Genomic DNA, 72089 nt, shown 5'->3' with positions numbered 1-72089 from the left:
TGTGGTTTTCCCCATTAAGATTAAAGGTAAAGGGACCCCTGACCATTGGGTCCAGTCTCGGATGATTCTGGGGTTGCGGCGCTCATCTCGCTTTATTGGCCGAGGGAGCCGGCGTACAGCTTCCGGCTCATGTGGTCAGCATGACTAAGATGCTTCTGGCGAATCAGAGCAGCACACAGAAATGCCGTTTACCTTGTTGCCACAGCAGTACCTATTTATCTACTTGCACTTTGACGTGCTTTCGAACTGCTAGGTTGGCAGGAGCAGGGACCGAGCAACAGGAGCTCACCCCGTCTCGGGGATTCAAACCGCCGCCCTAGGCTCTGTGGTTTAGTGGGATGGGGTACGTGTTGGGAACTGGGAACTATGCAGCAATGCCTATCAGTATTGACTGTTGATGGGGCCAACTCCATGCGTGAGGCCTGGGGCAATTGCCCCCTCCTGAAAAAGGCCAATTCAATGTGCTGATTTTTGACCTTTAAGCCATATGTAGCTTGGGATCAGGTTACCTGAAAGATCACGTCCCTCCTCCTATTTGGAGTTACCTTCACCCATCTACTCACTGCTAAATCAGCTACCTAGAAAGGCCCTAGCAAGAGCAGTAAGTGGCAGCGCAGAGGGATCAGGCTTGTGAGGAGCCCATCTGATTCACTAAGGCCCTAAGCCACTTCTCCACTGGGCTGATCAATGGCACCAGGCCTGACCTAGACATTGCTCAGTTCTTGCCTAAATATCCCGGAACAGCGCAGCATCTGGGGCATTCTGGGGGAGGGAAACGAAAGTGGCCAGGAGTGACTGCCAGAATCAGTTCTTCCTTGGCTGCAGCCACCAGCAAAAAAAATTAAAAAGAAATAAAAAAATAAATTGAAAATGAAAAGCACAACCAAATGAAAGCAGGAGAAAAATTGATGAGCATAAGTAACTAAACAAATGTAATATTAATGAATAAAGGATGAAACCAATGTGAATTTAATGACTGACTAAATGAAAAAAGACTTTAAAACAAGCAAAGAACTGAATTGGAGTTGGGGGGAGGCTTGTGCACATCACAGCATTACCAGAAGAAGTTTCAGTCTGCCATTGCTGTAGCGCTAAAAACAAAAACACTTTTGTTTTCTAAGGTTTGGGGGAAGAAAGATCAGAAATCCTTACTTTCTGACATCTGATGCCTTTTTAAAATGTGTTGAAGGGTTTATTGGGTTGTTTTTATTTTTGTTTTTATTAGGTATTTTGTGTTTTCATGTTGTGATTTTATGTTGTAACCACCCTGAGACCTGCGGGTATAGGGCACTACTACTACTACTACTACTACTACTAATAATAATAATAATAATACCCAGTGGTACCTTGGGTTAAGAACTTAATTCATTCTGGAGGTCCGTTCTTAACCTGAAACTGTTCTTAACCTGAGGTACCACTTTAGCTAATGGGCCCTCCCGCTGCCGCCACTGCACAATTTCTGTTCTCATCCTGAAGCAAAGTTCTTAACCCAAGGTACTATTTCTGGGTTAGCGGGGTCTGTAACCTGAAGCGTCTGTATCCTGAAGCGTCTGTAACCCGAGGTACCACTGTACTTCAAACCTGTCATTGAATTTAACATGAGTCTCTCTCTTTTGGCTTCATAGAAGTTAAGTTGCTCAAAGTCCAAGTCATTTGGCTTAAGCAGCCTCCTGTCAGAAATCCTGGAAAGGAGATGGACTATCATGGATTGAAAAGCTACAGAACTCCCCCACCCGCCCACCCCCACAAAAAAAGAAAAAGCTGCAGCAGTCTCTGGTTCTTCTTTTTGTCAGCCAGGGAGAAATTGGACAGCCTTCACAAAAGCAATAAAAAGAGCAACGGGCAGCATGATTCTGAATGATCATCGCACAACTTTAAGTAGCATTCAGACTCAAAAGGGCAAAAGCCAAGAGCTTTAAATACAACGATAAATGGAAGTTTGGGGATTGAAGTGACTATTTCCACTCCAGCAGTGGAATTTCTACAGTGCATGAAATCAAAAAAATGCCCATTTGCAGTGTACATGAGCATGACATCATTGACAACTAACTAATATTCTCAATGTATCCAGAGCCTTCTACTGCCAAAGAATAAATTGCTTTCAAGACATGTCTACATGCTTCACACACACACACACACTTTAGCTCTTGTATGTAAAATGAACCCTAGAGTTCAATCTCTTGGCTTCCCAGGCACAGAAACAAGGTACATACAGACCACTGCTATTTTCAGGTGGGTTTCAGTGGTATACCAGCAAATTCAGGTTGTACAATCTGAGTTGGATGGCAGGTCTTGCCATCCAAGTGTCCCTGTTTTCCAGGGACATCCCTGATTTAGAGAAGCAGCCCTGGTTTCTGATCTGATCCCAGAATGTCCCTCTTTTCCTTAGGGCATCCCTATTTTCATTGGAGAAATGTTGGTGGGTATGGAGTTATCCAATCCTCAAGCCAAGGAGATAAGATACAACCTTTAGACTAGAAGGCAACTGAAGGCAGCCCTGTATAGGAGTGTTTTTATGTTTAATGTTGTATTATGTTTTTATATATGTTGGAAGATACTCATAGTAGTTGGCGCAACCCAGTCAGATGGGTGGGGTATTGTTTTTGTTGCTGCTGCTGAATAGGACATCCCTATTTTCATCAGAGAAATGTTGGAAGGTGTGGTCTTGTGCAAAAAACTTGCTTCATTGATAGATAAGACTTTTTGAGAAAGGGAAAGCAATGTGGACTAGACCCACGGGGAAGGTAGGCAAAACCCCAAAATGGAGGCCAATCTGTATACCAACCAGAACCAGCTATAGAGCTCCACCAGCAGCTTTTTGCATGACATCCTGGGATGTATTTCAAAACAAAGACCACTGCAAGAGTAGATTACATTAAAACATATATTTGACACTGACACAGGCATCCATGGCAAGAACCTCTACTTTATTCCTATCTAATGGATAGTTTAGTTAGTTGTTCCTTTGTGATTCTTTTTAATGAGCCTGGAATTAAAATTTAAAAAATAAATATTTTCATTTTTTAAAAGTTTATTCCTCTTCCACCCCACCCCCATATCTAGCTAACTAACCTTTTAGATATAACAGCTGATAGGAAAGACACCGTAATCACACATGTACCAAATTTTGCAGGAAGCTGTGGAAAAAGAGCCCTTATTAAAAGCAACTCTTTTTGATGGTTTTTTCTCCCTTTTCCTCTCCCAGGTCACCAGCTGAAGACACAAGCCAACTGGAGGGCCTCTGCTTGCGCTGTAGAAGTCTTTCATCTATTGTGTATGTTGGACAAATAAATGTTCTCCTCTGTAAACAGCTTTGATATCCTACTCACTCAGACCAGCTACTTCTGTACAACTCATCTGGGTCTCTCAGAACATAGATGAATTGTCTGTTTAGCAGGTCTCTCTCTCTCTCTCTCTCTCTCTCTCTCTCTCTCTCTATATATATATATATATATATATATATATATTGTAGCAAATAAGCTGGGATGATCAAACCAATGGGTGGGATTCTCTAGATTTGTTTCAGACCTGCAGATGTCTACTGAGAGTGCCATGAGTGCTAGGCATTGTTTGTTGGTACTCAGGAGCAGAATTGTTTGTAATGTGCAGTCTTCCCAGGTGTCATTTGGGGGACAGGCAGTGCACTCAAGTTTCCCAGATTCTCATCATGCTGGAAAATGCAGCCGTCAAACAATGGCGCAACAGCTAGAGAATACTTTCATTGGCTGTCTGTCAGTATATTTTTATTATTTGTGTCCCCAATGTGTTTTTAATATTGTACACCACCATGGGATCTTCTAATAAAAGGCAGTAGAGAAATGGAATAAATAATAATACAGTGGTACCTCGGGTTAAGTACTTAATTCGTTCCGGAGGTCCGTTCTTAACCTGAAACTGTTCTTAACCTGAAGCACCACTTTAGCTAATGGGGCCTCCTGCTGCCGCCGTGCCGCCGGAGCACGATTTCTGTTCTCATCCTGAAGCAAAGTTCTTAACCCGAGGTACTATTTCTGGGTAGCGGAGTCTGTAACCTGAAGCGTATGTAACCTGAGGTACCACTGTAATAATGACATTGGCATTGACATGGCCATTAAATTGGACTTGGGTTGGTCCTACATGGAGATTTTGAGAGCCGATTTCATGATGTAAAATACGAGGTTGTATGCTGACTTCAGGAAAGGGGAGTGACTTCATGTAGTCCAGCCCCTGACAATTGAACAGATCTTATGCATAGCCTATCTTTGCCAGATGTCCATCCAGATGTTTATCCATTGTAGCTGCTCACTAGTTGAAAGTGGGAAATAACACATTATCATTCCTGGAAATTATTAGAAACAAATCATACCAGTTCTCAGAAACATTTATTAAGAAGCACTGCTGCTACAATACACAGAGCCTCTAGACTTTGTTTAGTGGAACTGGTTTTTGAAAATGTTCTCGGAGAAAGGGGAGAATGTGCCTCTTCACTTATTCCAGTCAGAGATGCCCAACTGAATCCATGATCTAATAAATTTGCTTTGGCAGCATCAGTTTCTTTTCTCTTGGAAAAAAGTAAGCTTTTGAAATGTGAAGGTCCATTGAATACACTCCTCACAGTATATGGACAATAGAAAATTTGCTTGCTAGTGTTAGTTAGAACTATGCTGGCAGTTATAACTCTCTATGACAGCAGTGGGGAACTGTTCCCCCCAGAGCTGCATTGTCTTCAAGGGTAATGTGTCAGGGGCACCATATGGGTGAGGCCAGAGTCCAAAATGTGCAGAGTCAAAAGTGAGTGGCTCCATCCAGTGAATTCTTTCTTTCTCTTTCTCTTTCTCTTTCTCTTTCTCTTTCTCCCCAGTATCCCCTCTCCACCACCACCCCTCTCTCTCACACACACACAAATATTCACACACACCTCCGCAATTTGCATTGGGGAAGACTCTGTAATTCATTCCACGCATGAATCTGGGGGTTGATTCTCATATATATCTACATATATATATAGATATATATATACACACACACATATCTCACCATTTAATAAATAAATAATAAAGTAATTCCTCTTCAACCAGGTCTTTGGTTGATTCTATTTTAAATGTGTTGTGGGAGGGGGAGTTATTGTTTCAAAGGTAAAGGTAAAGGACCCCATGATGCTTAAGTCCAGTGAAAGGTGACTATGGGGTTGTGGCGCTCGTCTCGCTTTCAGGCCGAGGAAGCCAGTGTTTGTCCACAGACAGCTTTCCGGGTCATGTGGCCAGCCTGACTAAACCCCTTCTGGAGCAATGGAACACTGTGACAGAAACTAGAGTGCACAGAAACCTTCCCGTCACCTGTTTATCAAGTTGCACTGGCGTGCTTTCGAACTGCTAGGTCGGAAGCACGGGTGGTGCTGTGGTTTAAACCACTGAGCCTGTTGGGCTTGCCAATCAGAAGGTTGGCAGTTCGAATCCCCGCAACAGAGTGAGCTCCCGTTGCTCTGTCCCAGCGCCATCTTGTGTTGCATGTTAATAATGCATTCAAAGCGCTGTTTTTTGACTAATGTAACTGAGTCCTCTGTCTCTGTCTCTGTCTCTGTCTCTGTCTCTGCCTCTGCCTCTGCCTCTGCCTCTGCCTCTGCCTCTGTCTCTCTCTCTCTTAAGAGTGCCACCATTTTGGTGTTGGAATCCAATCTGCTGCACTCATTGTACTTTTCCAGGTTTCAGCCATGCTACTGAACAAGATGAGCACCAATCACTAGCAAACTCATCTGAGCTCACCCACAACCTGAACTTTGCTCTATTTTCTGGACCGCTATGGACATAGTACAGATTTTTTTGATGCCACACCCAAATAGGGACCAACTCTTACACCCATCCATCAACAAGCCACAGTTTCAGTTTCCAGATGGAGGGGTAGGAGGGTGGGCAAGTGACATGCCCCAGGCCTTGCCCATGACCCTCATAAATTCTACCCTTGGTTAATTCAACTTGTGAAGGTGAGGTCAGAACCACCCCCAAAGCAGGATGTTTCCTAGCGGGCTGGGCAGTTTCTCTTCCAGACATTTCTGTCAGCTTGCGTTATAAAAATCACAACAGAATCTGTATCTTTAAGAACTCAATTGGGAATAGTGTGTACACCACTTTGGGTTCCATGACGGAAGATGAGCTATAAAAGTAAAGAGGGGGCATGTGGAACTGAATTTTCCTTGGGCTCGTTCTTAATCCAACTACAGCCTACTAATTGACTGCAACTTAGAATTTGGCTTCGTATTTCTTCTTTTATGTATGGTTATGTATGCATAGAATAACTCTTTTTCTACCTCAATGTATTTTCAAGGATTTTGCAGTGAGTTGCATAAAGATGGCATCACTCCCACGGCTTCATTCTCTTGGGTAAACAGAACTATATAAAAGCATAGCCCTTTAGGGCACTGGCTTGCTCAAGCTATTGCAATTGAGAGTCAACTTTCTTTCTACCTCGTAGGGTCCTCCCTTGCCACCTGAAGTGGAATTCCACCCCCCGCTGTCACGTCTGATCTACCTTGACCACCCTTGGCTAACGAGTGGCCTCTTTTATCACCTTGGCTTCACCAACTGGCCAGCTCCTTTGGACATCATTAGGTCAAATAATGAACCTCTCGCAGTGGGTCTTTAACTCTGAACGTCTACTTCAGATTCAATTAAATTTCTGAGAGTAGGCAAAAGGCCATTGGAACGTTGTTTTTTCCTTTGCTTTAATGGGCTTTGGCCTGGGAGGCTAGTGCTTTAGTAGTTGATCCAGCATAATAGAGGCCTTTAAAATTCCCCCCTTGAGATCTCACTAGCTATATCCACCAACTGAAGTCCCGAGTATGATGAAAGTGCTACATATTTCTAACTCTGGACAAAAATATTGCAGTGCAAACAGAGGTTGTTGGCGTTCACCCCCCCTTCTCATAATTTGAGTATTTTGAAGTAATGAAAAAGCCATGGCTAGCCAAAACTCATAGCCAAAGCTTGAGAAGCTGAGCAAAAAAGAGCCATTGTGTTTCATGGGAGCGGAGTCTGCAAGACCTGCATCTCGGCCCCTCTCTCACGGAAGGAAGGCAGAGCTGGCATTGCTTTGTGGTTTACAACAAGAGCAATGAAATGAGGAGGCCATCATTCAAATGATGTTTACAACCATTATTTATCATATCCCTCCCCTCCACTGGGATACTTGAAGCAACTAATCAAATCATTGCTGCAGACAGCAGTTACACTAAATCAATACCTTTTTGTGTGTGCAAACCAGTGTGGGCAATTGTTGTTGGGAAAGCAATAAACAGAGGCCAATGAAACAAACATGTGAGGATATGAATCCTATGCTAACAACAATCAAACCTGTGTAATGCAAAATGGAGGGCTGGCTCCTCCCTCTTCTGTTGGCAATTCATAGTCAACTGCTGACTGCCGTAAAGATTGTAAATAACATGAGGGACTGACTTATATGAGTCTGACCAATAGGGCTCATCTTCACCTTTAAAGGTAAAGGTAAAGGTACCCCTGCCCGTACGGGCCAGTCTTGACAGACTCTAGGGTTGTGCGCCCATCTCACTCAAGAGGCCGGGGGCCAGCGCTGTCCGCAGACACTTCCGGGTCACGTGGCCAGCGTGACATCGCTGCTCTGGCGAGCCAGAGCCGCGCACGGAAACGCCGTTTACCTTCCCGCTAGTAAGCGGTCCCTATTTATCTACTTGCACCCGGGGGTGCTTTCGAACTGCTAGGTTGGCAGGCGCTGGGACCGAGCAACGGGAGCGCACCCCGCCGCGGGGATTCAAACCGCCGACCTTTCGATTGGCAAGCCCTAGGCGCGGAGGCTTTTACCCACAGCGCCACCCGCGTCCCCTTCTTCACCTTTACTCACCCTGTATTTTGATAGTATTGCGTACTGATTAATTCTCCCCAGTCCAAGAGCTTTTCTCATTGTTCCATGACTGTGCCTTGCTAAAATCCAATCTTACCCACTGAATTGGATCTTATCAGATATTTAGAAAATCCAGAGAGAGATTTTACTTAACCAAGCTTCAGTTCAGCAGGTAAGATCGGATTTTCACAAGGCAAAGCCCATAGTGAATGAGGCCTTAGTCCATCTATTATTGATGCAAAGAAAGACAGAAAGATAGAAAGACCCCCCAAAAAGGACATTGTATAGATGCAGAATAAGTGATCTCTCTGGACATGATCTTTTTACCATTGCAACAGGGGGAAAAATGTGTAGCTTGTACACAACTGCCATGCTTCACAGAGCTGGGCCAGCTGTAATGAACCACAGCATAGCATCACATTGTGATGGCTGCAGAAGGTCCCTAGACTGACACAGCACAATAATGTATAGATTACAATAATGCCAGTGCAGAACAGATCTGCAGAAGTATCATGATCTCCCAAACTAAAACCCAGAGTTATGATGATCCCCAAAACTTTTTACTATGGACAACCAAAACAAGGCCATTTCTCATGCTTAGAACTTCTCTGATTATACCATCTTTGGACCTGTAGTTCCAAGCACTTGATTATTCCTTTGCCTAAATTCCATAGTGATTGGTCTTGAGCCTTCACAGAATGTTGACTGAACTGACATATCATTTGTTTGTCTGTTTTAAAAGAATATTTGCTAGGAAACTGATCTCTCCATATTTGGACTCATCTGCTTTTGATAACTGGGAAACAACTGGGTGTAACAACTCAGGGCGGCTCCAGATGACCTGCTTATTCAGTTTGCCTCCTAATTTGCTTGCGCAAAATTTAGGCAACAATCTGGAGGCATGTTCAGATCCTTAGATGCAGGGGTGGCTAACAAAACAATGCAGCCAATGAAATATGCCATACAAAAGGGAGCCCAATCATCATCTGATACTCTGATGGGGGAACCTATGGCCCTACAGATATTTGACTACAACTCCCATTGTTCCTGCATGTTGACCCTGCTGGGGCAGATGGGAGTTGGAGTCCAAGAACATCTGGATGGCCAAAGGCTGCCCCGCTCCTGCTCTAATGATTTGGAAGTGGCAATATTATATAAGCAGAAAACATCCATGAAGCATCCTGTGTCCTATATATCAAAACATCCCAAAAATGTTCACAGTGAGGATCAAAGACCCCCTGGCCTTTATTATGCAGAATTTCTTCCACTGGAAGCTTAGGTTACACAGTTGTCATGAACTGGGGAGGGGGGTTTCTCATGTTTTGATGCTTTAGAAGAAGAAAAACCTGCTTGGTCCTAGAGAAACTCATTATTTTTATAAGAACAAAACAGTATTTATATTCATAGCTTGGAATGCCTTACTTCAAAGCCCAACTCTAGCTATGCATCCAAAATCCATGATGCACTTCTAAGGACAGAGAAGCGAGTCAACGTTTGCCTCTTGGAAGATCATTTGCTTGCTTGGGTGCCCATTAAACCCTGCCAAATATTATTTCCTATTCTCATGTACTGTCTTACAGAATGTAAACAAAAGTGCCATCTGGCTCTTCTTTAATTCTATTAGGCTCCCTTTGATCTTATGTAAACTCTGATCAGGAAACGATCTAAGGCTCCTTTCTCCACTTTAAACATGTGCATAACTTCCATCAATGTCAATGTGCCTGTGGAGAGAGAAATAGAAGTTGTGTAATGTATACTGCACTTTGGCATCTTTGTGTTTTGGGGAAGGGAGAGAAAATGTAAATAGTAAAGACGCTTGTGCCCAGTATGGATTCAGTGCCAAAGAAACTCCCTTTGACTTTCTAGGTCTGTTAGGTACTGCAGGTCTGAAATCATAGTCCTCGAATATGCATCCAACCAGCCAGGCCCTGTGCAACAAACTCGTTTTCAACACACAAAAGTCAAACTTTTGCAATAAAGAAAGTGACAGGGAAAATTCACTGAAGAGCTTAGGGTGACAATTGCTTCATTCAGCAGCATACAACCTCCTCATGAACAGATCAGAATGCATGGTCATAAGCAGCTGGCATCATATAACTTTCTTGCAGAGGGAGTGGGTGGGAGGGTGGAAAACAGATGTAGTATGCATGCGCATTCAACTGCCTAACAGCATCCATGTCACCGGAGATCACAGGCGCAGGGATAAGAAAAGAAGAGCTGTTCCGTTGTCTGGAGAGGTCACTTCCTGGTCGTCCTGGTTCACATGGAGAAGCTGTTTTCAACCGATCCCAGCAATGGAAGCACACAGCAGTATTGAGGCAGCACTGGGTGCTGAATGTTGTGCCCCTAAGAATTTTGTGCCTGTGGCAACCCACCCCTGTGCCCTCCCACGCTACATCACTGCACACACACACCCCTTGGGGCCTCAAATTTCAGCAATGTCCTATGCAGCACCAAAATTTGGCACCCACCCCATTTCTTGCCTTCCATTAAATATCATGGTTGCAGCGATCAGTTGGGTGGTTCTAAGCAGTATTAAAATAGCTCAAATAAATAAATAGGCGAGAGGCGTTGTTACACTTCAAGGGCCTGTCAAAAGCTCTCAAGCACAGTTGGTGGGAGATGTGGCCTGGGAAAATCCCACAGGTCAGATAGAAAGGACTGGAGGGCTGCACTAGACCCCTGGCTCTCTGACCCCCAGGGTATAGGGTTGCTGCCTTATGCGCACATTGTATGTGTAACACACAGCAGAGTAATTGAAAAGGCTTGATCTGTGTGGGTTTCTAGTGTGGCTCCATTACTTACAAGTGGCAAAGCCATGAGTGACTTAATACAGTTTATCCCACATGAGTGCTAATAAAGAATTTATTCTGCAGCACTCTGTGTGTTCTGTACATTCCTCATGTTTCAGAAACGGTGATGGGGGGGTACTTATGGAAGGGTGTTCGCCCCGCCCAACAATCCTTCTAGCCATAAAGCCAGGTGCTCTATATACGACGAGTCCAACTGTTTGGAATTCAAAGAGGGGAGAGAAAACTAACTAATAAATCCGAGACACCTTTTAAAATGACTTTAAATTGCAATTTAGTATATAAAAATGTCACAGCTTGATAGGTGATGGTTTGGGGCTTTCCAAGGATGTGGGCATCGGTTCTTCAAGCAGACATGTCATTAGGCACCGTGAGGTATATTTGCAGACGGGTTGTAGGTCCCACACACTTCTTTTCTTTTTCTTTTGGCCTGTTAAACTTAAAAACGGCACTGTTGGCACACACTCCTTTTCACAGCTGTAAAACCATTTGCCCGTCCAAACGGGCAGAGGCAGAGGTGTAAATGCTTTAGCTTCCATGAATCAATTGGGCCTACCCAAAGAAACAAAAAGGAAAAAGGAAAAGATTCATCTGCAAACCGTTTAGATCAACATTTCTTAGAGATGATTCACCAACAAGCATCCTGGCCCATTGGCTATCGCCAAGTGCGCTCACGTGCCTCTCTGTGCAGAGCTTGTATGCACATAGAGTACCTAAACAAACATGCTTCATCATTCATTTCAATGCAGGAACAGTTCCATACTTCACTAACTCATGGCGTCTAACCCTAACAGCTATGTTGTACCTCCACTGTTGTCAGAAGTTGGGAGGGTGCTGTTGTGCTTCAGAGTCCTACTTTGGCATCTGGTTGGCCACTGCATTTGCAGTGGATTTATACAGGACTGTCCTCACACCATTCTGCTGTATTTGTTGTTCTGGAGGGGCACGATAGCACTATAGTGCAACATAAGTTAAACCACAGAGCCTAGGACTTGCTGATCAGAAGGTCAGCAGTTCGAATCCCCACGACGGGGTGAGCTCCCGTTGCTCGGTCCCTGCTCCTGCCAACCTAGCAGTTCGAAACCATGTCAAAGTGCAAGTAGATAAATAGGTACCGCTCCGGCGGGAAGGTAAACGGCATTTTCATGCGCTGCTCTGGTTTGCCAGAAGTGGCTTAGTCATGCTGCCCACATGACCCAGAAGCTGTACGCCGGCTCCCTCGGCCAATAAAGCGAGATGAGCGCCGCAACCCCAGATGTTGGACATAATATTATGATGGCTGACTGGGAACAGTTATGGACCACAGATATGAAGTTCACGGCATGCAATGCCTTAAGAGAGAATATAATGAAAATGATATACAGGTGGTACATGACACCAGTCAAGCTTGCAAAAATCTATCATTTGCCCAATAATAAATGTTGGAAATGTAAAGAGACTGAAGGTACATTCTTTCACCTTTGATGGACATGCCCAAGGATTAAGACTTTCTGGGAGATGATCTATAATGAAATGAAAAGGTATTTAAATATACCTTTCTGAAGAAACCAGAGGCCTTTCTTCTGGGCATTGTCGGTCAATTGGTGCCAAAGAAGGACAGAACTTTCTTTATGTATGCCACAACAGCAGCAAGAATACTTATTGCAAAGTACTGGAAGACACAAGATCTACCCACCCGGGAAGAATGGCAGATGAAGGTGATGGACTACATGGAACTGGCGGAAATGACTGGCAGAATCCGAGACCAGGGAGAAGAGTCGGTGGAGGAAGATTGGAAGAAATTTAAAGACTATTTACAGAAACATTGTAAAATTAATGAATGTTAGAAGGATGTTGGAATGATGTTATGTGACTTTAGCAGGAATGATATAAAGAATTTGGGAAAAACTGACTGTTAATTGATGAAAGGAGAGAAAGTAAAGCTACATTATACTAAGACTAATTACAGGACTAAAATTTGAAAAGATGGAAAGGATTTGCTGAAATAGATAATCGATCTAGAATACAAAAAAGGGAGGTGTGAGGAGGTCAAGGAAATAAGCTAATGAAAGATAAGTAATGGGAAGATTTGTTGTATTTTTCTTTGTTTTTTCTTTTTTGTTTAATGGATTTTATTTTTCTGTTTTTTTCCTTTGTATCTTATCCTTTTTTCTTTACCTATTGTGATGTGTTGTATTGTTTTTTGTTTAAAATGATGTTTTTTACTTTTTCTTTTTGTACCCCTTAAAACTTTAATAAATATTATTTTTTTAAAAAAAGATAAATAGGTACCACTCCGGCAGGAAGGTAAACGGCATTTCCGTGCGCTGCTCTGGTTCACCAGAAGCGGCTTAGTCATGCTGGCCACATGAGCCGGAAGCTTCCTTGGCTAATAAAGCAAGATGAGTGCTGCAACCCCAGAGTCGGTCATGACTGGACCTAATGGTCAGGGGTCCCTTTACCTTTACTTTAAGTGGGACCACACCCCCCCCAAAAAAAAATCACATTTCTGGTATAAAAAGTTACAGGATTTCACCAGAAAGCTATGGGCCCTGCACCAACTGGAAATGAAGCCATATGGCCATCCTGAAACATTTGCAGGTGCAAACAGTGCTGAAACTGAGATAGCGTGTAACTGTCCTAATACCGTCATGAGCACAAATCGTCAGGCATGCACTATCAAAAGGTCTGTCTGCGTGGATCAAATGGTGAGATCTGCTGCACTGTTAAGTCCCACGCTCTGGTCCGCTGGCTCACAAACTCCAGAGAAGGTAGATGCATTTCTCTAGAGATGTCTTTTGGTCTGGATGATTGCAAAGTAATTGGATTTTGGCAAGCTTTAAAAAAAAAATCTTTCTTCCAGATGATAAGAAAAATTAGACTCTGTGACCCTAGACCCAGATTAGGAGGCGGGGGCAGTGAGAGAGGGAAAGAAAGAAAATTGCACTGCATGTTGGAAAAAAATCTGCTGTCTCTTCTGGGACTGCTAACCAGATGGCGTCCAAGTTCCTCCTTTCTATGCGTATGTATATATATTATTCTAATATGCAGGCAGGTAGATAGATGGATACTTTTTAAATTTTGATGTAAATCTGATTCCAGGCTGTTTCCAGGTTCCTGCCATCATAAACCACAGACTCAGCGAATACTTCACTGGTGGGGAGGGGGTGTCACAGCCACTCCTGCTCCTATGACCTCCAGCGCTGCTTCCGATAAAGAATATTATTGTGAGGGGGTCCACAAATACAAACCATGAATCATAAATACATGTGTGTGTTGCGTGAGTTCCATTGATAGGTTGCAACTACAATGATGAATCCATCCCATAATGTGTTTATTTTTGGCTGGCATACCCACTCAACATCCATACACATACACCAGCTCAAATATTGCTGAATATTGTAGGATGTATTTTAGGCACATGTTCGGTTCACAAAAGGCAGCAAAAACCATATTAGTATGAACTTAATCTGAAGTTGGTCCCACATTATTATTGTTATTATTCAGTGCTCAAAGTACTCTACAATCTGCTTCCTTGGGTCTTTCATGCTTACTCCAGCATTCCAGTTTGGAGGAGTCCAATAAGCAAACTTGTTCTACCCCTGAGCTTGATTACTGCGCCACAGATTTGTTCTAAAAGGCAACAAGTTGCTTTAGGTGACACAATAAACCATGGATTTCATAATTAACCATAGTTTATCATGATGGGAATAAGCTTTGAGCTCACATACTGTCTCCCTTGCCTCACCTCCAATACAGCCATGAAGAACTGATCAAGAACTTTCACTTCCATTTTTCATAAAACACCAGAGTCATGCCTGCAGTGGCCCGTGCTGGGTTGGCCCTGCCTTTCAATTTGTCAAGGAAATTGTCAGCATGATGAGCTGAACATTAACCAGTCTACCAGAAGAGATCCTTGACACTCCCCCCCCCATCTTTTAAGGATAGACAATGCTGTCTGCACCCACATTCAGTAGGTACTTGTGCAAACAGTTTACTGTGTCACATGGAGATTTGTTTATTGGGTGCAGATTTCTTTAAAATGTTATTTTGCTATTAAGAAACTGCCTTTCTTAGATTATTCTATTTGCACATATCTGCTGTCAAATTTGAACTGGAAACAGTATTATTGTTGTTGTTGTTGTTGTTGTTGTTGTTGTTGTTGTTGTTGTTGTTATCACCATCATCATATATTTATTTATACCCCACCTTTTGCCCTGCAGGGAATCAAGGTGGTTAGATATCATGCCCAATAATACCAAAGACTAAGTAATAGCTTTTCCCTGGTCATGAAAGCGGTGTATTCTGTGGGAGTGTTTTGTTTCCGTTGTGAAGGACTTTGGTACTTTAAGAGCAGGGCTGGGTATCTGTGGCTCTGCAAAGGTATTGCTGGACAAAAACGCCCAACATCCCTGGCCGTAACCCATGCAATATGGGACTGATGGGAGTCATAGTGCTCTCCCAGTGCAGTTCTTATGCATAAGCAGTTCCTGCAATCAACATTTATCATTCTGATTTAGTTAGAAGAGAGGTTGTGGCCACATTTGTGTTTTATAAAAGCCACCAGCTATATCCTCAGCAAGCAAGTGCAAAGTGTATCAGTTAGACACCAGGCCATCCAGTTATGAGCATAACAGAATGAGTCGGACAGTCTCTACAGCAGCCCCTTAGCTGTGGAATTCCCTCTATTCACATTGTTGTATCTCTAAAAAATGGTGGCAAAACTGACAATTTGAAAGTTTTCATGCCCTTATTATTATTTAATTAGTTAATTTATACCCTGCCCTTCCTCCCAAAGGAGCTTAGATTTGCTATGTTGTAAACCAAAGATGAGAAGAGGCTCAGTTTACACTGCAATTTACATATCAATTACAATGTATTTTAAAAAAAATAATAATAAATGACCTAATAACATTAGCTCAAGCTTTCAGAAGGATTCCATAAGCAAATAGTTTTACGATAATTGAAAGAATGTGCCATTGGGATGGGAAGGGAGAAGCGTGCTTCTCCAAAATCTCATTAAATAATTTGATCTGAGTTAAATCGCTGGAAAATTGAGCTTTGGCTGAGAAGTGGGCTGCAAATCCAAGAAATAAACACTGAAAGGCAGCAGTCCCTCCTTTCATCACTAGTCAGCTTAGGTCCGTTAGTGCATTATTGATCTAGCCATATGAATACTGGCTAACACGTTGCCCAAAATACGGACACTAAATGGTTAGAATGAAAGCATGGCATTTTTGTCACTAAACTGGTGGGATTTCCTTAACAGTGGCAGTTTTAGGATACCAACCTCTCTGAATAACTGTATGAGCAAAAAAAAATATTACATGGAATGGAGTTGAATCCTCAAAGTTGTTTGCACAGACTCTGTTAGTAAAGCTTGGTGTTAAAAGTCTTTCTGTTGACAGGGCTGAGAAACACCTTGCAAGTGTTTTCCAGCCCCTTTGAAATTTCAGGGCTACTATCACAGCTTTGTAAATCTTCCTGAATGCTTGAATTTATTCTTACACCTTCTTGCAGCCCCCAAAATTGGCATTAGAAAACCACCTTAGTTGTGTATGTTTTTAAATTAACTGCTCCTCTGGATCCCCAACTGTGATGCCACAATGGCAAAACTTATTTCCCCCGCCCCAATTTTTACATTAAAAGATGGGGGAAATCATTGAGTGCTCCCATAGGTTCTCTGCTGCGGTGTTGTGATGTCAAAAGGTTTATTGTGACCTTCAAAGGACCCCCTCCCATTTGTCCATGTAACAAAATACATATTTTAAAATGTTTTTCCCCCTACCTGATCATTGTTCGTCAGCAACTTTGCTGTGATACTGTCCTGACAAATGGTCTGTATCCCCAAAGGCGACCAATTTATTTTTATGTATTAACAAGAATCAATAAAACAGACAAAATAAGCAAATGGTGAAAACAATATGTATAACTAAATCATATGTCTGGATAGAGTCACTGAATTTTTTTTTTAAGTAGTTTTCAGCAGATGTGTAAAGCAGTATAAGAAGAGTCACATTTTTAGTATTCACAAACACTGACCCTCACGGTATTCTGGATGTGGCTTGATTTTCTAGCTGGATAGCTATGGATTTATTCCTATATATCTGTGTCTCCAGCGCATATACCTCACTGCTATGAATGAACTAGGGGAAATAGCTATTGTTTGACCGGGAAAAGCTTTCCAGGCGCCCTGCCCCTCCCAGCCCAGCGCAGAACGAGAATCGGAGATCCCCAGGCTCCTATTCAGATAAAGGCGTCAGAAGAATGCTGAAAGGCTCCCCCAAACAGGCACGCCCCGTCTTTCTCCCTGTGATCAGGGTCTGGCGGGCGAAGTGAAAGAGACAAAAAGACCTTCACCAAATTCAGCACGGAGGGAGCGAGCGAAAGAGGGGTGGGAGATGCGATTCCCTGTTGGACAGGCGATCGGTGGGGTCACTGAGAAGGGCGATCCATTCCCCCCTTCCCCGCCCCCGCAGAGTGCTCTGAATCCCGGCTGCCGTAGAAGAAACGTGCCGTTTGTTCCTCGCACCTCGAAAAAGGCTGTCTCCGCGGAGTCCTTTCTTTCGAGAACAGGCCCCGAGGCGCTGCTTCCTCTTACCCCAGCCCAGTTCCGAGGGCAGCAGCATCCCGCTGATAGGGTCCACACGTCGGATCCGAAGTCACTTCCTTTCCAGTTTGTCCCTGCCTGTGTGCGTCAGACGTGCTCTCGCTCGCTCTCTTTCACGCGCGCCTAGGGCATCGGTAGAGCTACTCTGGGCTTAACTGTTTGCAGGATCGCCGCAATCTGCCGCCGCAGTTCCTCCGATCCCGGCGAAAGTCTCCCTCCCTAGTACCGGTTTCTCTGCTTGGGCAGAGCAGGCGAGCTCTGTAGGCGAGCGGCGCTCCGAGGGAAGGGGAGGCGGTTTCTGCGCCCTCCAGCATAAGTGAGGCGCTTTGGGGTCCCGCTGGCTTCTACGCCGGCTTACCTTTACCATTGACTTGGTCTGGATCGGGTGGCCTGTGTAGAAATCTGTAGGGAAGAGATAAATAAGAGATAAATAAGAATTACTTATTGTTCCACTGCGAGGAAGCGGGAGACTAATCTCCTTCTTACTTCTCAGCCCACAATGCGATTCAGCCGGAATAAGCCTCACTGAATACGACGTGAGCTGCTGCCGAGTAAACGCAATTTATTTCGGGGCTTGGTGGGATAGGCAGCGCGATCCTGCGCCTATTTCCTAAGTAATAAGTCCTAGCGACTTCATGAGACTGGATCCCAAGCAAGCCTCTTCATTTCCAGCGCAAAGTGCTCTTAAAATGCATGCCAAATGGTCCGGTTGTGGCTAGCCCGCGGCTCCATCTCTAAGGGGGCTCATCCCTAACTTAGGCTGCTTCGGGCCTCGTTTGCTATTTGGACAGATTTGCCACCCGTCGAAAAGAAAAGAAATTTTAGCTGATCTCAACAGCTCTGGGCAAGCAGGTTTCCTAATCTTTGCGCCCGCGTTTTTGTAAAAATTGTCTGCAGTTTTCAAACCGCGAGGCGTGAATCCTTACCCAGGCGACCCTGACCGCCTTTGGAGAGCCTCGTTGGTTTAAATGGAAGAACGAAGCAGCTGCAAATACGTTGTCCGGCGACCCAACCCCATTAAACTCAGTGGGACTGAATTATGGATAAACTTGGGCGGCAGGGATAGCCAATGTGGCGCCCGCGAGATGCTTGCTGGACTCCCAATTCCCATCAGCCCTGGTCCAGTATGGCCAAGGTGATGAAAGTTGTAGTCTAGCAATATCTGAAGGGCGCCGCGTGGCGACCTCGGGTGCACAGGATCGCGCTGCCCACCTCCCCCAAAAGCCCTGTCATTCGACGGGGCTGACTCTCCAGGGAAGTGTGCTTAACCCAACAGCGCAAGCATTTCCTCAGAAAACAGTCCCGTTGATTTCAGAGAGGCGCAAGTCGCATAGGATCGCAGACAAGTGCATAGGATCACAGCCAACATGAGTTGGCTCCTACTCCAGGATGACCTTGGAGAAGAAAGTCCGTCTTCCCTGGAGGGCCCGTTGCATTTGAGCCTCCTCAGCCAATAGATGGTGCGTCGTGACCATACCCCAAAGCCCAGATCACAAAATTCCCTCCAAAAAAGTTTCCTTCTCAATCCGTTCACGCCTGCGCCTGTTCCCCCTCCTGTGCCCCCGACTTCGCCACGTTCCCCACCTCGCTCTCGCCTCTGCGTGTCCTTCCCAGCAATTCCAGGTCTCTTATCTTCCAAGGAAGGTATATTGCAAAAATTAACATTACAGATGTCCTACACACTGCGAAGCCCATAAAAACGCGTTTACAACGGTGACTTAAAAAAAAAAACACCTCGAAATTTATAACTTTCATATGGACCTTTCTGGTGCAATATGCAACCACCATATGTTTCCTACTTTCATAATTCAATTCTTCTTTTCTTTCTTTTTTTCTCGGCCGTTCTTTTTCTCCCTTTGTGGGTCTCTCTCTCTCTCTCTCTCTCTCTCTCTCTCTGTCTCTGTCTCTGTCTCTCTCTCTCTCTCTCTCCCTGGACAGCTGGAGCAGGTAGTGCTTCTCCAAATCGATCTCGTGTAACCTGGGAACCCGCCTTGCGCGCCGAGCGAGGCGCGCTCGCCGCAGCAACCGGCCCAGAAGAAACAAACCTCTCCCGGCCTCCCAGCTCCCAGCTCCCAGCGCCCGGCGCGCTTCTCCGCGGAGGCGGCCTGGTTCTCCGGAACTCGCGCAAGGCAGCGCCGCGCACATCCAGGGATATGGCCATTGACTGACTGCCTCCACAGAGAACTAGGGGTGTTTTTACCCAAATCGTGCTTTTTTGTTATTTTCATTTAAGGACAAGCACACTTTGGCGGACGGGCCCTGCCTGTTACGTTTAGAGTTTGCCACTGAAGAAAGAGCAGAAGTGGTACTGCGCGCTACCAAGTTTGTACATAGCCAGAGTTGCAGTGAAGTGGAGTTTAGACTCCGGATTGGTCTTTCTAAAGGGCATCACCTCTTTCTTGTTGCATACGTGTGCCAATTTTGCTCAAGGTTACGTACATGGTTTTCCTCTGCCCGTGTTATCCTCACAACAGGGGTTCTAACTTGAATAAAATATTGGGGGGGGGGCAGGTGAGCCCCGCCCTGCATAATCGATCACATGACGCGGTGCACGCAGAACATTTGAATGGCAATGGCCATCACCTTTGGCTGGGGTGCAGCCCCCTCTAGTATTTTATTGGGGGAGGGCGAAGACCCCCTCAGCCTCTAGGAGTTGGGTCCTATGCCTCCCGACAACCCTGCGAGGTGGGCTAAGAGGCAGGGACTGTCCCAAGGTTACCCAGTGAGCCTCATAGCTGAGGGGGGATTCGAACCCTCAAATTCTAGTCCAACATTCTAACCAAACTGGTAGCATAAGGCCATCACTTCGGCATGCGGTCGACCAGCCCACAGCTCCTTCTGGGTGAAGGCTGGTCTTCCTGTCCCAGAGTCCTGTCTTGATAGGAACCCAAATCCTAGATACGTCGGCTGAAATCATTGCATTTAGAGGAACCGGCTTCCGTAATAATAATAATAATAATAATAATAATAATAATAATAATAATAATACCCGGATCCTAAAAATGGCACGGATCAGAGTGGAAATACCACCACCACCTGAATAAGAATTAGAGTACAGGTTCACCTTTACCATGAGGGAGAATAAGAGTTATTATGGCCACACAGTAGTGAGTGGTTAGATAATAATAGTTTTCTTATCTAACTTTCTAAGCTATGGTTTTCCCAGTAGTGATGTATGGAAGTGAGAGCTGGACCAAAAAGAAGGCTGATCGCCGAAGAATGGATGCTTTTGAATTATGGTGCTGGAGGAGACTCTTGAGAGTCCCATGGACTGCAAGAAGATCAAACCTATCAATTCTTAAGGAAATCAGCCCTGAGTGCTCCCTGGAAGGACAGATCGTGAAGCTGAGGCTCCAATACTTTGGCCACCTCATGAGAAGAGAAGACTCCCTGGAAAAGACCCTGATGTTGGGAAAGATGGCGGGCACAAGAAGAAGGGGACGACAGAGGACGAGATGGTTGGACAGTGTTCTCGAAGCTACCAACATGAGTTTGACCAAACTGGGGGAGGCAGCAGAAGACAAGAGTGCCTGGCGTGCTCTGGTCCATGGGGTCACGAAGAGTCGGACACGACTAAACGACTAAACAACAACAAATCTAACTTTCTTATATAAGTTTTCTTATGTATTTCAGTTTGTAAATGAAGTTATATCTGAGCTAGGGACTTTTCACCCACGAAAATCCTACCCATGCCTCAGTGTGTATGTGTGTAAACGGAAGGAAGGACGGACGGACGCCCAACTGTGCTCAGTGGTGTTCACCTGTTTGTGGATGGGTTTAGGATCGCAGCCTTTAGAAGATGCCACCACGAGGCGCTGGGATGTGACATCAAAAGCAGCAAGAAGCCCCTTTAAGAGGTGGTGAAGAAGGAGAAGGAGAAGGAGAAGAAGCCTTTATTAGGACCAACCAAAATTGTCCCGAAAACGTGGCAAGCTTTCGAGTTCTCCAAAGCTCTTCAGATGCTTCACCAAGCAGCGAGTGAGCTTGGGTGTGGTAGCTGGAAGGTGTGCACTGCAGCCCACTAACTCGGCTTCCTCCACTTTAGGCGTCCTTGGTTCCAGGAGTGCCAACTTGAATAAAAAATGGGGGTGGGGAGCAGATAAGCCCCGGCCAGCATAACTGATCCCAAGACCCATGCAGGCCGTTTGAATGGCAATGCCCAACAACGGAGGGGACGAAGGGACCTCGGCCCCTAGAAGTTGGCTCCTATGCTTGATTCTAATGTCCAGAAGTAGTATTTAGGGTGGGTGCCGGTGGCTCTCCTCCGAAGCAAGCTCTTCATGATCAATAGAGGTTCCTTTAAGGAGGCACATTTGATGTCAGGAGTGTTGAGCAGGAAGATATCCTGAATCCAAAACCTTGCGGAGGGGTCCGGTTTACACAGGAAGGCAAGATGGGTTTCATACAGGCGATAAAGGGAACTCTGTAGGGGAGAGGGTTGTTGCTGAGCACTCCCTAATCCAGATCTTAAACGAGGAGGGCTCTTTGCTGATCCAGCGCCATTCACACAACCGGTGGTTCTCAGTCCTGGCTACTAAGGAGCTTGAAAGCGGTTTAAATTTGTCGTCTAAGGTCAGAACAAACCGGATTCCCTACTGAGACAACTTGTCCACCGCTTCCTTCGACTGGATTGCGGGCAGTGTCTCTTAAGAGTTTGGGGTTTGTCTGGTTGGTTCTTCTCCAGCGCAAATTTATCTTCTCAAGGGGGTCAGCCCACACCTCTGGACCCTCAAGACAGGACTTTGGGGCAGAGGGCCAGGGCCAGGGCCCCTCTCAGCGGAAAGAGCAGCACTTGCGTTTTGAAGGCAGAGAAACGAATAACATTGCCAACTAAATATGCATTGCCAACTAAAGAGCGGAGGGCGTAAGACCACGGGCTACAAATTTGCAAATGTCAGCGATTTCACTCTCTGTTAGAAATAAGAGACCGTATTTTGCCTTGATAGCGCTGGTGAGTTTCCACCGCCAGAAGCTCTATTAATTCCATTCCTCCAGAGTTTTTATCAGGCAGGAAATGCAAGCGAGAATAAAGAGTTTCTTTCCATCCTACAACCTTATCCTGGTCTCTTTGATCCTTTCCCGCGGAAGGACTCCCGCGGCGCGGACGGGTCTACTTTTTGAGCTCAGAGTGTCAGGGAGGCGGCAGCAGCCGGCCGACCTTGCAGGGGTGTAGCCTTGGAAGTCAGTCCCGGAAATTGTGAGGCGTGTCCCCCACCCCCAACAAGTGAGAAAATCTGCGCGGCAGAAGATTGCTGCGCGGCAGAAGATAGCCCAAGCGGCCAAGCCCCATTGAAGCCAGCAGGACTTAAACATTCCCAGTGAAGAAGCAGGCAGGGGGCTGGCTCAACCAATTGCAGCAACAAGGCACGATATTTCATATTTATTATTATTATTATTAATCTTGTTGTTGTTACACCGCTCAACGTCACAGTAGGCTCCTAGCAGATTTACAAAATCGATCAAATCTCCTCCAAACTAAAGCGAGCTTCCTGTCACCCGGGCCCCACGTCCATTCTCAACAATGCCCAGGCAGAAAGATCTTGCATACTGTATTTGCCTTTTGCACGGTGGGCCTCCGCTCGGTAGAGCAGGATGAATCCCACTAGCTTGGGGAAGGGGGTTGTTTCTAAGCAAGGGTAGGAGGAATTAGGAGCCCGGGCTGATTTTGAAAGGCAAGGTTCAATCCTGGAAGATATGAAATAATAAATGAGTGGTCTCTGAGCATGTGCAAAGAACCGTTCCCTCAGCAGGCACTCCGCAATGAGTCCGCCCCTCCTCGCCCACTCCCCTGCAGCTGAAATGGGAGAAGGGCGGCACGGCTTGCAGTTCATTCTTGGGGACATTCCTCGCCTCTCCTTCCTTCCTTCCTTCCTTCCTTCCTTCCTTCCTTCCTTCCTTCTCTTCCTTCCATCATTAACGGTGAATCACCGTTTCACCTTGTTCATTTCAAATGGAATCTGAAGTCCGTGTGGCTCCAAAGCCCTTGCAGGGTTTGTGCCTCGTTTAGCTGCCACATTGGAGGGGGGGGACACCTGTGCCCCTTCCCTCCGGGGTCTTTGCCCCAAGCCGCAGCCAGATCCATGTTGGGGGGGAAGACGAGGGCGCGCTTCTCTCGCCCCTCCCTTCTTCCTGCCTCACGTCTGTTGGGACCTACACTGCACCCCGACTCCACAAAGAAGTTAAGGGTCTCTGTTGTTGTTTAAAAAACAAAATAACAGGACGATCCAGTAGCCCAGTTTGGGCACCAAATCCACCCGAAAAGCCTTCCCACCCATTTGCTGTTGCAGTGTTTGCCATGACTTCGAGGGGAAGGGGCTGTGCTTTTGGGGACCGTGATGTCCTTCGCGGCTGCAGCGCCCGGTTGGACGGAGCCGGGGCCTTAAAACTCACCGGCGTCAACGTTTCCCTTCTTTTAAGGGAAATCCCCTTATTCCGAATAGGATTCCTCGCAAGAAAAGGGAAAAGTTGACAGCTATGGTCCCTCGGAGCTCAGCGGGACGCAAACACCTCGGATGAGAGAACCTGCTCATACAGTTTCCATCATCCGTGCCTATCGGCCATGCCGGCGGGGCTGACGGGAGCTGGAGGGTCACAGCAGGGCTGAGGAGATCCCGGCACAAATCCATCCCCGCTCAGCCACGAAGCTCGTCTTGGCTTGGCTTGGGGTCAACCACTGCCATTTTCCCATTCTAATCTACACCGCACGGTTGTTGCGATGATAAACTGCGGGGGGAGAGGGAGGGAAAGAGAATTGCGTGCCTTGCTTTAAGCTCTGTGGAGGGATTCAAGGAAGGACTCAAGGGCATCCTGATCAAATTTGCAGATGACACCAAACTGGGAGGGGTGGCTAACACCCCAGAGGACAGGATCACACTTCAAAACGACCTTGGCAGATTAGAGAACTGGGCCAAAACAAACAAGATAAATTTTAACAGGGAGAAATGTAAAGTATTGCACTTGGGCAAAAAAAATGAGAGGCACAAATACAAGATGGGTGACACCTGGCTTGAGAGCAGTACATGTGAAAAGGATCTAGGAGTCTTGGTTGACCACAAACTTGACATGAGCCAACAGTGTGACGCGGCAGCTAAAAAAGCCAATGCAATTCTGGGCTGCATCAATAGGAGTATAGCATCTAGATCAAGGGAAGTAATAGTGCCACTGTATTCTGCTCTGGTCAGACCTCACCTGGAGTACTGTGTCCAGTTCTGGGCACCACAGTTCAAGAAGGACATTGACAAACTGGAACGTGTCCAGAGGAGGGCAACCAAAATGGTCAAAGGCCTGGAAACGATGCCTTATGAGGAACGGCTAAGGGAGCTGGGCATGTTTAGCCTGGAGAAGAGGAGGTTAAGGGGTGATATGATAGCCATGTTCAAATATATAAAAGGATGTCACATAGAGGAGGGAGAAAGGTTGTTTTCTGCTGCTCCAGAGAAGCGGACACGGAGCAATGGATCCAAACTGCAGGAAAGAAGATTCCACCTAAACATTAGGAAGAACTTCCTGACAGTAAGAGCTGTTCGACAGTGGAATTTGCTGCCAAGGAGTATGGTGGAGTCTCCTTCTTTGGAGGTCTTTAAGCAGAGGCTTGACAACCATATGTCAGGAGTGCTCTGATGGTGTTTCCTGCTTGGCAGGGGGTTGGACTCGATGGCCCTTGTGGTCTCTTCCAACTCTATGATTCTATGATTCTATGATTGAAAAATGTGATCAGATAAACATAATAATGAATCCATCGCAACCCGGTTTAATTGGCTTTGAGGGGTTCGAGTCAGGGTGATCCCTTTGCCCTGGCCAAACGTGAGCGCCTCTTTTGCCTCCTGCTGAGCCCGGCTCTGCTTTAAAACACCGGGATGCTAAGAAGCGAAACTCACCACCGCCTCCTTGCTGGTTGGTTGGGTGGAAGAAAGGATCTTTGGATCTTTGCGCGCGTTTCAAAGACCTCCGGGGGTCTGCCAAGAGCGTCGCTCTCTGGCCCACCCGGGCAGAGAACGGCTGAACGAAAACAACCGCCTGGATCAGAAGGCAGGGCTCCTGCCAAGAGTTACTCATTAGCGTCGGCTGGTCAGGGGGTTCGGAAGTCCCTGCGGAAATCTGCGGGACGCACCTCCACTGGAGCGCAACCTGGAGGAAGCGAGGCGACTCCTCTCCGATTCCTGTTGCTAAGCACACACCGACCCCACCACCCGCAGAGTGCACGCATAAGACGCGTTTTGGGGTTAGGCCCAGAGTCCTCAGGATTAGGGGCTGCCTAGGACTAAGGGCTGTGCGGAAAATCGCTAAACCTCGCCGGCCTTTCCTGGAGCTTGCGCAGGAAGACTGACCGCGCGTGCTTTGTGCAGCAGCACTCCTAGGATCGTTTGTATGGGAGTGAGGGTAAGGACGCCTAGGATCGCATTCATTCCACATCTTGCAGGGCAGTGGGCCTCACTTCCAGTTGAGGGTGGGCCCTTGGAAACCCACACATACTCCCCCCCAGTACACCCTTAGCAAAGGGATGCTTACAAGCACTAGATTGTCTTCTGCTTATTGGACGGAGCAGGCGGTCTAAAGTGATCCAGGATGATGATCCTGAACATGGACGTATCCAAGGGAGGGAGAAGGGGGGCAGCTCAATAAAAAAAATACACAGCAAACTGAGGTTCTGAATAAATGTACTGGAGGAACCAGATGTTGATTCCTCTTAAACCCGCGTATCTTATGGAGGAAACAAATCAGGGCTGATACTCTGATTCCATTTACACGGGCGTTGTAGAAACTTTTCCGGGACCCTTTTGTTATTCCCTAAACAAAAGGGAACTTTTAAACAATCTTTCGGCGGGCTTGGTATGAGTCCTATATCTGATGCAGCCCATGTATATAGTGCTGTACTAGGAGATAAGCTGCTCGCACCACGAGTCCTGTCAAAGCCTCGATACAGACGCTGCTTGTACTGCCTGCGATGAACGCAGCCGAAAGTTGGTTGCTGCTGCGGTCCCGATGAGTTCATCCTCGTACAGTTCTCAGATGAGACTGGAGGGGAGAAGACAGAGTTCGAGTTCACCTTTTCCGCCCTGCTCCCACCCAGTCATGGAAGTAAATTATATTTTATTCCAACAGATTTGTTTATTTAAAAAAACCAAAAACCTCAAGTTCCAATGAACTCAAAGCGGTTTCAAAATATGCTCTCAGATCGGGTGTCATTGACTCAACTGCAGGCGGGTGACAGCGATTTGCAGATTGTGGCCTAACCCGCGGATGGGAAGTGTGCAACGGGACTTACTCGCGTGTAAAGCGGGTCCCGCTCAAACGAGTGGGAATTAAGTTCGAGGGGGCGTCCTGCAGATGCACTCCCGTCCCTTGCCGGAGATGAAAAGCACTCCAGCGCATGTTAGATTTCACGCAGACCGCGAATCTGAAAGAGAGAGAGAGAGAGAGAGAGAGAGAGATTCCTCAGAGGACAAATAGTCCACCAAGAGAAACCGACCCCTCCCCTTTTTAATTTTGATTTCCAATATGTTTCTTCCAGCCTCACGATCTTTGAAGTACCTTTAAAAAAAAATGTTAACGTTCTACCATTGCTTTGTTGGCTGAACGTGAAACAGGGGAAAGGAGGGAGGGAGTGGAGAAGGAGAGAGAGAGAGAGAGAGAGAGAGAGAGAGAGAGAGAGAGAGAGAGAGAGAGAAGCGCTACAGAAGCAAAGGGGAAGGAGGAGGCTTAAGATTCCTCCTTGTTCCAGAGTCTGATTTGGCCCGCGAAGGCGAAAAGGAGAAAGTGTCCTGTTTTCAGAACGAGCGACGCCACGTCTCCTGCCCTCGGTTTTGCAGCAGTCTTGCGCGCTGCAATGCTTGCTAGGCATGGTCTGCTCGGTCGTAAGCGCCACGGACTTCCATTGGACACACTTCCTGGACACTTGCATACAGGATTGCAACCCAGATTTAGTTCCCCATGACAATAATTCCAGAGCAAGCTATAAAATAATAGCGCAACTCATTCTCTCCCACTTTTTTTTTTTAGCTCAACACAAAATAGACAGTGCCCCTGGAAATAATTTGATTCATCTTCCATAATCAGCAGACGCTTTACCTGGGAAACACAGCAGGCAAACAAGGGGTTTGTTTTGGAACTCAGATTCCTGCCCCCCGCCCAACCATTTAAAAAAAATATACGCGTGTATAAGATGTATAAATAACAGAGGTAATGTCTGTCGATGGATTTCAACAACATTTACTTCCCAGCCAGTATATTTAGGATGTCAGAAAAAGGCACGTGAACGGGAAATAACATAACATCCATTTTTTTGCGGAGGGGGAGATTTATTTCTTTTTACTAACAGGTTGGCTTCGGCTACAGTCTTGTGCCCCCTTACTTGGGACGTGACCCGAGCTGAATAAAGTGGGACTGGTAAAAACCGTAGGATCGCGAGCTACACGATGCCCTTATACCGATTCTAAGCTAAACGCGTTTAATAAGAGATTTCTCGTAACGGATAAATAGTATTAGTGATGGAATCCTGTTGAGAAAAATGACTACCCTTCTTCTCGAACTCATTGCAGTTCCCATCTCAGCATTTCATCTCAGTTGTTAAGACACTCGCATTAGGGGAACAGATGCAGCGTTCACAACATCTCATATCGGCGTCGCGCTGCAGTTTAAGGCGACGCGCGTCTCTGCAGGTTCGATCTGCATCAGCACCTTAAGAGACCAGCGGATGGGTCCTTAAAGGTATATCTCGTCCCCATCCTCTATAGCAGCAGACTTTGCAAGACTCCTTTAAAACGATTTTTTGGAAACATTCTTTTTTGGCAGATCGTCTGCCTGAAACCATGAAGAGGAGAGTCCGGAGGAATGAATGACAACCTTGCGGGTACCTGCACAAATTGCTTGGCGCACTCTCCCAGCTTTTTTCTCAAAGGGATGCGGAGGCAGAATTCACCTTCCGTTGCACTTGCAGAAAGCCCGGCGAATCCAAGCATCTATTATCTATTATTTTAAAGACAAGCAGGACACTGACAGACAGCTGCGGAGCACCGGGTGGAAAATCTGGGCTCCGGGAGGGAGCAAGTGACTGAAAGATCCCAGCATTTTATTTTGGCGACGAAAGATGAGCCAAGGTGCCTTTCGTAGCACCGCGCAGCCGGATCCTGTGAGTGTGGATTTGGAAGCAAGCCTCCCTGTGTCGGAGGAGGCTGACTCCCAAATAAGTGTGCGTGGGACTGCCTGCCCCCTCCCCCCCCGCGCCACCTTCTCTGTCCAGGACCACAGTAGTGAGATGCTATGGTCTATTCTAAAGCCTTTTTCTCCTTCCTTTTTGCTCAGCGCAGTTTCCTTGAGATTCTCTAAGTTCTGTCACACTAACACGTCGCATTACACGCCGGGACACACTGACCTGCCTCGCTGAGTACAAGGTGCAGGGGGCCCTGCTATTTTTTTGGGGGGGGACGGTACCCCGAAGCCTCATATCTCGGAACAAGGCGCCTCTTCAGCCCTGGAGGGCAAAGTCGGTGAAGAAGCCAGTTCAGCCTTAGTTGTTGAATGGAAATTCGCTTTAATCGTGCCCTGTCAAATGCTTTGCCCCCCTAGTAACTACACACACACACACACACACACACACACACAGTGGTACCTCGGGTTACATACGCTTCAGGTTACATACGCTTCAGGTTACCTATGCTTCAGGTTACACACTCCGCTAACCCAAACATAGTGCTTCAGGTTAAGAACTTTGCTTCAGGATGAGAACAGAAATCGTGCAGCGGCAGCGGGAGGCCCCGTTAGCTAAAGTGGTGCTTCAGGTTAACAACAGTTTCAGGTTAAGAACGGACCTCCGGAACGAATTAAGTACTTAACCCGAGGTACCACTGTAACTATATATATAAACACGGGAATACATTTGTTTCAAAGTTATTTATCTCCCACTTCCCTTTCTTCTCCTCTTCCCTTTCCTGTTAAGGGGTCTTGTTAAGTCAAACAACTTTATATATATATATATATATATAGAGAGAGAGAGAGAGAGAGAGAGAGAGAGAGAGAGAGAGAGAAACACAAAGTTGCGTTCAATTGACATTGCTTTCTGCCGATTGAATGTGTTTGTTACTCTTTGGGTCGATAGCTGAATGGTTAAACGGGTGGAGAATTTCTTAGATGCCCTTTAACACCAGCAAGAGAGACCCAGGAAGGAAGGAAGGAAGGAAGGAAGGAAGGAAGGAAGGAAAGCTCAGAAGATGTAATCTGTAGCCTATTTCTATTCTGTCTCTCTCTTCCTGCATAAAGCGAAGCGTTTCCTTGGCACACGCCTGTCTGCTTAAGAGTCACTTTGATTTGCTCCCAAGGAAGCGTGCACAGAACTGCAGCCTCTACAGATAAACTCTGTTGCTGATCCCCGCTCCCCCCCCCCGAACGACCCTTTATTTCTCCAAGAAAATACTAATAATGATCAACCCCCCGATTTACCCCTCTGGACACAAGACAAGACCGAGGAGGAAAAGTATTTCCCCCCAGGAGACCCGTTGCTGCTTTAGGTTCCAGTGGAAAGGGCAGACCGCCACTGGCAACTGCTTGCCCGGGTGGCCCCAGTCGAAAAGAGCCGCCCCACGGAGACCCACCAGCGACCTCTTTTCTCTAAGACTCTCGCAGGAGCTTTAAAGCTTAGCGCTCCTTGGGCGTCAGGGCCAAACGGGCTTAAATCTATGGGGCAGGCCTTGGAGCGTAGCTTTGTTGCTTGGCTAGCAGTATTAACAGCCCGATCCATAGCATAACTTGGAGGAAGCTCCACGTTAAAAATCAGTGGCACTGACTTTTAACCAGGTTTGCTCAGGAGAGTAGTGATTATATATGCATGTGTGTATGTGTATAAATGGGGAGCGAATTATCACCGAAGCTTTTGAACTTCCAGAGTCCCCTTCTTGTAAATGCTGACCTCTCCAGCTGCCCCGGCCGCCAATGAAGCGACAGATGGATTTACATTTTTTGTGACATGTTAAATTCCATCCTCCAGACGTTCCCATTCGCTCTATTGCTCGGGCTCCAGAGATGCATCGTTTTAAGAGGAGTAAGAGCAACAATAAGAACAATATTATAAACGAGCAGGAGGGAAACACACGCGCGCATTCAACTTCAGACTCTCAAAAATGTGCTCGGGAAAAGGATTGCTCATCCAAAGGGAGTAAAATACTAACTACAGTACATCGACACACTGTGTAAGGAAACTGCTACTCCGCTGTGGCTTAAAAGTGGGACAAAAACTGAAACACGAATCCCTCCTAGATTAAACTCTGCAGTTCATAATTCATTGTAGAATAAATTGAGTTAAAAACAACAACCCCAAAACCGACCTGGATTATTTCCACGGTGGGTTCCAACTGAGTGTGTGAGATTACCTGCTCCAGAGTAATCCCATTAACAACCCTGGGGCTCCTTCGGAATGATCACAGTATGCGAATGGCAAGTCACTGTGTCTGAATACCTCTAGTTCCAGGCGACCAGTATTATAACCTGCTTAGTTAAAGAACAAAGATGTCCGCCCAACTGCAAAGGTAGCCTTATCTGTCAAAGGGAGAGGTGATATTTGCTCCTGTCTCGGTCTCCTTTGGGGGGAAGGGAGGGAGAGAAATCGAATAAAGGAATCACAATAGTAAATAACAACGTAAGGCCAAGCTGGCAGCGGGGCGGGGGAGCAATAAATAAATATTTAATAAATACAGTTTGGATCTGAAAATGATTACTGGTGAAATAAATCAGGTAACGATGCCCCAAGCTCTGTCAGGGACGGCTCTCTCTCTCTCTCTCTCTCTCTGGTGTGATGATTGTACCTGGAAAAAGGCTCAGCTGAAATCAGAAGTATTTTCTTCTAAGAAAATGCATATAAGGGTGTAGAACTACCCGCCATCAAAGGCACACACGTTCACAAAGAGCAGAGCAGAGGAGAGAGAGATGGTTTTGAAGCCTGCTCGTAGTGTTGGGATGAAGCCCGCTTGTTAATTATAATTTAAGAATTTTAGTGAAAAAATTAAATTGGTACTACGAACACACTGAGCAGGAAAAGAACACACACACACAAAAATACACATTCTAGGGCTGTTCATCCGACTGGTTTTCTCCAGAGGCAATAAACAAATAACTTTTTAAATGACAATATAACAAAAAAACTTATTTTATCTTCGCTTCTCAGAATGTTCGCAAAGATAGCGTACATAATTTTGAATAAACATAACGAGGTCCACAGTTCAATTTGGAAAGTGTATACAGTGTGGTTAATTTGTATAATCTGCCCCAGGTTGTATGCTAATCGTTTGGGAAATTATCAATTGAATCGCAAAAAAAAAGGGGGGGGGGTTAAAACAGAAGAGGTGGTGCATGGATTAATATTTATTTACCAGGCACCATCAGAAACAAATTCATATGAGATTAAAATTATATTTTAACCTTGCAGTCGGTATATTATCCGATGAATTGCATCTATTGTTTGATTAAAGCTTTCAGTCCTAGGTCATTAGTTAGACTCTAAGGAGGAAGATAAGGGGAAGGGAGACAGTGGGTGGCACTATACCCGCACTGACTTTATGGGAGTCGCAGACTCCTGGGAATATAACTGATGGAAATAAAAGGATCCTGCTTTCACCGAGGAAAAAAATCCTTATGTTTAATTCACATTTGAAAGAATATAGGAACAACGGTCTCTTGCTCTTGCGCAGGAGAATTTCCCAGTAAATGGTGCGCTACGTCTTCAGTGCTGGGGTGCAGTTTTAAACATGTCTAAAGATCCCTCTATATGGAGGATTAAATATGTAGCTCTTATTCTACACATGGTTTTTTTTTACTATTAATATTTTAAAAAACTAAACTTTCACTGCTCAGTTTATGCTGGAAAGGAACAAAACAATTGTCCTTAGGAAATATAGCCATAAGAATGCATTAATTATTCTCTCCGCCTCTAAATTTAAAAAATTGCCATACTTTAAATAAGTATTTATATCTCAATTTATTTATTGTTTATTTTGGGGTTGGGGAGCAAAGTGAAAAACGACTGCAGACGGCTTGCGCTGTACCAGCCTGAGCTGTCTGTAATTTTGTAAAACATCATGAGACTTCTCCTTCTGCAACATTTACACTGCTTGAGCACACATTACCCTTGCAAGCAGCGTCGCGGTTATTTCCATTTTACGGATGGAGAACTGAGGCTGAAAAACCAGGACTTTCCCAGAGCCACCCAACGGGTCTCCCCAAGGAGGTGGAACTAGAACCCAGCTCCCCCCTTTCCCCCTGATACCACCCAGATCTGGATTACTAAATCCACTTGATTAGTTGATTTTTGGTTAAATGCTAGATAAATCCAGCACCTTGCCTGGAGAGAGCAAAGGGCTGTAAGAATACGAAAGAGACGGGGTTGCTTTGGGGTGCTAGGAACGGAAGAGAGGGTGGCAGGCACCCCTTAGATTGCTCCCCCGCTCCCCATCCACTTGCATAACCTTCTAAGGAAGAAGCAACCGGTTTTTTTGGGGGGAGAGGGTGAGGGGACCCGTAATTTCTGATTGGCCGAGGGCACCTCCTGATTGACAGCCGTTCCGGTCCTTTGGGCTCCGCCCCGTCGCCGTCCCTTTATTGACACTAATGAGCAAGTTCTTCCCACCGGTCTCCTGCCTGGAAGTGCTGACAGATCAAGGCAACAAATTTCAATTACAAGCCCTAATTTGTGTCCGCAGAGCGTTTGTTACCCATGTCAGAGCTGTTTGGCCCCTCAGACGAAGCAGAGCTTGCAGGAAGAAGAAGAGGAGGAGGAGGGGGAGGAGGGAGAGGAGGAGAAGAAGAAGAGAAGCGCTGCTTTTCCAAAAAGGAATAGATCGGGCTTGGGAAGAAAAGAGGAGGGAAAGGGAGAAGAGGAGGAGGGGGGACACGAACCCCAAACCTCTTTGGGCTGCCTGAAGTCGGATGTAAAAGAGAAGGAGGCGACGCGAAGGCGGACGGCGCGGCCTGGAAGGAGGCGATCAGGCGCCCGGGGAAGAGTGGCGGAGGGCTCCCAGCCCGGCCCGGGCATGGCGGAGAAAAGGCGAGCGTCCCCGTGCGCCATGCTGAGCCTCAAGGCGCACGCCTTCTCGGTGGAAGCCCTCATCGGCGCCGAGAAGCAGCAGCAACAGGAGCAGCAACAGCCGCCGAAGCGGAGGAAAGTGGCCGGGGAAGAGGCGCCACCGGCGGCCGCCGAAGGGGCGAGCAGCTGCGGGAAGGGCGCCGCCGAAGGCGCGGACGCTTTGGCGCCCAGCGCCGAGACGGGGCCGGCCGCGGCCGAGAGGAGCTGCGGGGTCCGGGCTCTGCCTCCCGGTGAGTGAGCGAGGTAGCGCCCCGGCCTGTGTTGCGGGGTGTGGTGTGGGGAATGCCCCTCTCGGGCTCCCCTTCTTTCCGTGAAAGCCCGTCTCCCCAGGCGCCCCGCTTCCGAAGGCTTCCCCCCCCTCGGGGGGCGATCGTACTCTCCTTGTACCCAAACCGAGTGGCCTCTCCGGGGACAGCTGTCATGGCCCAGAGCTTGCCCTCGGTACCCTGCTAAAAACCAGGCGATCTTGACTGTGCACAAGTGTCCCCCCCCCCTGCAGTTTTCCCAGGTCTGAGTGGGTGGGCGAGTGGGGGTGAAATGCAAGATCAACCCGCTATTGTTTAAGAATACTTCCGATGGCGTGAGAATAACACCCCCCTCTCTAACGATCGTTTTCATTATTTAGCATTAATTTTATGCACATTGCAATATCTGTGCGACTCCTCTCCATTCTGAGAGGATTCCTATGGGTTTCCTCATCTGGTTGAGTTCAATGGGACTTGATCCCAAAGAAGCGCCCAAAGACATGCGAACACAAGAGTCTTGTGACGCTAAACCAAACAGGTTACAGTACTTGGTTTCAGACAGTGGGCACAAAATCAGGCCTGCGTAAATCTTACTGGTACCGAAAGGAATTATATACATGAGGGGTTTATCTTTAAATTACTGGTTGTGATAGTACTATTAGATGTTCTTAACTTTATCAGATAATTGCAGATGGTTTTAACCCTTATTTAGCCTGACATATATGGCTCATCCTATTTTATTTTAGAGCGGAGTTAATATCCATTAATAAATCATTCAGTTTATACAAAATCCAGTCTTAACGATTTCTAGCTGACATATTTTTTATTCTTAATAGGAATGCTCAAGCACACCCACTTATGTCTTAATTGTTCTGTTTAGGTGCCAAACTAATGAACAGATACTTTAATAACATTCTCGGTCTTTTTTCCACACTATTGTTTTCATATCTGCTTCAGCTTTAACTAATTAGAAACACAGAGGTTTTTTAAGTGCACCCAGAGTCAGAAGATGTTTGGTGTCTTTTATTAAATATCAAATAAACATATACGAATAATAATTATACGGAACAATACATTCCATATAATTTGTTTCTAGTCATTCATTTTTATTATTTTGGTGCCTTCCCACAAAAAATGGAACTAAAATGACTAGTATATTATCTTAGGGATTTGTTTAGCGAGAAAATGGATTAACATCCTTTATAAAAATAAAGAAACCAGTTCCTTTTATATTTAATCCATTTTATATTTAATCCATTTCAAATCCTTAGGGTTTATTCTCAAATGTGTTTTGGATTGGAATGCTTGGCTTTCTATTTTAGACTGCAATCCTATGCCCACTTATCTGGGCGTAAATTCTATTGAACTCAGTGGGTCTTGCTGAGTAGCGTCTAGGGGCGCACCGGGCAACATGGGTGTAACCCACAGAAATCTTAAGAAAGTCTCTACAGTACAGTTGAAACGCCGATTTTATTGCTACGATCATGTATACTTTTATAGCATTTGGGCCTGCGCAGTTTTGCACCTCATAATCCCCGAGAATTGCAGAACCTGCCCAAAAGTCCCCCAGCGAAAATGTTCGTCGTTCAGCGAAGACAAATAGCCGTAGTTTATGAAAAGGCATGTCATCATAAAGATGCTGCAAGACTCTAAAACATGCAGAAAAACCGAGGATCTTTAAACTGCTGTTGCGCGGAGTTGCGCTATAATGCAGGAAAAGATGAACCTAGCTTGGCAGCTCGATCCCGACCCTGGTTCGGGACTTCCACTGACACCGACGGGCCTTCCTCGAAGCGAAGGCCCTCGACCTCCCAGCCAACGGGCCCGAGGTGGCCGGCTTCCTCCAGGCCGCCCTCGTTGACCCGAACCGGGGCTTCCTTCTGGTCGAAGGAAGGGCCACGTCTTTCGCAAGGACGCGCGCGCCTGCTACCGAAAGACCCCCCCGGCCCCGGCCCCCTTCCGGGGCTCGTCTCCCTGGTGTGGCGGTGAGGGAAACGGGCACTTCTTCCCTTCCCGCCTTCGGCCGGGCCCGGCGGCCTTTCTGCAAGCGAATCCCTTTCCCAGCCTTCTTCCTTGTGCGTTCTGGCCCCGCGCAGAGGAGCGCGCCAGGCTGCGCCGAAGCGAGCAAAAAGGCGGCGCGGGGGAAGGCGCAGGACGCACGTGCCGCTGGGAGAAGGAAGGGGCCGCCGGCTTGGGCCTTTCTCGGCTTGGCCCGTGATCCCTAGAAGCGCCGGCCTTTCCCGAGAAGGCGCGCAAGGCAGCAATGAGGGCACATTGCGCCCCTCGCCTCTCGAGGTTTGGCGCCGGCCTTTCCCGAGTAGCCAAAGACGCGTTAAGGCAGCAATAAGGGCACATTGTGCCCCGCGCCTCTCGAGGTTTGGCGCCTCCGGGCCTCGCGTTTCTTTGCCCCGCGCGCTCTCTAATCCGTCGTCCGCTTTCCTCCTGCAGGTGGCTGCGAGGACAGTTTCCTGAGCGCTACGTCGCCGCCGCTGTCCCCCGGAGGCCCCGCCAAGGCCAAAGGCTCCTCCCGGCCTGCTTCTCCCTTGCTGGCCCCGCCGGTGCCTCGCGTCGACCTGCAGGGCGCCGAGCTCTGGAAGCGCTTTCACGAGATCGGCACCGAGATGATCATCACCAAGGCGGGGAGGTAAGGAACGAAACGCGAAACAACACGAGCAAAGCAAGGCCTCCCGGACCCAGCCAGCCAGGCAGGCAGGCAGCCATAGGAAAGAGTGGCCGAAACACTTTGGAAAGAGCGGCAGGCCCGCAGCGCCCTTAGGCGCCTTTCCCGCTTTCGCCAACGGCGCTGCGCCGCTTGGAGAAGGGCCGAGGTTTTGCGTTTCCTCTCCTGGCAGGGATTTGCCTCCCCGCGAAATTTCGTTGCGAATACCATGCATCCATTTTGAGCACTCTTGACAGTTCTCTCCCTCACATTCAGCCGGAGGATGTTGCCTCAAAACAGTACCATTCATCTCTTAATAGCCTTAGTTTATCTGCTTAACAATCCTAAAAGGTGTTTTATTTCCAAGCGGCATTCTGTTACTCTAAACTACTTGTGAGCAGGTCTTTGTAAACTGTTGAATTCTGTGTCGTTTGTTTAAGGTTTGGTTATTAGATAGGTCATTCTGCCCCTGACCTAGAGATACTGATTTTAAAGTAAGTGGCAATAAGGCTTTGCAAACTAACAGCCTGATCTGGAGTACTTGAAATAAAATCACTTGATTTAAAATTGAATTGTTTACAAGTGATGGGGTCATTTTAGAAGTGAGCCATCTGCCTTTTAAGAAGTCTGTATTGACTCTGTAGAAATATATATAAGACGTGTATAATTACAGTGGTACCTCGGGTTAAGAACTTAATTTGTTCTGGAGGTCCGTTCTTAACCTGAAACTGTTCTTAACCTGAAGCACCACTTTAGCTAATGGGGCCTCCTGCTGCCGCTGCAAGATTTCGTTCTCATCCTGAGGTAATATTTCTGGGTTAGCAGAGTCTGTAACCTGAAGCGTATGTAACCTGAGGTACCACTGTACAGTGCCTGACATTTTTAGCATGATTAAAATTCTACTAGATGTTTTCTGAGTAGATTATTGCTGAAGAGCAAGTCAAATCCATGTATACAGGAGAACCCACTGATCTCTCTTGGTTTTGCAATGTGGATGGCTTAAGATGTTATATGTTGCAGCATGTTGTTTCACAAGATAGCTTTCTCCACCATCTTAATTAAATACAAAGTCTTTATGCTGCAGAAGCTGGATGTTTAAATTGCCTCTTAATTTCTATAATGCTTAAAGTTGCGAATACGATCCCAAATCTGTCAATATATCAAAATGAATTAAGCAAATTGATTTATAAAGCTGGATAGGCCACAGTCATTTCAGATGATATAGAAATATGTGGACTTCTAGGTTTCCTGTTCATTATGTTAAAGGGCATGAATGCTAGGTTCTTAAAAGAACTTTTTTTCTTCCCTTTCCAAAGGATACACATGGTAAAAACCTGCACAGTATAAAAGTATCTGAACTTATTAGAAATTACAGAAACATATTTTATTGAATCCATATGTTACCTTCTACATTTTCAGAGGGGCTTTATTAATGATTGAAGTGCAGTCTTAAACAGCACAAGGCAACATTTGTCTTAAAAGTTGTCCTGTCAAAATTTTTCTTTTTTATCTTACAGGTGCACTGAAATAACAGCAAGAACTAGTTAGCAGCAGCTAGTTTTGCCCTCTTTTTTAGTTAGGCATGATGTCAATAACTCCTTTCCCCTTCCAAAATCTAACTTTGATTTCATGCATTTCCAACAACATCAGTAATACAAGAAAATAGCATTGCACATTCATTTGTGTAGAAAGAAAAATATAACATGCCTTTGTGAAAAATATCCTTCGAAACAGATGAATAGAGACAGGTATCGGGTATATGTTAATTTGAAAATAAAATGTATTTTAAACTTCTGCAACCTATAACCACTTCAGTGTGATTCTAGCAAAGCTTCACATGTGCACCTTTGTATTAGTGTAGATTTGATATCAATTCCTGTCCCTAAGAAAATGAACTTTATAATATCTAAAAATGAAGATTTTACATATCTTCTGAATTCATAGAACACATCCCTTGGCTTAAACGATCCCTCTGCAAGCCCAATTGAAATGAATGGGAGCTGTGCTCATTGATTGTACTTTGTCTATACTAGTATAATAAATCCGATGGCATTGTCATGATTCGATATTTAGACTGTCATTCCATAGAATTCCATTATAGAATTGCTAATTGTTCGATATTGTTAAATAATAAAAAGGCTACAGTCCCAAGCATATTTATGCAATCTGAAGAGAAACCAGAGTATATTTATTAGAGAGTAAGTTCCTTTGACGTTAGTGGGGATTTCTTATGAGAAAACAGGTTAGGATTGCACCTCAAGTAACTAATTCATCTTCTAGTGAAATCCTATTCATGTCTACACAGAAGTAAACCCCTTTGAGTTTAATGGGATTTACTCCCAGTTAAGTTTGTATAGGACTGCAACCTTAGACTTAAATTGTAGCCCAATCCTGATTGCATTTCTGCAGAAGTAAATCCCATTCATTTGAATAGAACTTGTTTCTAATGTCATCTTAAGCATATAAGGAAAGTCCCGCTGGATCAGACGATAGACCATTTAGTCCAGCATTCTGTTTTCCCGCTGGGCAACTAGATGCCATTGGGAAACCCCTGAGGAGGCAATGGTCACAATGACACTCTCCCTGATTCATGGTTAATACTCTTAAAAATATTTTTGATGTGATCTAGGTAATCAGTACAAGCCTGCACTGGAAATAAGAAACAAGCATCACCCGTGGTCCTGCTCATGATTTCAATACACAGTTGTGTACATGGGGAAGATGCTCATTGCATACAAAGCCAGTGCTGGATGCAATGATCTATGTGGCTTAGAAATTACTTCATTTTGCTTAGAATCCAAACTTCAATCTCTGAAAAATCTGTTCTTTTGTGAATTACAGTTCCAAATTAAGCACATGTTTTCTTAGAATTACCTTTTTTTTAAAAAAAAAGCTGCTAAAAGAAAATCTCCATTAAAAAATGCTTAACAATTGCATCTGAATGATTTGGCAGTTTGCTCTTTGAAGAAATTTCAGGGGGGAAACACAAGTGTTGTTCAGCAAAAAAAATTAAATCCATGGAGGCGTGTGCCGTAAGTCTATTTTGTGAATGAGTATAATTATTTAAAAAGAGAAGCTTCCCACAAATAACTTTAAATGAAAAAGAGTTGGAGGTAGATTCCACAAACATGTTGCTGTTTCTGTCTTCCATGTCTGTTTTTTATTAAATGCTCTTCTTTTTCTGTGTTCAGACGGATGTTTCCTGCAATGAGAGTGAAAATTTCAGGCCTAGACCCTCATCAGCAATACTATATTGCCATGGACATTGTCCCTGTGGATAACAAAAGATACAGGTAATTGCAGTATATAAGCCTTTGGGATAGCAGGAACTGCAAAAGAATATTGCTAGTTTGGAAATTAACAGAAGGTTGTGCTTAACTCCCAAATTCCTATCTTCATCTCACTGCATGAAAAATAAGTGCCTTGTGCCAAGCACGTGAGAACAATCAAGGCTTGTTTTATTGAACTGCTTTGTACATTGGCTCATATTTTGAACACATTCTACATTATCCGAATCGTATGCCCCCCCATCACAAGCTGCTGTTCTTGAGCCCCCTTACTTGGGAATATTTATTGAAGCTGGGAAGACTGGGGTGGATTGTCCATAACCTGTATAAACCACTATTCTAACCCAGTTAAAGAATAGTACTATGAGAGAATATTGCGTATTTTCAGTGGCTATTCAGATAGCAGTTCTCTGCATAAGGTTATTAAACACTGATAAGTTAGTGCAAAAAAACTTAAATTCTGTGCTAAACATATAACCTACTTGAACTATCAAATTATTTCAAGAGAGTGTTTGTACGAGGCACAGGTTCGAGTATAATTGCAGAATAGCACTTTTGGTGGCTTTCTTTGTTTAGTTATTTAACAGCATTTCTGTCTGTGCAGCTATTTGCAATAATTGGCTAGTAGCTATCAGTAATCACTCTTTAAATGCTTTAACATAAGGTCTTGATCATGTAGACCTCGACCAAGGCAATGCACATCTAAGTAATCATTTCCTTCTAGAACTCCTGGCATGAATTTGTAGGAATGGGAACACAGTGACTTCTTTTAGCAATTTAAGAGATGACAGATCTGCATCCCAAGTATATTTGCTGTTGCATTAAAGAAGGGTTGCCCAAACGGTTCTCCGTGTTCTTGTCTATTAGCACTTTTAATGATACCATCATTAGAACAGTTTTTTTTAATTCTTTCGTTAAGAAGCCCAAGTTATCGAACTTAAGGAAGATAGCTTCCTTATGCTTAACTTTCCTACTCCCAGTCCTCTCAGTCTTGTTGTATAAATAGGTTTAGTCATGCCTTGTATATGGTCTGAAGTTTTTGCTCCTTTTTTAAACCAGTCATCTTACTGTACAGTATGTATTATGTGCCGTTATTATTTCTGTTGTACATTTGACAAGTTTCTCAGCAAATTGACATTTCAAAAGTGAGGGCAAACTTGCAGTTCCGTTACAGATTGAATGATATTAAGGAACGGAGAACGCTTTTTGGTCCAGGCTCTGATATGGAAATGGAATTTTGTATAAGCAAAGCCTGTGTCCATTTTTTTTTCTGGCAAAGAATGTTGTGTACGCTCATACCTCATGGGTTTATGGAGCATTTACCACAAGTGTTGTAAAAACTGGGAGGATTTCTTTTGTTGTTGATGACTTTCTTATCTGCCCTTCAACACAAGTGACCTATGGTAATTTTAAAAAGTAACATTAAAACAGTTTGAAGCAAATTACTGTTATAAGAATAGGGTAGGTACTGAAAATATCTCAGGTGTCATAGGCCAAGATGAAGAAGTGTGTCTTGAGCATGTGACAGATGCAAAATGAAGCTGCTATGTGAACCTTTATATTGACACAGAGCTCTGTATATTCATTGGAGAGTGCTACCATTTTTTTGCTTGTAGCCATTTCATGAAAGTACCCATGAGACATGCTTCCAACATAATTTACTCATGGTTGTAATACCAGGCTGTGACTACAGCATTAATTGGGGGTGGGGGTGGGAATGTATGCAGCTCTCTGATACTTTCTTAATATATGGAATATTGCTGCTTTCAGATGGCCTGGTTCACTTCTATGTTTTGACAAAATATCTGGATTTAAATGGTTAATTTAACTGTGTCAGAATGATTAGGATCATTATGGTTTTACTTTATTTTAACTAGCTTGTGCCTTGCACTAGCAGGAGCATGGCATAATTATGCTTGCTTTGTGGGATAGTTGAATTTGTTTGCCCTTGCCACATTGTTATTAAATTTCCATCAAATATGTGTCCCTGTATATCAAAGGAAAACACTGGATACACTGTTTAGCGAGTCTTAAAATTGTATAACTGGCTGGATTGTAGTCTGTAATCTTTCCTTTGGCTCAACATAAATTAGATTGTTTTTTAAAGGTCAGTGTCTTGGGTCTGAATTGGAATCAGATAACATTTGATGAGTTAGTCTAAGCATACAAACCTAAATAAGGCTTTCTTCAGAGGAGATCCCATTGAACTTGATAAGTATTCATGAACGCTCATACATTTGGCATATTTTTTGCAATGGCATATCTCTAAAGTTAGCAACAACATATTCAAGATTGAAATTAGTAATGAAATTAAATCACCAGTAGATTGGTTTGACTGAATTTTATGTCCACGATTCACACATGCAGATGATTTTGTTGTACATTTCAGTCTTTCTATATGTCAGACGGCATACTTATTCCCCCCCCCTTTCCCCTTGAACTGAGGTAGAAAGCTTTTCATATAATGGATTTATTTAAAATTAAAATGACTAATATTATTTTAAATGGCTTAGTTGGGACCAGTGCTTTGTTGATTGTGTCCCTAGGATCAGATTCCGAGTTCTTGTGAGCAGAACATGGGACATTTCCTCTGTCTGTGGTGTGGGTGGGTGAGACAGATAGGTGTTTTTCACTGATTTCTCCCCCTTTCCTGCTATCCCTTCACCTCCTGAACATCTGCTCTGTGGGGTAGGGGGCCATCTGGAATAGGTAGTGGTGGTGCTGGATCTGCAAAGGGAAGGGAAATTGATGAATCAGCCAGCAGGAGTGCTTGCTAGGACTACAACCTTTCAGCAAACGGTATGAGCCTTTCCATTTGAAGAAGGGACACTTTGAATTCAAGCCAATGATCCCAGTTCTGCTTCTCTTGATGTCAAGGCCATTATTCAACTATAAACAGTTTAAAATAAATTTCTGATATTTAATAATTCATAATTGAAGCCCAGTTAATGTTTAATGCTGTTGTAAATATAAGAAATGAAATGTTGAGATAATACTTAGGACCATAGTACAGTATAGTTTGCAAATAGAAAAATGACAGTGATTTTTAAAAAAGTTTCTGTAATAAAATAGATTAGGTTATGACCGCATCACTGCACTAGATCTCCCCATTCCAGTAATTGTGAGGCTCTAGTGTCCAGTTCTAGTGCCCTGAAGTGTTTTAATATTCACTGCAGCCCAGCACATAATTCCAGCCTACTTGCAAGAGTTCTGTGTTTGCAGTTGCATATAGATGGGCCTTTGGCTTGTGTATAGGTGTAAGAAGGCATCGATTTCCATTCTGACCCGTGTTTGCTGGGGGCAGTGCTGTTTCCAGTCTGCTGCAGTTCGGCTTCTGATAAACGCTTCATTATTCGTCTTGCTTTCTTCTGTCGTAGAATTTTACGTAGATAATTATGCAATTAATTTCATAATTGTGTTATGTTTCCATTACTCTGCACCGTTCATTTCAATGCAAATGAAACACAGTGCAAATGAGATGAGAGGAGTTACGTATCATTTTCAGACTGAAAACAGGAGCGACAGTGAATACTGATAATTATTGCTGGATTGATTTTTGTTTCAGTCATGGGATGAATAAGTGAGCACTGCCAAGTTCTCCCATTTCTGTCGGAATTCTCCGACATCCTTAGATTTTAAAAATACTTTTATAAGACAAAATGTCCATTTTGTCTTGATTGTGTCAGCTGTGATTACTTGTGCCGCATTACAATTAAACAATTATATTTTCAGTGTGAGAGCAAATAGCCCTTATGATGTTTACTCCCTTTTAGAACCGAATGTCCTAAAATTAAAACACACACGAAGAAGTTAAGGCTGTTTTAGAATGCTTTAAAAAGTTTCACCTTACAGAGGTTTTTTATAACGGCTGAAAATACTTCATAAATATATTCATTGGCTCAGTTTTCAATAAATTATTTTAAATGGATTGACCTATAAGTGAAACTATTATTCTGGTTATAAGATAAAGCTTAGAATTATTGTAATTTTGTGGCCTTTAAAATATATCTTCCTAGAATTTTGTTTTCAGTTGAAACAATCCATTTGTAATGTTAAATATTAGGCTACAGCTTTTCCTGAATTCCTCCTGATATTTAGCTAATTTGTGCAACCCCCAGTTGAAGATTTTCAACAGCTAGTTTAATTTGGGGAAAAGGGCTAAATAAAACAAAAATAGCGGGTACCAAACTGTTTTTCTCCTTTATAAATAAATACTGCTGCCTAGAAGTGAGTCGCTCTTTCTCCTTCCCTCGTCTGTTTTTCCTCCCCTCTCTTGCTTCTCCACAACGATTAAGCAATGCTACCACATTATTTCCATTCTGAATCTCATGCATATTGGGTTTCTTTCTACAGGTATGTTTATCACAGCTCCAAATGGATGGTAGCTGGGAATGCTGATTCGCCGGTTCCTCCCCGTGTGTACATCCACCCAGATTCACCCGCCTCAGGAGAGACTTGGATGAGGCAGGTGATTAGCTTTGACAAACTGAAACTTACAAACAATGAACTGGATGACCAGGGACATGTGAGTATATTATTTTCTACAATGTGCATTTAACCATCAATTGTATTTAAAAAACAACAACAATTCTTTTTGACCTACACTCTCACATTAGCAAAAACTGATTTTGTGAAGCTTAGGGCAGGTTAGATACAGACATGTTTCCCTTCCCCGCCACAACAATTCATCCGTAACTGTGTGCCATTTCCCCTCGTAGAATGATTTGGACTGTTGGAGAAGCAGAACTGAGCTTCCTAAGTAAGGGCTCATCTGTACTTCTGCTTTTCCAGCTGCCTTTCCCTTGGGGAAAACTGCTCTTTAGCGCTCAATCAGAACAAATGAAATTGGGTTTTCAGCGGATTTCTGTTTGTTCTGATTTAAAGCTAAAGAGCGGGTTTTCCCTGGGAAAGGAACAGGGCAAGGGAGAAACTGCTTGGATTCTTGCCTAGAAAACCGCTTGGATCTGTGCTTCCTACAAGCAGAAGTATGGATAAGCCCTAAATTAACTTAACTGAAAGTGCAGATCTACCTGAATACATTGGCATTGTATACATAGTCTTTAGATCCCCCTCCGTAAGGTGAAACAATATGTCTGTACTTAATGTGAACATCTTCGATATCTAGCAGCCTTAACTGGGCAAAATAAAATTCAATTAATGATTTTTTAGAAATAAAATCATTTGTGCGAAAGCCTCGTGAGGTGTTAATAACAGTATTTAAAAGGAGCAACACGAGAGCTACGTTTCCTCTGATAGTGATTTATTACCTACCTTATGGAGCAAGACCTTTTCACAGCTGAAGCTCATTACTTCTGCAACACTGGCAGGGAATTGTGCAGTTAAGTGTTCTGTTTGCAGGCTCCAGATTGTTTAGCTATGACAACACCTCACATGACAAAATACACTATGGTAATATTTCATTTTTTCTTCAATGCTTATGAGACGGAAGATAGACAGGCGAATTAATACCTTTCAGTTAATCCTTAAAATATCCTGCCTTGGTAAAAAATTATATAAAATGGTTTTGAGACGGGACTGTTTGAGCATTTTGAAAATTCGTTAATAAAGGAATAAATTAACCTCTTTTAAAGAGAACACTGAGGTGGATTTCTAAAAACTGAGGGATGTGATGGCCATCCTAATATTCTTACAGACATGACCACACTCTTGTGAGAACTCTTCCCTCTTGGGCTCATGATTTGCATGCTATGATTTCTTCAAGGCCACCTCTGCCTGTTTTGTAGCCCTGATCCATACTGAATACTCTAAGCACTTTTAGAGTCTGTAATTTTGTTTAATGAAGTTATGAATGAATCTGCTACTTCTTCTTCCATGAGCAAGTTGTTAGCCAAATTGTTGGGAATTACTCGTACAAAATCAGCTTCTTTTGAGTTCTAAGGAAGGATGAAATTTCAAGGTAAATGGTCAGTTGTTTTAGAATGTCTGGGAATACAGCAGTGCTGACTTTAGTTCAGTCAAGGCTGTATGGAATTTTGACACACATAACTATGTTTTGCACTTTGCCTGAGTCTCTCCCCCCCCCCGAATTCCACGAGTAACAGTTCAGAGATAGGAGTTGGAAATTGGAATGCCTGGCCAATTGTTTTGTAAACGTCAATATGATGTTTTAGAAAATAAACGAAGCATCCCATAATACATTTTTGTAAGCCAGCTGAAAGCTAATTTTAACTTTTTGTCTCTGTAACTTTGAGCACTCGTTTGTCTCTAGATTGCTGGGGTTTGATTCTGCAATCATCAGGTGAATTAGATGGAAGAGGAATATTTATTTATTTAAAAATTATATGTATCCTGTTCTTCCTCACTACGGAGATCGGAACAGTGTAAAGTAAAAACAGTAAAATATAACAGGCAATATATATATAAAAAACCCAACAGACTATTTCAGTTTCAGTTCAGCGAGCCAAATTATCTGAGAGAGCATATTAAAAAGAGAGGCTTTAATTTCTCTCCTGAATATAATCAGCAAGGATCGGAATGAATTTCCTTGGGGTGGGATGAGAGAGTTTCAGAAGTGAGGTTTGCTTTTTTCTGCATGGTCACCTTAATACCTGTAGGGACTGGAACTGTCTGGAATGCTTTAGTTCTAGGTCAGAATTATATAGAGAAAGACATTCAGACAAACTGGTTTCCAGCCACTTAGAGCTTTTTAGAACTCACACTTCAGATCGTATCCAGAAATTAATAGGAAGCCAAGGTAGTTAGTACAAAAGTGGTGCTTGGAGTGGGGAAAACATGAACCCTATATTTCACCTCCAAATCAAGTCTGGCTGTTGCATTCTGAACGAGTTCACATTTCTTAACTACGTTCAAAGGCAGAGCGTCGTGTAGAAATCAAGATATGAGAGGTGACTAATACACAGATCACCATAGCAAGTTTGAAAAGAGATGCAGCTGGCATGTCAATTTTAATTCTGCAAAGGTGCTTCTGACTGAAGCCTGACAACCCAGGTCCAAAGCTGGGTCCAAACACATTCTCAAGCTGCAAGGCTGTGTTAGCAGAGGGAGTGTAGCCTCTTTTATGGCACCAGTTGGATACTGAAACTGATACCTTTTGTACTGAAGAACCTCTGTTTTGCCCAGATTTAGTTTGTTAGTCCTCATCCTGCCCATAACTGACATCTGAGCTAGCACTGGTCTAGAACATCTACAACCTCAATGGTATCATTAGAAAGAGAGATGTAAAGCTGAGCAATAGATACAGGTGAATTAACTCTATTTCAGGAGCACTGTTGCATACCCACGGCTACTATGTATAGGAGTACAGTGGTATCTCAGGTTACAGACGCTTCAGGTTACAGATTCCGCTAACCCAGAAATAGTACCTTGGGTTAAGAACTTTGCTTCAGGATGAGAACAGAAATCGTGCTCCGGCAGCGCGGCAGCACCAGGAGGCCCCATTAGCTAAAGTGGTGCTTCAGGTTGAGTACAGTTTCAGGTTAAGTACGGACCTCCGGAACGAATTAAGTACTTAACCTGAGGTACCACTGTAATAGGATTGGATATTAAATAATAAGGCCACTTGTAAAGAAAGAAAGTAGGGTATAGGGTGCAGTATATCAGGCCCCATCATTTTAAATAACCTCTAAGAGCCAAACATGGGAGACTCCTAAAATTGAGTTTTATTCAGCAAAGGTTCTGGAGTCTGCAGCTGACCATGCATGAATTGATTGCTTATAATCATTATTTTCATTGGACGCAGCAGGTAGACAAACCTCTGTGAGTTAGATAATGGTAGTCTACAAACAAAGTCTCAGGATGGAAAGAGCAAGTTTCCATATTGTGTGATAATGAGGTTTAACTTCTTTCCCCTCTGAATTGAAAACTCTATCGTGGTTGGAATTATTTGAGCACTCCACTTTAATGAGTACTTCAGCTTGGAGGAAAGTCAAGTAGCTTTTTCCTAGAGTATTTCAAAATACACATTGAACTGATTCAGTCCCGAAATGTGCCTTGAAAATTAAAATATAGGTTTTGGAGACAAAAGATTTTATAAGAAATTCATCTTTCTAAAATTGGAAAGTTTGCAAAGAATGTCATTTATTGTTACCAGAAAATGCAGAAATATAAACCAGAGAACTGGCTGTTCCAACGTGTATACTTTCATTCTTTTGCTTTACAGCAGAATGAAAAAGTGTTTTGAGATGGCTGAAAGATTGCCCATGTAGAAACACACAGGGGAAAATTTTTCTTCTATAAATGCAGGGAGGAAAGTTGGAGGTAGAGTTATACAAGCTGGTATTCAGAACTGTTATACTCTTGCAAAATAAATTACTGAAACATTCTTAGCACAGTGCTTATTCCTAGTTGAACCAATGATGAGTAAGGATGCATAAATATTTTGTGGATGGCACCCTGCTTGCTCATATTTGGATGAGACAAAGAATATCGCCATACTTACCTTACTCATTACTACAGTTGCTCCTTTCCCTAATTTAGTACAGAACCAGAGATGCAGAATACAGATAATTTAGTCTTTTTGATACAAAAGGTGCCTCCAGTTTTCATTATTATTTTTTCTTCTTGCTTTTTTTAAAAAAGGCAGATCTGTGGCACAAACAGTCCCTCAAATAAGTAATCAATTTGTTAAGTATTACTCTTCTCTGTATTGTTCTTTGAACCAGACATAGCGTAGGAACATATATGCCTGAGTGGTGGGCGTGCCCAACTTACAGGAATTCTGAACTGGTTTTTAGGGAAATACAATTAATAGTGAATAAAAAAAATCAAAATAATGCAGCAGTTAGCCCTTCTTAATATAGTCACTGATGAAAATAAAGCTCTGCAAAACAAAGATTTAGTTTGTTTTCACAGCAGTTAAGAGGCAACAATGCTAGCACGGACTCTGAACAATTTAGAGGGGCTTAGCAAAGAAAAGTAGTATACTGTAATCTGGCCTTATTTGAAAAATTGACAGAAAAGTGCTGACTAGCAACCACTCAAAACAAACACATAGATATCTGTTTGGTATAACTTTATTGCTTACACAAATCAACAGCAAGTTGCCTGAAGAAGCCCACCGATTATATACGTCCGTCCACTTAGCAGCATCACGGAACACAGGGAAGATGAGGTTATTTTGCAAAAGGGAAATAGGGAAAGTTAAAATTTAGATTTAAGACTTTAAATTCAACATTTGAAGGTCACAGATGCTCTAATACAGGCACCCCCAAACTCGGCCCTCGGCTCCCACCATCCCTAGCTAACAGGACCAGTGGTCAGGGATGATTGTAATTGTAGTCCCAAAACATCTGGAGGGCTGAGTTTGGGGATGCCTGCTCTGATATTAAACTCCACTATGTATTGGTCCCATACTTTCACAAGCATTACACACTCTTAAGACTGTTACTTAGGTATTATTTTCTGTTGCTGACTACCTGTTGTGTGTTTTCTTGTTATTTAAAACCAAGGGCAGAATGGGAAGTTTGTATGCCTATATTTTATTTACAGATTTGGAATTTAGATGGAGCGTTGGTTGCAATATTTGTTAGTTTTCTTTTTAAGACAGGTTTATGGATAAGATAATAAATGAAAACAGGGAATTAACTTTATTGATACTATCTCTGTATGTATAGTATGTATACTTTATCATGTCGTTTAGTAAAAGAAAGTTTGAGAACTGCAAAAGAAAACATTTTTATATATTGTATCTGCACTTGTTCCAAGAATTTCAACAGTGTTCTAAAATAGCCTCTTTTTGTCATGCTTATGAAATTACAGCTAGGAAGCATGAAAGCATCACTAAATAGAACACAAAAAATCCTGCCAACATATTTGCATTTTTAAAATCTTGCAATATCTTAAGTCTGTGATCCAGCACAAAACTAGTCAGGCTAAGCTTACTAATCTGTTGCCTCAGCTTTTAAGTGGCTAAAAATATAAACTGACAACATTTGATGGTAGCAACACCTGTTGGTTGTCATTGACTCCAGCTGGTTGGATATATAGGTGAATGTTCCAGGTGCAACTGGGGTTCTAAATGTGGATTAACTGTTAATGATCCATCAGGTTTTTCATGTGCGGAGGCTACAACATGGGGGTGAAATTATGGCCAGGATCAAAAGATTACCGTAACTCCTGCATGGGAAAGCTGGCAACTGTAACTGGAGTTAACTGTTTTCTATTTCAAGACATAAACAGAGATCCCCTTCTATATATCTTGCACAAGACATACCCACAATTCAGCTGAAGCAGAGCAATGAGAGCAGTATTTTTCTGCATGTAATCCTCTCGATCTTGACCACAAATTATAGAGCTGTAAAGTGCAATTTTGACCATCTACTGTTGCAAAGCTAAATGTTTGTGGGTGATGGATATTTTGGGTACGTTTTGCAGAATATCTATAGTAATCTGTAACCACACCACTGGATTGGCTAAGTTTTAGCTGATTCAGGTTACAATCCTGTTCTCCTTCACCTTGGAGTAAAACTTGGTGAACTCAATGTAGCTTACTTCTGAGTGGGAACATACAGATTTGCACTAGCAGACCCACTGATTTCAAAGCTTTCTTTACAGTAAGGGTGCATCTCTATGCTACAAGACAGGAACACTGGAATGAGAAGTAGAAGAGGGAACACAAAGATTCACAATATATTTCTCTCTTGTCTTTGTTGCTAATCCAAAATTATCGTGTGTGTGTGTGTGTGTGTGTGTGTGTGCGTGTGTGCGCGTGTGTCTGTGTGCACATTTCTGTGTACTCAAATCTGAAGTTTACTAAAGATTGCCTGTCTGTAAAACTGTAGGTGTGGGGGACTGGTTCTTGATGCTATGAAAGTGATGGTGAAATCTAGCTTTACAGGTGCTTTACAAACACTTTAAAAATGTTGTATGCTTTAATAGAAGCTCTTTGTAATTTCGGATTTGGAATCCATCAGGCCACGCACAGCTGATTTTCTAATCTTGCATTATATCATTTATATCATATATCAGTGTAAGAAAAAATTCAGTGTGTTTTACAGCACAACGCTATGCTTAGACACTGCATTCGGTAAGGATTATTTCCACGTAAACGTGTATAGAGTTGCAACCTCAGTCAGGGAATTCATCTCCCATTGCTGAATTTCATAGTGAAGATAAAAGCTATTGCTCTCCACTTCCCTGAGCAGTGAGAAATTCCAGAGATGCAACGTTTTCCTAGGTTTGGCGTTGTTTCAAAATAATTTGCTATACGTTTTTTAGTATTTGAGTTCATTTGCAAATATGCATAGGTGAGTGGTGGTGGAGGAGGATGGTGTGCTGCCACCAGCCATGGGACCTTTGGTCAGTCATGTTGTTGCTGCTTCCCAGGAGAGGGAGGGACAGCACATTGGGGAGGTTGGCATGGTGCTAACACACTGGCCAAGTCAATTTGGCACTCCTGCCAGGCCATTTGCACCGTAACAACCTCCCTGCTGCCTTGCCCTTCCATCTCCTGGCAAGCAGCAGTGATACGACCAGCGAGAGGTCAGGTGAGTGGCAGTGATGCACCACACTGTCCTTTATTGTAGGTGAGGTAGAAAGCAACAGTGCCCCACAGCCCCATAGAAGCTATCCAGAGAGAGACAGCTCCCGAAGCAATGTACAGTGGTACTTCAGTTTACGAACTTAATCCGTTCCGGAAGTCTGTTCTTAAACTGAAACCATTCTTAAACTGAGGCACACTTTCCCTAATGAGGCCTCCTGCCGCTGGTGCCCCTCCACCGTTCAGCTTCCCTTCTTAGACCGAGGTAAAGTTTGCAAACTGGAACACTACTTCCGGTTTTGCGGAGTTCATAAACCGAATAGTTCATAAACAGGGCTGTTCTTAAACCAAGGTACCACTGTATTCATCTGTCTCTCACTCTCGCCTGCTTCTCTCCATCTCGTGTTTCCTTCTCTCTCCCCGCTACATACACTTACTTAGATGATATCATCCTTTGGGGAAAAGGAATGGGATATATAGATATATAGATATATAGATGATATATAGATATATAGATATATATAGATAGATAGATATACACATCCCCTGCCCCCTTCTTGGACTAGTTTTTTTCTTATTCAAAAAATGCCAAAGAGGTCCTGTGTCGATAAGCAATCTGATCTGTGTTCATCCATGAAGGTCATTGGGTGACGTTGGGCTGGTCACTGCCTCTCAGCCCAGCCTACCTCACAAGGTCATTGTGGGGGTTAAATGAGGAGGGGGAGAACCGTCTAGGCCACCTTGAGCTTCTTGGGGGGCAAAAGTGGGATATAAATGATAATAATTATAAGAATAATAATATGCATGGTGTGAATGTGACTATACACAAAAAGGCACGCTGGGTCGAAGCCAGTGTGTTCAGGACTGCAGCATAATTTCTTACTTTTCAGGGTCCTTTAACAAAGCATAACGTAAAGATTAAAACCTTTCTCGAAATGTAATATTTAACCCAGCAGAAAGCTTTCTTGTATCTTGCTCTGTATTAGGGCAGAAGTTGGGAGATCTTACCTAAGCATGCTTTTTGGTTTTCTTCTGATGTAATGGTCTGACTTCAGTCTAGCGAAAGTTCAAGTATCCAGAAAGTTGCTTATCCAAAACAGTGTCGTGTTCCCCAGTGAGGAATTAATTCATATAAAAGCATCTCAGATAGACAATACCTCATTTTTTTCTTTTATTTGGGTAATTAGGTTTCATGGTATTTGGCATCCAGTGTGATGCCAAAAAAGGAGGGCAGCGGGAAGGATGACATACACTTCTGAATTTAGTATTCTGTGGCTAATAATGAAACAGGAAATTAAAAAATTCCCTCCTTTTTAATTAGATTTTCTATTGCCTGGTGCCCATGGAACTGTTTATATATAATCTCCCCATGGGCTTCCAAAAGTAATAGTTAATGTTTTTGATTCTGAACTATTCACAGTCAATTCATATGCAACATAGAATGAACGCAAAGCTTTCTCCAAGTGAGTTTGAAAATCATGATTCATGCAGCATTATGAAAATATTTAGGCATTTGCTTCATTGCACGTGACTCGTTTTGAATTGGAGAAGGAAAGAGTGGAAGTTGCTAATTCAGGAATGAGAGAGGAGACCTCACAGATTCACTGGAAATGTTTTATTTAGTCCAAAGCATTTCCAGTTTTAATTATTTCTTTCAGGACTGTGGTTAACCAAAACTGTCTTCTGTACAGTGTCAGTGTAAACGTTTCTGATCCTCTTTGAGATCTTCTCTTGCTCTTTCTACTTCCAGTTTTAAACAAGGTAACTAAGCATTTTTTGGGCCATTTAGCTAGCTTTTGTTCTGTTCAGCCTCAGTGATTATCACCATATGCCTACATATAGACAAACCCACATATACAAATGAACAATGGCTGTTCTTCATTCTCTGGGTGGAATCCAGTGTTCCTTCTACTTACACAATAGGATGCCACCTTCCTCTCATTTCCTCCCTTGTCCTGCATAATCTGCTCAAGAGGGTCCCCCAACCATTTGGAGCAGAATTTGAGGGTGTTCAGAGGGTTTCTGGGAAGGAGGAGAGGACAAAAAGGCCTCTTGCACAAGTGGAAGTTCTTTCTGCTTGCTCTCTAGAATGAGGTATGTCTTAAGTTTAATCCTATAGTGCAGCTGAACTTGGTGGGGAGCTTTAGGATTTGGCAAAATCCCCACTCGACCTGCAAAGCACCAGTTACATCATTTGCCATGACACCTTATACTGCCCTAGCCTATCAGGTGAACTTGGGTGGTGCGGATTGGTCCTGTGGGTTCCTAGGGAGAAACTACTTGGGTCCTGAGGTGATTGTGGTCAACAGCATTGTGTTTTCCTTTCCTTTTTCTTTTGGTTTATTGTGTTTAGCAAGCAGCCATTACACACTAATAATAATAATAATAATAATAATAATAATAATAATAATAATATTAACAGGAATACTGCTACTAATCACAGTTGACATTTCTACTCCCCGACCCCTAGTGGATAAATCATTTCCTGTTCCCCCCTCGAGTTTTATTAAGGCTTTACAGATTTGTGTAACAAGAAATTTAGATGTTCTAAAGCAGGGGTAGGCAACCTAATCACCTTCTCAGTCCAGCCTGCGGATGGTCCGGGAATCAGTGTGTATTTACATGAGTAGAATGTGTCCTTTTATTTAAAATGCATCTCTGGGTTATTTGTGGGGCATAGAAATTTGTTCATCCCCCCCAAAAAAAATATAGTCTGGCCCACCACATGGTCTGAGGGATGGTAGACTGGCCCACAACTGAAAAAGGTTGCTGACCCCTGTTCTAAAGGGTATATCTCTCTCAACATTGGACAGCAAAAAAAAAGAGACAACCTTCCCTTCTGTGATCTTAGCAATGGGTGGATATAATTCTTTCTGAAATCGTCATAGAAAGGGCACATAGAAAGGAGTATATGAGTTATGTCTTCTGTTGATATAGAGTTGCAGCCGCAAACTCTATCCTTAGGAACTCCTTTATGTCGGCCTGTCCAGTCTGCTAATGAAAGGACGTTTAGTCTTGCCTGTGTAAAGGCTATCCTCATTTTAACATTTGGTAAATCTACCAGATATCTTGGCAGGGATAATGGGATAAAAGGAGCATACAATTTATTAGATTGATGGATGTTGGTCTTGGCCACTTGTGATTGCATCTCAGTGTCTCTCTGCCTTTGCAGTATTCATTCTTTAGCTCTCTCAAAACCCTGCATCACAAGAAAGGGGGCAGAGAGTCCTGAGCTCATGGCAAGTGTTGTGTTTGGGGACTTGAATCTTTTTCCTGTAGGGAAAGCTGTGCACTTGCTTCTATGCTGTGGTGGTTTGGGGGCCAGTCGTGGTGGGTTGGCTCGGTTCCTTTCATTTCTGTGCAGTTGGCGGGTGTTATCTCTGCCCCATCCTGGGAACTGGCAGCCATTGGTGGAGTTGCCAAGGACACCGGGGTGTGACTGGCATTTTTGAGGCCTTTTAAAATGTTTCTATCATGTTTCCCATTCCCCTTCTGGGCTGAGCTCATATTGGATACAGCAGCTGTTGGGCCTACATAGTGATGGTGTATCCCCGTTGCCCCTTGCTAGTTGGTATAATTGCAGTATAGGATTGCTCTGTCCATGGCCAGTGTTTGGCTGTCCTTCTGTAAATATATCCATGCTACATATTTCAATAATAACCATAGTAAGGATTTAAATAGAAAAATTAAAATATTGTGTACATGCAATACATGAAAAACAAAACGTAACTAATATTCTTTGTAACTATTTATATGTTGGGCGTATTCAGCGGTTGAGTTTTCATATTTCTTCATGATTCAAGAAACAGAAAGTTCCAGAGTACTTTTTAAAGGCTTTGGACAGATCTGGAGGGAATCCATCTGCAATCTGGCCACATAAGTTCCCCTTTAGCCTCTGGTAACATGGTTACAAAACTATCTCTCATGGGCACTTTGTTGAACTGAAGCCAGGCTAATTTTGAGGTTGCTTATTTATTTCTTTAAAGCATTTCCCCCTTGCTCTTTTGCCGAAAAAGGCTCCAAGAGTAGCTGACGAATATCAGGTATAAGACCAGTTTTGAGATGTGTTACATTGCCTTTAGTTAGTCCTCAGATAGAACAAAACAGGAAGTGTTTAAAATACTGGCATAGAAGAAACAGGGAGTCTTTTCTTGCAAAACCCATTCTTTCTCTCTTTCTTTTTGGTGTAGATTATCCTCCATTCTATGCACAAATATCAGCCACGTGTCCATGTCATTCGGAAGGACTGTGGGGATGACCTCTCCCCAGTCAAACCCATTCCTTCCGGAGAAGGAGTGAAGGCATTCTCCTTTCCTGAAACTGTTTTCACAACTGTCACGGCATACCAGAACCAACAGGTAACTTTTGCTCTCCTTCCTTTTTAATGCTCCTGATTTACTGGATTTTCATTTAATTACAAGCAAATGGCTGGGGAAGAAGGAACCTCTGTCTTGACACTAGGTGAGAAAGAAAACCATCTAATGTCTATTAAGCTAGTAGGTCCCAAACCATTTCCCCCTCCCAGACCACTTCAGAATTACTGATGTTCTTGGCAGATCACTTGATGATTTTTTCTGCCTGTTGTAGCAATTATAACATGCCGTACTAGTCATGGTATTGTTTTAATTGTTGGGGGTTTTTTTGCTGCTTCTTTTATTTCTTATCTTGCATTTTATTGTACTACAACTAGCATTTCATAGAATGCAAATTGTAATGTAAAAATATATTATAAAAATACAAGAGTCAATACAAATACAATTAAATAACAATATGAGTATTTAATGCAGATATGCCATGGACCCTTGATGGTCCTATGGGCCACACTGTGGGAACCCCTGTTTCAAATTATTTAATGGCATCTTAGTGCTTTGAAATATAGTTGTGATTTAGCAATGCAGCAGACATTCAGTATTAACAGAGTGGCTTCTAAGATGTACTTGTTTATATCTCTGGACCTTCATCATCAGCATATTCTGTTGCCCTTACAGATTACCCGACTCAAGATTGATAGGAATCCATTTGCCAAAGGATTTAGAGATTCTGGACGCAACAGGTGAGCTTTGAAACACCTTGCAATTTACAGAACTCTTGCCGTTGATGATGGGGCTAGACTGTTTTAAATGCTTTAGAGAAGTTTCACCGAATACTTTGCACTTCCTTTGGGATAATGCCTTGCTTATGACTGGAGAGAGTGCTGTGTGCATTAGTTTTTTTGGCATGTGCTTTTGTTGCATTGCTTTCATGAGATTTTATGAGATTTGGAACATAAAATCTACAATGCAAATTTGAATCATTTTTGTATCACATTTTTGCTAACCCAAAGCAAATGCTGGCTTTAAAATAAATTGTTTTGTAAGAGAAACAATGGCTTTGTGCTTTAAAAGCTCTCTCTTCCTGTTGAACACTTCCAGAGTTAGAATTTATATTCTTGAGAATAGCTTAGATTCTTCACATAGGTCATAGAAAATGATCCTACAAAAATCTTTACTTGGGGGATATGAACATTACTCTTTCTTAAGTACTTCAGGAGAAAAATACAATTGCTTTAGTTAAAGAAAATTGGCCATTTGGTAATATAAATTGGAATGGCGGTAAAATGTGAAAATGATTGAAAGCATCTTGTATAAATTATCACCTTGGCTATGCTCCTCCAGGAGGTGGGCTTTTATCTCTGCTTTAACTACAAATGAAAAGCCTCCATTAGCACGGGGCGGGAGCAGACTATTTTTTAAATCCACATTTAGCTAATACTTCTGTAACTCTTTCCTGCAAAATTTATTCAATGTTTCTGGCAACAAAACCTTAGAGAAGCAGCATCATTGGACTGCTTTCAACTGCTGTGCTGAAATGCAATTCCCATCTTGATTTAACTTTCCAAAGAAAGCAAATCCCATACATTAATTGTGCATTGTATGAAGAAGTGTTGTGTTTTGTCTTGGCTGTCCAATGTCTACTGCCAATCAGTTTAACTGAGAGAGCCCCAAGCTGCAGGTGTATTAGAGAAATTGAACAATATGTCTGTTATCACATCACTCATAATTCTCTAAACCTCTATCATGCCTGTCCTGCCATCATCTTTATATCAGACTAAAAATCCTTTAACTTCTTCTCATAGGAAATGTGCTCCAAATAACCATTTATCATTTTGGTTGCCACTTTCTGGACTTCCCCCAGCTCTATAAAATTCAAAAATAGTTTAAAACTTGTATACTTAACTCACATGTGCCATCTGTGCAGGCTTTTAAGTGGGCTTTAAAAATTATTTAATTACTACTCCTTTTAATAATGGTAAGTATTTTAATTGGGCTGTGGTTATTCTGATTTTGCTCTTTTTATGATTTTATAGTTTTATGGATTGCACTGTTAAAAAGGCTATTTATTGCTGGGTGTAGTTGTTTTGTGTTGTGGTTTTATGCTTCTGGTTTTAAATACATTGGTTATTATATTATTATTAATCTGTTTTCAAAGAGAGCCTACTTGGAATGAAAGTTTCCCTCAAAGGCAGGGTATAAATTTATTTATTAAATAATTGTAAATGTTTGGGTTTGGGGAAGCATATGTTGGCCAAGAGAAAATGTTTGTATCAAATTTATAAAGAATGTGTCTGAGAACTCTCAGCATGCCTGTCCATAGTTCTCAAAAGAGATCCAGGTCCCATTCTTTTCTATGACTACCGTATTTTTCGCTCTATAGGACGCACTTTTTCCCCTCCAAAAATGAAGGGGAAATGTGTGTGCGTCCTATGGAGCAAATGCAGGCTCCCTGGCTTCAGCGATAGCAAGGCAAAGCCTCCGAAGCCTGCGCTCCGGAGGCTTTGCGTTGCTTCCGCTGAAGCCAGGAGAGTCTGCTCTTTGAGGCTGGCGGTGGGGAAAGCAGCGCTTCCCCCATCGCCAGCCCCAGAGGATGGGGGGCAGCAGGAAGGCGCGCAACGCCTTCCCGCTACTCTCCAACCCGGGTTTGAGGCTGGCGGTGGGGAAAGCAGCGCTTCCCCCATCGCCAGCCCCAGAGATTGGGGGGCAGCGGGAAGGCAGCGATGCCTTCCCGCTACTCTCCAACCCGGGTTGGAGGCTGGCGGTGGGGAAAGCAGCGCTTCCCCCATTGCCAGCCCCAGAGATTGGGGGGCAGCGGGAAGGCAGCGATGCCTTCCCGCTACTCTCCAACCCGGGTTGGAGGCTGGCGGTGGGGAAAGCAGCGCTTCCCCCATCGCCAGCCCCAGAGATTGGGGGGCAGCGGGAAGGCAGCGATGCCTTCCCGCTACTCTCCAACCCGGGTTGGAGGCTGGCGGTGGGGAAAGCAGCGCTTCCCCCATCGCCAGCCCCAGAGATTGGGGGGCAGCGGGAAGGCAGCGATGCCTTCCCGCTACTCTCCAACCCGGGTTGGAGGCTGGCGGTGGGGAAAGCAGCGCTTCCCCCATCGCCAGCCCCAGAGATTGGGGGGCAGCGGGAAGGCAGCGATGCCTTCCCGCTACTCTCCAACCCGGGTTTGAGGCTGGCGGTGGGGAAAAAAGCGCTTCCCCCATCGCCAGCCCCAGAGATTGGGGGGCAGCGGGAAGGCGTGCGACGCCTTCCCGCTACTCTCCAACCCTCCTGTGGGCTTTTGGGGGAGATGGGGGAATTCCCCCACCTCCCGCAAAAGCAGGCAAAAGCCAGGCGCTCTTTAAAGGGGCTCCGTGGCTTCTGCTGGCTTTTCTAGGAGGTGGGGGAATTCCCCCACCTCCTAGAAAAGCCCGCAGGAGCCGCGCACCCTTTAAAGAGCGAGCGGCTCTTGGGGGCTTTTCCCCAAGGAGGGAGAAGGGACTGACTGGCGGAGTCAGTCCCTTCGCCCTCCTGCGGGCTTTTGCGGGAGATGGGGGAATTCCCCCACCTCCCGCAAAAGCAGGCAAAAGCCGTGCGCTCTTTAAAGGGGCTGCACGGCTTTGCTGGCTTTTCTAGGAATTCCCCCACCTCCTAGAAAAGCCCGCAGGAGCCGCACAGCCTTTAAAGAGCGAGCGGTTCTTGGGGGCTTTTCCCCAAGGAGGGAGAAGGGACTGACGGGCCGTTTCAGTCCCTTCTCCCTCCTGGTCGAAAAGCCCGCAGGAGTCACGCGGGGCTCCTGTGGGCTTTTGCGGGAGGTGGGGGAATTCTGCCACCTCCCGCAAAAGCAGGGAGAAGGTCTTGGAGTAGCGCACAGGCTGCGTGCAGCCTGTCCACTGCTCCCAGAGCTGGGGGGGGGGAATCATATTTTTTCCTTGATTTCCCCCCCTGAAAACTACGTGCGTCCTATGGTCCGGTGCGTCCAATCGTGCGAAAAATACGGTATGTTGATCTATTGAGTTGGGAAAACTGTTGTTGTTGTTGTTGTTGTTGTTGTTGTTGTTGTTTGCCTCTATGCAAAAGATAGCAGATGGACATTCTGGCAATTTCAACAAGTGCTTACATAAAGACACAACATTAGGGAAGAATTTAATGTATTTTTAGCTTTTAAAATATTTGATTTAGCAGCAGCAACAAGGAAGAAAGCCAAAATCATGTGTCTTTGGCATATTCTTTGCGGGTCACAAGCAAGTTTATTGCAAATGGCTGTGAGGTCCAAACAACCACAGCTTGGCTGCTGTTTGGTTGAAAATATTGTCTTGGAACCAGATTGTTTTCATGTAATCCTTCTACTAGATGTGTGTGTGAGAGAGAGACAGAGACAGAGAGCAATAATAAAGTACTGTGAAATATAATAAGAAATTATTATTTAACTCATGATTTTGTTATGTTGTTTAGGATGGGATTAGAAGCTTTAGTAGAGTCTTATGCATTCTGGAGACCTTCACTGAGGACACTTACATTTGAAGATATACCTGGGATCGCAAAACAAGGTATGAATCTCACTTGGGTACCTGAAGAATGCTAACGATTACTCACTGAGGGTGCAGTCTTCCTCCCATTTTGGTCATTGGAAAAATTTGCATTGATTTGAACAGATTCCACCTTTAATCGCACAATGGCACAATAATACAATACTCAGCAATTTCATACATGAAAAAAAATCTGTGATTCTCATTAACAACACAATTCTGTGCATCCTCGGAAGTAAACTCCATAGAGTGTAATGGGGTTTACTCCTAGGCAAGTGTGTATAGGACTTCAGCCTAAATATAATAACAGTGCTCTTTTCACTGTTATGGGCATAAATATAGCTTGTACTCTTATAATTTAATTTCAAAATTATTAATCCATGTTGCAGGGCTTACTAGCTGATGTGCTTGTGCATCACTCTTGACATGTGGGCCAAACCAGAGTCAACCAGTCACATTCTGTACATGGCAGCTGGTGAAAACATTTCTTGAACTGCAAATAGTACCTTCTAGGAGATGACTTTTCTCTGGACTGTGGCAGGAAGAGAACTTCTCTCTTTCCAGGCCACCTCATACATCTCTGAGGTTTGCATGCTTTTCCTTAGCGGCTATTTAAGCCACCCAAAAAACGGTCCATGCCAATTGCATTCTTGCACGTAACCTCATCTCAATCCATGGCTAGCTTAGCTGCAAGTCAAATAAATGTAAGGCTACAGTTATGGCGAAAATCAGAAACAGCATGACTTGCAGTGTGTCCCATCTACTTCAGGGGTAGGGTACCAGAAGTGGCCAACCCTTCATGGGCCACATTGACAGTTGGGTGTCCTCATCCACATGTCAGTCACCTGACATATGATATTACGAGATTTAAAATTCAAGCTGCAGTTGCAAAAGAAGAATTGGGAGTGCACTTCAGCTGCACTCCTGATTCTTCTTTTGCAAAGCCCTTTCCGAGCCTGATGAGGAGAGGGTGTTGCGGGCAGGCCCTCCCACATTCGCGGGGGCTTCCCTTGCCCCCGCGAGAGTTGGGGGAATCCCCGGGCGTGCCTGCAACCCAGCCCGCCAATTGGCGGGCGGGGGAGACACGGCCTAGGCTACTTAAGGCCAGGCACGCCTAGGGACCGCCCTCTTTTCCCCCTCGCACAGCAGCTGAGCAGTTTTCCCATCCCACCCACCCTTAGGTTTAGCTAGATTTGACCTTGCTATGGACTCCGGTTGGTCGCCGCAAGGGGCCTGGTAGGAATTTTTCCAAGTTGGCGCACTTCCTGCCTTTTGGTTTTTTTCACCTACCTCGTAGCAAACGTCACAACTTTCGCGGTATTGGCGGTTAGGCATTGGCATGGGGCAATTGTTATGCAAATGGAGGGGGGGAAGGAAGCGCCATCACCTTCCCCCAAGGAGAAGGGGTAGTCCGGTAGAGGACTCCGGGGGGCGTGGCCTTGTCCGAAGCCTAGAGAGGTAGGGCCTCCGGCACGCCCCCGAGCGGTGACACCCGTGGGATCCTAGTTGGCGTACTTCAACAGGACTCCCGCGGTTTGTGTTTAACCCTTCCCGGTCACCATACCGGGTAGTCGATAGAAGCCAATGCCTAAGGCCAATACCTTCAATTCCGTAATCAATAAAGTTGTGGCCTTTTATGCCCATTAACCTTAAATAATGTGTCTGAGTCTTCATTTCACATGGGGGAGGAAACTTGCCACGCAAGTAACAAATTTTCCTGGGCCTGACAGCATATGATGCCAGGCATGGGGAAGTTGGTGCAAGTCATCCAAAACAGCCCGGAATGCTAGTCACTGAAGCCTTGTGGACTTATTTACACCTGGTGCAAGAAGTCTCTCTCTGCCCTGCACCATGGATCTAGTATGTCAGGTTTCTTCCATCTCTGCCTTGCAGTTGCCTCTTCAATTGATACTTGGAGCTACAGCTACAGCTGTGGTGGTACAAGAAAGCCAGGTATATGCAACTTAACCCCAGGCTTCGTTGCTCCATTGTAAAATGCTAAACACCTCACGCTTCGGGGGGGGGGGAGGATCTATACTATTACTTACTTGTATACTAGTACTCTACAATAAATAATTCAGGTCTCTGCCCAAAAGCAGTTTTTAATCTGAAACTAAACAGAAAGAAGGAAAAAGGTACAGTGGTACCTCTGGTTACGTACTTAATTTGTTCTGGAGGTCCGTTTTAAACCTGAAACTGTTCTTAACCTAAAGCACCACTTTAGCTAATGGGGCCTCCTGCTGCCGCTGCACCGCCGCTGCACGATTTCTGTTCTCATCCTGAGATAAAGTCCTTAACCTGAGGTACTATTTCTGGGTTAGCAGAGTCTGTAACCTGAAGCATATGTAACCTGAAGTGTATGTAACCTGAGGTACCACTGTAATTGGGACCAGTTATATACAGATGTGGTTCACCCAATTTTTGATGCTAGACTAGTGCTGAACTTGGGGAGATGCAGGTTCAAACCTCTCCTTATGGGGTGAACCTGGCCAGTTGCTCGCTCTCTTTTACCCTAACCTCTGTCAACTGTCCTCAGGGTTTTTGTAAGAACTAAAAGGCGGCAGCAGGGGGGGGGGGAGAGACAGAGACATATTTACCAGTCTGAGCTTTCTTAGATGGAAGGGTAGAATAAAAACACAAATAAATTAACCATGGATTTCTAATATCCATTTGTATATTTTGAGAGCCTCTTCAGTTAAACAAAACAGTGAAAAAGCTAAACTGGCCCTAAGCAAATGGTATGTTCAGAGTTCATTAGAGGCATCTCTGGATTAATGTTCAGAACATGATGAGATGAGCAGGAAAAATTGCTGTCCATACCAAATGCTGACAATTGATCTGGGAGCACTCAGAGCACTGCTTCACTGCACTGGTAACTTGTACCGTGCCTGGAGTTTTCCATGTGCTTTGGGTTAGTTTTTTTGTCCTGGGCGTCAGCCTTTAGTCATATTGAGCCACTTACCTCCCACAAGAAGGGGAAGATAAAAGGTTACCTTTATTTTGCCAGCAGTTGACTCAAGATGCAAACAAAACAATTCCTGATTGATATTTTAATTTTTTTGTTGCATTTATGATTAGGTGTCAGAGTCAGTATTATTTCACTCTGGTTTTAACATTCTCAATTTGGTATGTCCTGTTTAGCTTGCTGGCTAGTGGAACAAATTATGAAACTTTGCCAATTCTAAGCCTGAATTGCTACGTAATTCAGATATTACACATTGACTTAAAAAGCGGGTCTGAGCTGAAAGTTCAACTTTAGTAAATGTGTCTTCAGTAAACTGCAAAAACTGATGTACTGCAAATCTTATAAAGGCCTTTCTATGAATTTTGCAGTGGAGTTCTCCAGTCAAGTAATGTGTAGAAAAACGTGTATACATGGGTAAAGTGTCCACAAAAATGTACCTGTTTATGAAATAACATACCAGAATGCAATATTTTAAGGGAAGTTGCCTGGCAAAAATGTGACTATTGGGCAGAATTAGTACTATAATGCTGATAAATATTCATGTGGATTTTATTTTATATAAAAGAGCCACAATCTGTTAAAAACTGAAGATGGGGAAACGTGAAACAGAGAGAAACCAAAATTGGCATATTCACCCAACCCTACATGCATTAACCTAGCATACATTCAGTTTTTTCCTCATCAAAATTAATGTGACTTAAAAATGATAACTTTGGCTGGACATTTTTGTTGATAGCAGTTTTGGCACCAGACATTTTTGTTGATAGTGTGTCAGTCCCAGAGCATCCCAAGATAATTTGTGGTATACACACCCACATATATACATACACATATAAACATACATATACTCTTTAGCCCTGTAACAACCCCCCCAACACCTTTTAAAGACAATGCTCTAGTCTTTAACATAACCAGAACTCCAATCTTCTGCTTTCCATGCTAAGTCATTTCAGAGTTATATTCAACAACAGCGAAATAATAGACAATAAGGCAAGAAGTTATTTTCTTCTTCTAAATTCATTTGCTTCAGAATTTCCATAAAAAATCCTGCACTAGAATATAAGCATAGGCAAAAACTCCAGGGTGATTCAATTTTGTGAAAACTATGTGGGGAAAATGAGTATGCCAGAAGTATTTTTTTGATAGGAAGTTAGTTTTGGATCTGAAATCTGCATTATAGAGATACTGATGTAGACGTCCCTTAGGACTTTGCTTGGTGTTTTTCATTCCATATTAATTGCCAGGGATTGTGGTGATGTAAAATAAATACCCCTCCTTAATACCTAAAGGAGCAGAGTTAGAAGAGAGATACCATTTTAATAAGTTTCCTACTAGCTATGTATGGCTTTGTGAAAAAGAATCTTCTCTGTATTTCCTCCTCTTGCTTAGGGCCACACAAGCTGGTGTTAGCAGGTGTTTAGCATTAGAAAGAGAGCCCAAGAAAACTCTTCCATATGATACACTTCCCCATCTTCTTGGCTTGACATCCCCTTTAGAGAGTGTACCGGTGTCCTGTGGTCTTTAAAAGAAATAGGAAAAAAAAATCTAATTGCCCAGGCATTGGGACTTGGGAAAGGACCTTTGACTCCTCCTTATGAGATGCACTGATCCGGATTCCAAAATTAATGAGGAAAACATGTTCATGTAATTAGTTCTAAGTGCTTCATGTGACTTTGCATAGCTGATACAAAGTGTAGCCTAAGGCAGACATGGACAGATGCAAGTGGAGTTAAGGCTTTTAAAAAGTAAATTAAAACAAAAAAGTACCCGCCACTGCCGTAGGAAGTATCCACCTAAAAAGTACTGTCCTTAGCAACAATAAATGTGTCGCCTGTGAATGGGCACTCCGTGTTGAACTTCGAAATTCACCAGCTGAGGCCAGGTAAAATTGAGCTGATTGGGCTGGCAGAAGACTCGGAAAGTTTGCTCAAGGGCAGGTTACCTAGCAGAACCCATGTAAACACACCTTGGTATGAATTACACGTGTGAACTAAAAATAGATATCAGAGTGGCTACAGATTGGAGTCAGCACAGAGCTCCAAAACTGGCCAGCCATACTGCACAAGGGGGAGGAGACTGACAACAGCTTGCTAATGACTTGTATACCAATCTAAAGGCAATGTGGCCAGTGGACTGCAGTCAGTTTCTGTTTAGTGGAAGCTTCCCCCAGTCCAATCACATGTGTGTGTGTGTGTGTGTGTGTGTGTGTGTGTGTGTGTGTGTGTGATTATGCTGAGAAGCACCATGAAAGCCACCCAACCCTATAAATGCATCATAGTTGCAGCAGTGTGAAATGGTGTGACTAGCAAGAGTTGGGCAGCTCCGTGACCCTGCTTGACAAACACTCCAGCCTCAGGATTGATTGATTGATGACATTTGTGTACCACTTAATCATTAGAATTTCTAAGCGGTGTACCTAAATAGTAATAATTTTAAAAATCTGGATTTGCTATTTGGATTAATGGATTCTTCTATATGTATATATATTTTTTAAATGCATGCTACCCCTAGGGGGGAAGCTTCCTCTAAACAGAAACTTACTGCAGTCCACTCGCCACCTTGCCTTTAGTGGACTTAAAGCGGTGTATAAAATTATGTATGAACAGAGAGGTTTTCTCCCCCTCTCATAGTACCTGAGCCACCCAGAGATGCTGAATCCTGGAAGGTTCGGGGCACACAGAACTTTTCCCATTTTTAAACTATGGAATATGCTCCTACAATACATAGCGATGGCCATCATCTTGGATGACGTTCGGAGGGAGTTAGAGATGGATAAGGCTAACCATATCTTTGAGAAAAGTCAGAGGCACTATGCCTCCAAATACCAATTTCTGGGACCCATAGATTGTCCTCCTTGTGGCCTTGCCAGAGACCTCTGGTTGGCCACTGTGAGAAGAAGATGCTGAAGTAGATTGGTATGAACCAACAGGACCCTTCTTCCATTGCTTATTATCAGTCATCTTGCTTGGAGCTTCAGTATTGCTCTTTGAGAATTGCATTGTAGAAATATGTGGGTCTGCAGGGGGAGGGGATGGGTTGTCTTCAACGAAAGTAACTAATACTTATGTGCTAAAGTATAGTTGTACTGTAGATGTACCATTTGAAGGGGGGAAATCTGGATTCAAATCCATCCTTAGCCAGGAAGTTTGATGGGTTACTTCGACAGATCTATATCAGTCTAACTTACCTTACAGGGGTATTGTCAAAAGAAAAGAGTGTAATCCTATTCAAGCCACCATGAGGTTCGAATACGTATGTAATAAATAATTCTCTTTTCCTAGGATGCCATTTTATACTTGGATATGTTTTTTCTTCTAGGAAACGCTGGCTCTTCTACTTTGCTCCAGGGAACCGGAAATGGAGTACCAACCACTCACCCCCACCTGCTCCCGGGGTCCCCTTGTTCTTCTCCTGCCTTCCACCTTGCTCCCAACACTAGCCAGCTCTGCAGCCTCGCTCCAGCTGACTACACAGCTTGTGCCCGTTCCGGTCTAGCCCTTAACAGATACAGCACTTCCCTGGCCGAAACCTACAACAGGCTTACAAACCAATCCAGCGAGACCTTTGCAACCCCAAGGACTCCCTCCTATGTCGGTGTGTCGGGCAGTTCGACCGTGAACATGCCCGTGGCAGGCAGCGATGGCGATGCATTCGGCTGCCCTCAGACAGGCTTATCGATGCAGATTTCAGGGATGTCTCCGCAGCTGCAGTATATCATGCCCTCGCCGTCGGGCAACGCCTTCGCTGCAAATCAAACCCACCAGAGTTCCTACAACACTTTCAGGCTGCACAGCCCCTGTGCTCTGTACGGATACAACTTCTCCACATCCCCCAAACTGGCTGCCAGTCCTGAGAAAATCGTTTCTTCCCAAGGAAGTTTCTTGGGGTCGTCGCCAAGTGGAACCATGACCGATCGGCAGATGTTGCCCCCTGTAGAAGGAGTGCACTTACTTAGCAGCGGGGGGCAGCAGAATTTCTTTGACTCCAGGACCCTAGGAAGCTTAACGCTGTCATCATCTCAAGTATCTGCACATATGGTTTGATAAAGCCTTTTTAAAACAAAAGTACATTGGTTTCTACAATGTATTTCCTTTTTGGGATTATGCTAAGGTGATTAATGTGCCTAGTAAGGTGTTTATGCTTTAAAAAAAAGTCATCAAGGGAAGTTTGACTTAATCTTTTGACTTGCCTATCGGCAGATATTTAAATATGTGCTCGTGTTCAGAGTTAAGCCAAGTTTGTTTGCAGAGCAGCCCATTTAGTTTCCTGGTAGCAATAGACTTCATTTTATAACACGTTTGGCCATATGCAACAAATTAAGAAGGGCTTCCTGCAGCACTCTTTCCCCCCACATCTTTCCCTCTTTAAAGAACAAAACAACACTCAGGTCTGATTTAGATGAAACAAAAAACACTTTTAAAATATATATAACTACCATTTTGTAACAGCTGTCCTTAAAGCGTTCTTACCACAACGTGCTGGTGCCACAATGCACGCATTACTTCTCTGTTGTAAGAGAGATAATAAACATATGTGGGCTTGCATTAGGCTTAGTTCAGAAGTCTGTCAAATCTTCTAAATAAAGGGACAGGATGATCTCCCTTCTCAATCTTTGTGGTGTATCTGGCTTTTCATTGGCACACCATTGCTTTGCGAACACATAGGAGCACTATGAAGAGACAACGACCTAAATTAAGCATTGGAACAGGCGACACGGCCTATTTTTCTGTACAGAATGAATTTAAAGGAGGCTTGCTCCATGTGAAGAGAGTATAAAGATGATAGAGATTTTTATATTTTAAAATATTAAATATATGTTTGCAAATATAAAAGACAAGGCAGGACTTCTACATATTTCCATAAGCTTTCTATTTAAGAATGGTGTTAGGAACAGTAGCAGAATGGTGGAGAGGGAGCGTGGCACTTGCCTGAGCTGGTAGGTGGGTCACTGCTGCTTAAGAGGAAGGAGAAGCAGAGGGGCAAGGTGCTAGGCAGGTTGGCACTCTGCAATTTGTATCAGCAGGAACACCATATTGGCTCCACCAATGCATTTGCCCAGTGGCCTGCCTGCTGCCTTACTCCTCCCTCCTGGTAAGCAGCAATGATCTACCTGCTGGGGCGTCAAGTAAGCATCGCTACTATTTCCCACTATCCACTCCAGGGTAGGGTGCTGTGGAAAATCACCCTTTCTGTTTCTGTAGTTCTACAAATCATTTGCTCACACACCTTTGTCACAATATAGCTAAGGCTGCAATCCTATATGGTACACCCTTTTCTACAAGGAAGTTCCACTGCACAGTGGTGCTTACCTCTGAGTAGACATGCATGATATCACACTATAAACCTTATTGCTAGCTTGTTTTGAGTGTGTTCCCAAGAGCAGAAGAACATACTGCATAGGTTTGGATCATCTGAAGCCTCTTCTTTCCCTGCAGTGCCCTGCAGTGTGTTGACAGACTTCTGCCACATCTTGTGGTGACACTGGCAACTGGTGTAATGCAAGGAGCTTCAGTCAGAATGGAAAAATGGCCATGCTTCAGTAAATGTGCAGAAGCAGCAATGTACATTTCTTATAACCTCTTCAAAACCCTACAAGTATGATGTTTCTAGTTGTGGGGTAAGAAACCTATAACATACACATTTTCTGCTTGCACTACCACAGGCAACAGTTGTTCCCCTTCAATACACAAAACTTTAGTATTTCCCTGCCCCCATCCCAACAAACACTTGATTATAATTTTTTTCTCCTGATCATTTTCTGAATATTTGTTTTGCCCGTAGACCTTAAAAGGAAGAAAAACATCAATGAGACACAATTAAAATAACTATACCGCTGTGCTATGTAGAATACTAGAACTGCAACTGCAGAAGAAACTGTTCGTTACCCTTTTAGTAATCTTACATCTGCAGAGCAGTGAAACAAGAGTAGAAGTATTCAGGTCCAGAAATATTGTGTCTGGTTATTCCAATTGCAGGTAGGATTTGTTCAGACTTAAGCAGCGGCTCTTGTCAGATAAGTTCTGAGAAGTTCTTGTATCTGTTATACCTGGTATTTTGAATTTGAGTGCCCAATTTTAAACTTGAGCCACATTCCGGTATAAGAGGTTGGGATCCAAAAAGCCTTGTGAATGAAGAGGGAGTGTTTCCACAGGTGCATAGGGCTGGTGTCAAGAGTTTCCTTTCACCAGCATCTTTTCACACCACTTTGGACCCTACTCTGGGGAGACCACCAGCTTCCAAGATTTGCTTTCTGAAGGCTGTGAGTGGCTACAGTGGGAAGGGCAGGAAATATGGACAGTGTTCTATGCACGGCTCTTTGGATCCTGGCCAATATTGTATGGTTCCTTAAACCCATAATATCAACCTTGCTTGTGAAGGTTTATGTTTCATGCATTAGAAGTCTACTCGGCTAACCTGCATAACTGTAAATCTTGGAAGTATATTGTGTGAACACTCAGCAAGCACAATGTTATAAAAGCACATTAGGTTTATAGTTCTGGACCCTCTTACTGTAGCAGCAAACTCTTGTTTCAGTAGGATTTCCTACTGAAGATGCAGGATCATAGTTTTAAAAGTGTTGGCATGACAAAAATGGTTGTGCCAATAAGTGGAAGCAAATACAGCACCGCAAATGATGTTAAACATGTATCTGAATTGCAAAATTTGAATTTAGGATTCTGGATGAGATTCTCCTTGAGTTTGGATGTCTCATATCAGTGTCTTACACGTTTCTAATCTAAGGTTGTCAGATATCCTGAACAATTGTTTTATTTGTTGCATGAATGCTGTTACAAAGGCAGTCAAGTTTCAAATAACAAAAATATATTAAATAAGATCCCTGCATTGCAGGGGCTTGGATTAGATGATCAGCTCTACAATTCTGTGATTCCAACACAGTTACAAGGAATCCTGCTATAATTGAAAACATATTTAAGTTACACGAAATCTTAAATGGACATAATGCTATATTTAATTTTTTAACGCAAATGAATTATATGCTGCCACCTTAAAGGAAACTATGCTAAGAAGTGATGGGGCAAAATGGACCATGAAGGTCAAGGTCATGCTGTCTTGTAGCAAAAAAATGCAGCACAACTGAACCCCCTGGGTATGTATGCACAATTATAACAGTATCTGCTTTGTAATTTCTATTGGATTTCCATTATCCTGCCTTTTGTGCAACATTTCCCCCCTCATATATTAATAAAGCCATGGTATTATAATTGAAACACCTTTTCTCTTAAAATGCAGTTGCTGCTGTACATAGTAAATGGTGTATGATCACAAAGTCCAGCTTTTCATGGAATATAATGAATGCCAAATATGCAGTATATCTGTAATTATATATAGCTGTATTTTGTTTTTTAAAGCCACAGAAATGATATTAAAGTGTGTACCTAAAAACACTTTTTATTAAATTTTGAAAATAAAAATCCTTTAAAACCAACAACAACCCTAAACCTACAGCCATCCTCTTCAGAAAAATGTCGTGCATTTTGACTGTGTGTTACATTTCTTCTTGAGGAACTCTCAGTGTGATATATCTTCCTGTCACTTTCTCCCTGCAGGGTGTTAACATTTTAATATGGTAAACGTAATACAGGAGGGGAACTGCCCGCCTCCTTAGCTATCTTTAACATAGCGCGAAACAAGAAAACCTTAAGCACCTGGTACAAGCTTACCTTCGGAGGTGGCAATCGGAACTCATAACAGGAATTCTATACAGGGAAATCATGGTCTGACTCTACAGCCTTCTAGGCATGGGCAGTGGAAAATTCTGGTGTAAAGAGAAACCATGTAGCAAACCATGGGAAAGTTTTTTTTTCATAATCCGGTCTCAATATGCTACTAAAATTAGGGTATAAATGCAGCCAGCTGCAAGCTGCAGAGGGATGGGGGTTTGCAGTCACACAAGACAGGAAAACCCCAGTGTTGCTGTAGAATATGTAATGGCTGCATTATTAAAGGTCTCATCACGATCCATTTCCCTCAAAACGCTTGTCTCAGGTGTAAAAGATGAGGAAATAAGTACCACTTGGATGTCAGTAGACACACAGTCGGTAGGCTTGCAGAGCGAGAAATATATGTGGAGTTCTTTTACGTGCTTAAATTTAAACTTGTTGCTATCTGTCCCCTCTTGTCATTTGAAGGTGAAGGTTGTGATAAATGTTGAGCACATGAAGAGTCTAATGCAGGCAGCCAACCAGCGACGTTTTTATTTTGGAACACAGGAATGAATGGCTTGCCGAGCTGAACTAGCCCCTGACAGACCCTTGCTATTTTGCCACATGCCTGAACTCATTCCAAAAGATGTGACGATAGGATGAGAGCTGTTTATCGGCCAGATCTAGAAAATTAACACTCGCATGCGTGTTCCACTTGGCTTCTCCCCCGCTTTGCACCCCCCCAAGTATATGGTCTGTTCTTGCTGCCCAATAAAAGGAGGGAAAGATATGACTCTGCTCTCCAGATGTTTTAGACCACAGCTCACATCAGGCCAAGAACATGGTCAATGGTGATGGGAGTTGTCCTCAACATCTGGAGGGCACCATGTTGGCTGCCCCTGACTTAAATGTTGCAGAATATATTGATTCATTGGCAAACGTAAGCAATGGATGATTGCACCACACTTGAGGCGGTAGAAAATGGCATGGTGGCAACCACATTCGCAATATCTGCTATGATATGTGTGGTCCTTGGAAACCCCCTGAAAACACAGCTATTGCTTCACCTGGCTAAACCAGGTGGGGGTAGCCAATGGGTCTCAAATTCTCAATGACTTAGGGACTTGGGATAGGTTCCCATGGATTGAGCAGATGAGACCAATAGTGGGCCCAACACTCCAGAAGGTGGTTTCTTTACATGCTGTAGAGGGAAGTGAGGGGCAGATGGGGCTCGTCAACCTGGAGAAGGAAAGCTCTTATCCTAAACTTCTGTTGTCATGTGGAATATCTTCAGGAGAAGAAAAGGCTAAGGCGTAAACCCTACACTAAATATTGCTCTCTCCTGAAATTTGGCAAGATTCACACCCCCCCCATCAGGCAGGGCGAATGTGCCTGCAAATTTCAAACAAGTCTGCCAAAAATAAAGGTATACAGGTAGATTGTTCCTCTATATCTAATCTCAATTTTTTTCTTTAAACATTGCCAGCACAAAAAAAGCCTGGACCTATTTGCTTGTAATTTTGTAGGCTTTATCCTACCTACCTGATGACCTGCAAATTTCATTTACTTCTGCAAAAAACCCACCAAATACTGAAAGTGATGATTAAACTTCACCCCCCCCCCCAATTGGCCTTGGCCCCCAAGCCAGTTTTTCCAGCCTCCAAAGTACTCAAT

At 43.8% G+C, this 72089-nt stretch overlaps 1 protein-coding gene across 1 annotated transcript; it reads left to right on the top strand.

Annotated features, from left to right (window-relative positions):
• Nucleotides 1-32827: 32827 nt before the first annotated feature.
• TBX18 (T-box transcription factor 18) lies at nt 32828-70211 on the top strand. Its single transcript, XM_053381393.1, has 8 exons — nt 32828-33543; nt 36007-36202; nt 39409-39510; nt 43858-44029; nt 55153-55320; nt 55951-56015; nt 59713-59807; nt 66070-70211. Exons 1-8 carry the CDS (start codon nt 33261-33263, stop codon nt 66792-66794), a joined length of 1806 nt encoding a protein of 601 aa, XP_053237368.1. The 5' UTR covers nt 32828-33260; the 3' UTR covers nt 66795-70211.
• Nucleotides 70212-72089: the final 1878 nt, after the last annotated feature.

Source organism: Podarcis raffonei, chromosome 3 (genome assembly GCF_027172205.1).
Source record: "Podarcis raffonei isolate rPodRaf1 chromosome 3, rPodRaf1.pri, whole genome shotgun sequence".
Lineage (NCBI taxonomy): Eukaryota > Metazoa > Chordata > Lepidosauria > Squamata > Lacertidae > Podarcis > Podarcis raffonei.
This window is presented reverse-complemented; position numbering and strand designations above follow the sequence as displayed.

What these genes read in the sequence shown, in the direction of transcription:
- TBX18 (XM_053381393.1), top strand. Translation starts at nt 33,261, where the DNA reads ATGGCGGAGAAAAGGCGAGCGTCCCCGTGCGCCATGCTGAGCCTCAAG. An exon ending in GGTCCGGGCTCTGCCTCCCG is followed by an intron (nt 33,544 to 36,006) that starts GTGAGTGAGCGA and finishes TTCCTCCTGCAG; the next exon opens with GTGGCTGCGAGGACAGTTTC. An exon ending in ATCATCACCAAGGCGGGGAG is followed by an intron (nt 36,203 to 39,408) that starts GTAAGGAACGAA and finishes TTCTGTGTTCAG; the next exon opens with ACGGATGTTTCCTGCAATGA.